This window comes from Orycteropus afer, unplaced genomic scaffold (genome assembly GCF_000298275.1).
Source record: "Orycteropus afer afer isolate SDZICR_OR568_19922 unplaced genomic scaffold, OryAfe1.0 scaffold00120, whole genome shotgun sequence".
NCBI classification, from domain to species: Eukaryota; Metazoa; Chordata; class Mammalia; order Tubulidentata; family Orycteropodidae; genus Orycteropus; species Orycteropus afer.
This window is the reverse complement of record NW_006921707.1, coordinates 5,926,256-5,990,128: the sequence shown is the minus strand read 5'-3', so window position 1 is coordinate 5,990,128 and position 63,873 is coordinate 5,926,256. Positions and strand designations below refer to the sequence as shown.

At 37.8% G+C, this 63,873-nt stretch overlaps 1 protein-coding gene across 1 annotated transcript; it reads left to right on the top strand.

The window, feature by feature from the left end:
- The first annotated feature begins 3,469 nt into the window (after positions 1–3,469).
- On the top strand, positions 3,470–56,136 carry OTUD4 (OTU deubiquitinase 4). The gene is made up of 21 exons (XM_042781435.1): positions 3,470–3,628; positions 8,301–8,384; positions 11,468–11,518; positions 17,280–17,326; positions 18,584–18,656; positions 21,961–22,042; positions 24,447–24,582; positions 28,034–28,091; positions 28,350–28,464; positions 28,555–28,619; positions 30,767–30,861; positions 32,336–32,439; positions 32,543–32,729; positions 42,831–42,993; positions 45,869–45,992; positions 46,298–46,353; positions 47,274–47,354; positions 50,431–50,569; positions 51,158–51,418; positions 53,185–53,225; positions 54,922–56,136. Exons 1-21 carry the CDS (start codon positions 3,470–3,472, stop codon positions 56,134–56,136), a joined length of 3,336 nt encoding a protein of 1,111 aa, XP_042637369.1.
- Positions 56,137–63,873: the final 7,737 nt, after the last annotated feature.

The window sequence follows — 63,873 nt, the reverse complement described above, 5'->3', positions numbered from 1 at the left end:
TTGTTGTATTTAGATCTCTGTTAACTGTTTGTGAAGAGTAGCCAAGGGTGATTCAGGCTTTTCTTGGTGGTTTTTTATTGTTGGCCCATTGGTGGAGAAGGAGGTAGTGGCTCTCGCTCAGCAAGTGAAGTTGCAGAAGGTGTGGGTGTAGTTGTGTCTTATGGGGACTGTTGCTGTCTCCCACTCAGTTAGACACAAATTACAATTGAATAACCATCAGAAAACTAAAAGTCCATGGACGAAAAACACACTATGTAATCACACAGGAACAGTAATAAAAAAAAAGAAAAAAGGTAAAAAAAGAAGAAAAAACAAGAAAACCTGCAATATCTGGGGATAGGACACTAAGAAAAAAAAAGGACAGAAGGAGAATAATAAATGAAGAAAAAACAATGGGAAAATGCAATAGAAAAACAAGGAATGGGTTAATCATGAGAAAAAAAGGGGAAAAGAAATAAAAAAAACCTTAAATTAAAAAAAAAAAGTTTCAACTAGGCACAGGGAAAAGAAAAAATGCTGAAAACTAGGACCAGGTAGGGGAAGATTAAAAATAATAATAAAAAGTACAAATGTATTAATAATATGAGCTATTTTAAAACAGACAGATACAAGGAAAGTAATCACCAAAAAAAAAGAAAGTGAAAAAGGAAAAAATAAAAATAAAAAAAGAGAAAAAAAAATTGGTGGAGGACAGGGCAGGGCACCCAGGCTCCGTCTGAGCACACAGACTGTGATGGAGCTCCTATTGGCCCAGAAGGCAGGTGGGAGTGGGGGATGGCTACACCTCTGTTCACCAAGCATGTGTGGGGTATGAGTAACAAGAGGAATGTTGTACCTTGTCAGTCTTGCAGGTCCCGAGTGGCCTTGGGGTTGCTAGAAAGCAGAACGTGTTCTTAAGCCCCAGGAATCTGGGAGAGTGCTGTCTCTTTAAATATCCAAAATAGTCAAGCCGCTTTTAAAACCTTCAAAATGGTGGCAACCTCCGGAATGGCAAAAGTCCACAGCTCAGCCCACCTTTCTCTTCACCTTCTCCGTTTGTTCCCCAGCCACTGTGCACAGTTCTTTGTGCAGTCCCTGGCTAGCAGGGTGATTTTTAGGTTAATTCTTAGGTCCTACCACCACTCGGGAATCTCCAAGCTGTCTGTGCCGTCAGGATTGCTGCCAGACCGCAGTTCCGTATATCTCCTTTTTTTGGTATTTTCATGCAAACTCTTCTGCTAGTTGGGGTTTGGTCCACTTCTATATCGTTCCCTTCAAGGCTCAGAGATCCAAGATTATCTTCTATGTCTGTGTTAATTGGTTTCCCTTTTCTTTGTTGAAGAGGGTCTGTGCAGTGTTTCTGACTAGTCCGCCATCTTGCCAGAACTCTCAGGAATTCAGTTTTTAATCTGCATAGTTTACCCATTTTTATTTCCTCTCTAGGCTTAAAAGGAACACATATATATATGTTCCTTTTAAGCCTAGAGAGGAAATAAAATATGTGTATTTATACACACATATATATATGTGTATATATATATGTTTTAAAGAGGGAAATAGTATGTTGTAAATAGTTGTAATACTTGACAATTTTTCAAAAAATGGAGTGGAGTGAGAAGTATACACAATGTAAATATATTTAAAGAAAAGCAACAGGTTGTACTTGAAACTAGTTTTCTAAAACTGATTAAAAAATACTTATATATCTACCATTTGTAAAAAACTAATATGGGGACAAGGAAATCCATTTAGTTTCTTTAACATTTGTATTCTCTGAAAACTGCACAATTTGAGATAAAATCTTTAAACAATAAGAAATCAAATTTAGGCGCTCCAAGGAAAGTGAATGCACAACTAATTAATTGACTGCACCAGAAATACTTATAGACTTCTAAAGTAGAATAGAGTATAAACTTCTAAAGTAGAATTTTCGGTGATTTATGCTGGACTCTCCCCACCTGGCTGACCTTGTGCTGATTCCAAAGCGCTTATCTGACTACCTGTCTGAACCTATATAGTAATTCTCCACTTACCCTTCCCCCCATGACCTCAACAGGGGAGTACTTCCTATGATTAAAAATGTATTTAAATAAGGATACCATAAGCTGTTGTATTTTAGAAAAAATAAAATACTGGTGTCACAGAGCGTGCTGGATAAATTCTGGGTTCTAAAGCATTACCTAGCTTTGTCAATTCTCAGCTGGTAGGAAGTTGAGCAGGAAACCTTAAGCACTCCCAGAACCCATATCAAGGAGTTATAAGATGAACTGTTTTCAGAAGAAAATATGCTAATTCTAAATTTTCTAATCAGTGACTTATTTTTTTGTCGGAGTGCTCAGTTACAGGGAAAGGATGAACAAAAATGTCGGGTGAAGGCATCATCTTCTACAGTGAATGAACTAGCTGTACTTTTAGTTTCTAACAGTAATCAGCAGTCTATAGTTGATTTATGGACAGCGTGTGTCATACCGCACGCTGCCACTTCCAGAAGCCTTCGCCAATTAGCTCTATTTTCTGCCTAAGCCGTTAAAGCCACTTCCATGGAAACGCCAGGGGAGCAGGCGGGGGGAGGGGAGCAGACAGGTGCGCCCTCTGTTTGGAAATACACAAAGGGCCGACATTGCCGTCTCTGTGTCCCTGGCAACTCCACTCACGTAGGGCACGCGCACTTGCCGCGGCCTGGCGGCTCAGTCAGCGGCAGGGCGGCGCCTGGTTGCGGACACGGTGCCCGGGAAGCCGGTTGTGAGCAGCGGCGACAGAGGCGCCCGCAGTGTAGGGACTCGTAGTCCGCGTGCCTCCCGGGTACCTCCTCCGGTTAGGCCGGCCCGCGCGTCCCCGCCCGCCGCAAGTTGGCTTCCTGCAGCTGCCAAAACTACAACTCCCGCCGTCCTCTCCGCTATCGGGCCGAAAGCGAAAACAAATTCAGAGCTGCGAAGGTGCTGCCCTCCCCCGGGTGCCCCCTCCAGCTCCCCGCCCCTCCGGCGCCCTCCGGTGAAGTGGGGAAAGGAAAGGCCGCCTCTTTCTCTTTTGGTTTCCTCGACTTCCAGCGTGGAGTGCGCGGACGACATAGGCCTCGCTCCGCCTGAGCCGAATCCGCACGCGCGCCAGGAGCCGGGGTTTCCTTGCCTCACACCAGTCGGGACGAGCAAACTTGTAGGGGCGGCGACCCCTCAGCCCAGTGCCTCAACCGGGCAACAAGGCAACGGGAAAGTGACTTCTTACTCTTTTTTTTTCTTTTCCTTCTCTTTCTTCCCCCGGTTCTTTCCGCGCGGGGTCCCTCTGGACAGGCGGCCGCGTGCGGACAGCCATGCATTAGGCAGGCCTCCCTTATGCGCCGGGAGAGAGCGGACCGGTGCTTTGGGCTGCCGCCACCTGCCGTCGCCGGCGGAGCCAGAGCCGCCGCCTGCCCTAGGCCGGGGCGCCGAGGAGCCGGCGGCGCGGCCATGTGGGGCTAGCCGCGCCGCGCTTTGGCTGCAGCAGGACCGGCAACATGGAGGCGGCCGTCGGCGCCCCAGACGGCGGGGACCAGGGCGGCGCGGGGCCTTGCGAAGACTCTACGCCCATGGACGCCTATCTGCGGAAACTGGGCTTGTATCGGAAATTGGTCGCCAAGGACGGGTCGTGCCTGTTCCGGGCCGTAGCGGAGCAGGTAATTTGGCGGGAGGCGGGGAGCTAGAGACTGCAGCCCCGCGGGGCGGCGGACGACGGGTCTGCGTGGGGAAGCGTCCGCAGGCAGTTGTCCGGGCGGCTCACCTCTTGGGCTGCGGCGCGTGGCCCTACTGTCGTCACAGCGGCCCATTGTAACGACGGAATGGGACGCTGCTTTGAGACTTAAAGCTGTAAATCGAAACTTAAAAACCTGTAAATTAGGTGCCGTTCCTTCTGGTAAATAAAGAGGTAGTGAGCTGAAGACAACTTGGGAGGCCTACGCTGAACATGTACAGTTGATTGATTGGTAGGGATTTAGGCAAAATGATACTTTTTTCACTTTTGTTCCGCATTCATCTTGTCTTTGTTTTGTAAGTACAGCGTTCACACCAGTAAACTAGGTGTTTCCTAGAGGAGGTGGTGCACCAAACTTTAGTCGTGGAACATACCTTTTTTCTGCTTCTGGACTTTGGAATGTGGGGTATTCAACCACGCAGATGTCACTTGAATCAAGAGGGCAAAATTTGCCGTTTGGGAAAGCTAATCTTCAAAATGTTTTTGAAGAATTGTCTTTGACTAGATCCCACCCCTTATGTTCTGCAAGGTAGAATTTACTTTCTTTTTTTTTAAAAAAGGGTTTTATTGTTGGGATTCGCTAGGCCCTTCTTGACCAGATACACTCTTAATGATCAAAGCCACTTTCTATCTAACACAGTTCCTTAGGAAAGTATTTGTGATTTGTTTAAGAAGCCTTATTCTGTTGTGCAACCCTGTCTAGTTGTAGGTATGTAGTCTCCAAAGCCCATTTTATATTGAAAAATAGCTACTGAAGTAGTTGGTTAAAGGTTCACATTACTGCCCTGCTGTGTATCTTTGTGCCTTTCACAGTTTGCTCACCTTTGGCTTGAGATTCATCTCTGTCCTCCTGTGCAGTTGTCCTTTTGCCTCCCACTCCCTTTATGATGTGTGTCTCACCTTATTTTGTATGTTGAAGAGCTTTCGGAGTTCATTTGTGAATAAATAGTTTACTTAATGAGCTTTATGGGACCAGTCTATCCTCATTATTTTTAGACTTCAGAAGGCCAGTTATTTGGTCTTCAATTCCTTGTATTCACAGCCAGTAAATAAAATCTTTTTTTAAAGCAGGAAATTGATTTAACAGGTACAAACCTTTGTCATTAGGTTGCATGTGTTGTCAATCAATCTTTTTTCCTAAAGTTCCCCAAAGCAACCTTCTTTTCAGTTTTATTAGATTTCTCTCAACTTCAGAAATTTGGAATGTTTCAGTGTTGGTATGGTGTGTAAATACGCACACACACTCCAGTTCTCACTACTAGTAAACAGATTGTACATTTTTGAATTTTTTGGATTTCCATCTGTCTTGTACATACTGTAGGTCTAGCAAGAATTTGGTAAAGAAGAAGGTGAAACTGATAGAAAAAAGGAAGTTTGGAGCTTGTTTGGAGTTAGATTATCCAAGCCTTTGTTGATAATGAATTAGAAAGGTGTGTGTGATTTCAGTATTACATGCTGTAGATATTTGACATAATCATCCAAAAACCAAACCCCTAGCATTCAAGTCAGTTCCAACTCACAGCAAACCGTACGATGGAGTAGAACTGCCTAATGGGATTTCCAAGGCTGACTATCACATCTTTCTTCCTTGGAGTGGCTAGGGGTTCAAATCGCTGACCTTTTTGTTAGCAGAGTGCTTTAACCATTGTGTAACCAATGCTTCTTTGGTTATTCCAAAAACCCTTAATTATTATAAGTGGAGTCTGTTAGATATATGTATAGTAGAAAGGCTACTAGCTAATTACACTAAGAACACATTGCTAATGTCACATAGCACATTTTTAGTATATCTTGGTTTCATGGGATTTAGATTAGGCATTTGGGACTACCTTCGGTTATATAACTGTGACTTTGTATGCTAAGCTTGGAGAGCTCAACACTGAACTTTGCTGTGAGGCTCAGTTCTTCAGTAGACATGGAATAAGAGTGTAGGGGAAAGGGAATTAATACGGACTTCAGGTTGTCCATTTAAATGTGTGCAGAGGATTTATTTTTTTGTCAAGATTTTCTGTAAAATCAAGGAAAATGTTCGTCATTTCTAAGAAGGAGTTAAAGTAATTTAAATGTAGTCTTTAGAGATGTGAGTAGTCCTTCCCTCCAAATTACCTAATTTAAATAGGCTCTCCCCTTTTTATAATAGGACCTCTGGTGGCTTAGTGCCTAAAGCATTTGACAACTAACCAGAAGGCTGACGGTTCAAACCCACCAGCCACTGCTCGGAAGGAAGGTTGGGCAGGCTACTTCCATAGTGATATCACCTCGGAAACCCAAGGAGGGGTTGCTGTGAGTCGGATCGGACTCCACAGCAGTGTGTTTGGTTTTCTTTTTATACTTGTAGACTTCAGCTTGCAGGAGGCCTGACTTGAATGAGCTCCATAGCCATGGGGTAAAAATAGGGTACTTTTAGAAGATCTGCTAAAGCAGTCTGTCTCTGCCTTTTCCATTGTTCATCACTCTATTATACAGGTTATCTATTATGCATAAGATGGGAAAGACTGCTAGTTTTAGCTTATTTTCATGTATATAATAGTGTGGGAAGGTAAGTATTTGTAAAACCATTTGAATGTCTCCTGAGTGAACTTGAACTTCTACAATTTACTTTTTAGAAATAGTTATTTAACTTTATTTCTGTTGCAGTACATGAGTTTATAGATCACCAGTACCGCACCCTTTGTGGAAGTTGCTGAGAGTTTTGCTTCTGAGTACCAGGTTCCGATTCTATATGCCAAATTTTTGTTAAGAGAAAAGAGCTATGCTTACCATTGTTTTTGGTGGAAAATAAGCTTTACTTATGTCTGCCACCTGTTGCTAGGTAAATGACTTTAAGACCAGCTTCACTTTGCCAACTGCTGGAAAGCCCTATCAGATGGCACTGTGGTTTACTCAAACTAATAATACCTTGATCATAATAATGTCTAGCATAGCTTCTGTGAAAGAAATGTTGCTTAATGTTTGTACAATTGACAATCAAATTAGTACTGTTTATTTTTATATATGGACAAGTCTTTCATTGCTGGAAGCTTATAATGTACAAGGATGCTTTTTAATACTGTCCCAAGACAACAATGAAGGCACACTCAGTTAAACTGAAAAGTGGCTAGTATACTGAAAACAGACTCATTGCTAACATTGGCTAGTTCGTCTTCGATGTATCTCAATGTATTTGAATATACTAGTTGTCCAGACAGTTGAGGCTGTGCTTCTGTGAGTTTAAATGAGCCTTGGCTTTTATCCAAGGAGAGATGTAAATGTACAGCTAGAGCTTCTCTTTTTCTGAATTCTCTGCTTGCTCTGAGTGTAGGGGAGAATTACTCTTAAAGCTACTTTCTATTAATAGAAATTCTCAAGGGATTTTGGTAGCAGTTTGAGATGTGGTTACTTATGCATGTCAGGTTTTTTTTGTTTGTTTCTTTATTTTTTAACCTTGATCCTTTAGGGTGCCAGGAACACCATCATTTGAGACACCTAGTAATAGAAAAGAATTTTAATCTCATTTAAGCATGGGAAAATATTGGGGCCTAGCCATAGGGTTTCTAAGCATTTGATAAGAAATAATACTTTGTTTCAAACTAAAGTTTTAGAATTTTAGTACAAGAAAAAAATGCCAATAAATTATCCTTTTGTTGAATTAGTTGTTTTGTTGAATTAGTGGGAGGATCTGAGTTAAAATTTTGTAGGGTTACTTGTTTTCAGGTGGTGCATTGAGAATTTGAGCATAAGAGCAAATCCCAAGGATCTTGAGATGTAGCAGCCTATAGGCACCCTGTGTGCTGTTCACTGTGTTCATTCAAAGATTTTATAAGCTTAATTGTTAAAGATTTAAGAGTAGATTCCTTAATTTTCTTGAAATCATAGTAGACTTAAATTTCTACTACATATGATCACTATACAACTTTGTAATTACTGGGAAAAAGAATTCTCTTACAGGCTTATAGCCTCAGAAGATTCTTGTTGAAGTCACTTGTTCTCTTTTTCAACAAGCAAGTTGTTTCTGTGTGGTGTTAAATTGATTCTGACTCATATGACCGTATATGACAGGGTAGAAATGCCCCATGGTGTTTCCTAGATTTTAATCTTTTTGGAAGCAAACTGACACTCTTTTTCCTGTTGAGCAGCTGGTGAGTTCAAACCACTGACCTTTCAGTTAGGTCGAGTGCTTAACCACTGTGCTACCGGGGCTACTTTTTCAACAAGCATAAGATGATGCTAAGCACGGCATAGCAGGGATTTTGTTAGCCCTAATTTGTGAATGGAAAAGTTAGAGTAGAGGGATGGCCAAGAGAGGAATATGTCGTAAGTGTACAAAGATTTCCTCTACTGGGTAAATTCAGTGACCTGAAGGAAAAATGGTAATAAGGTGTTTATGGCATGACATCTGGCATAAGAAGAAGTGCTGATGTTAATAAGTTTGTATGTGCTATGTCATTGCTGTGATTAGAGGAAGAAGTGGAAATGAATTAGAAATTAAAGGGAAAGGGAAGGAGGTTGATTTGTTGGTTGTTAGTTTATTTTGGGTGTGAAAGAAGTCTGTTTGATTGTAATGTAAATCCACTTCCAATAAAAGTGCTTAATTATGTGTTGCTTTTTTTTTTTTTCAGGTATTACATTCTCAGTCTCGCCATGTTGAAGTCAGAATGGCCTGTATTCGCTATCTTCGAGAGAACAGAGAGAAATTTGAAGCGGTAATTTTTAATTTCAAGCATGTAATGGTATTCTGACTTGAATTTACGTTTTGGCATTTAGAAGTGGTCTAATGAGAATTTCACAGGCTGTATCTTAATACAAGGAGCTCTGCTGGTATAGTGCCTAAGGCATTTGACTGCCAACCAGAAGGCTGGTGGTTCAAACCCACCATCCACTCCTCTGAAGGAAGATTGGGCAATCTACTTCTGTAGTGATACCGCCTCAGAAACCCAAGGAGGGGTTATTATGAGTTGGATCCGACTTGAGGGCAGTGAGTTTGGTTTTTGGTTTATGTTAATACAGGTTTTGAAAATAACGCTTACAAGAGAGGACTGCTTTACTGAACTCAAATCATACTATATTTGTGAAACTTTTTTTAGCCATTTTAGGATATTCATTTGTTTGGACATTTAGAAAATTTCTGTAAAGGATAAGATACTGCTGAGCTGTTGGGGATGGAAAGATGATCTGGGCAGGGTCCTTATATGTTAAGAGGAGCTCTGGTGGTGTAGTGCCTAAGGCATTTGACTTTTAACCAGAAAGCTGGCCCTTAAGACCCACCAGCCACTCCTCTGAAGGAAGATGGGGCAATCTACTTCTGTAGTGATACCCCCTCAGAAACCCAAGGAGGGGTCGCTATGATTCTGATCCGAATCAATGGCAGTGAGTTTGTTTTTTTATTTTTTTGGTCTGACGTGGTGAATGAATCAGATATTGTGGTTACAAGAGGTTGCTGTGATTGGTAACTCCCTAGTAATTAAAAATTTTCAGACTTGAGGTATAAAATCCATGTAGAGCATAAGTAATAGTGAATCATTAATTTGAATAGAAGGTATTTATAGATGTATTTTTTTTTTTATTTCAGGTTTTGTGAAATCACAGAACGCTATGGTTATGTAAATGATGATTAATAGTTAAGAGAATGTTATATAACAACTTGTAGTATATAGCAGGCTGAAATAAGATTCCACATAGATCTGGTTTTCATTTTATATTGAAAGCTTTATGGATGTACTATTTATTGGTTTTATGACTATGACCTAGAATTATGTCACTTGATAACCTTTATTGATTGGCATTTTCCCCTTATTAGTTGGTAAAGAATATTGAAATTTCAGATAACTCACTTCTAAAACTTAATAGATACAGTTTTTAGCTTTGATGTGTTTTTGAGTTGCTATCTCTATCCTTATTTATTCAAGCAAAGTGTTATTACTGATTTTTCTGGGTGCCATGTTTTAAGATGGGTAGTAATGTATTTCAGGAAGGAGAGTTAACTTACTTAATCTGGAGATTTGAAACTTTATCTTATAAAAAAAAGCTGGTTATGTTGAGGTTAGATATGGGACTATCAGGGCATGGTGGAGAAGGAGAGAAGGTGAAGTAGTGTTTGTCTTTAAGAAAATTACAAATGAATTTATCATTATTGGGCCCAGAGAGTAAAACTGTTTTCTTAGTTGCCGTGGAGTTGATTCTGACTCATTGCTAACATTGGTTGGGTGCTTACTGTGTACCAGCCATTATTCTTAGTGCTTTGCTTATCTTTATTGTGTATAATCTTATGAGGTATTACTAGAGGTTAAAAGTTCCAAGAGGGGAGGTTTCATTTTCCTTATAACAAAAACCTAATAGTGTCTATTGGCCAGAATTGGAAATGGCTGACATGAGAAAGGATGTGCCTTGTCATTGACAATGTTCAGTGAGGGCCTAGATGGACATTTCCTGATTAGAAAACAAAATCTTGGATGGGTTGCAGGATTGCATTAGAATGCCTGTTAAATCTCTTTCAACTGTAGATGGTTCTTTTTTCAAGTCTATGAATAATCAAATATAGAACAGTTTCCATTGATTACTAGGATATTTAAGATATATGGCTATTTTATTTTAAATAACCTCTTAAAATTTGTTTTGAAACTTAAGGTACTTTTTGGAAATTTGACAGTATGTGGTCTATAAAAATTAATCTGAATTAATAAAAATCCATAGGAATCAAAAAGATACGTACTAGAGAGTATTCATTAATGTTTTTAAGTAAATCACTTTGCTAAATTAATTGGGACAATAAATGAAATTAATATTTGAGATGCATGTCTTTTTAAGTTTTTTCTTAAATTAGGGCAATAGCTGTGAGAAAGTAAAAGGTTAGTTATGACATAGCTAGAATAAACTCACTTTTATTTTTGTGTAAAAGTAACAAAGTAATCTGTGTTAAAAAAAAAAATTGGAGATTTTTCAAAATACCTTTAGCATTATTAACTATCATCTCTCATTTTTTAGTACAGCTGACCCAAGAGGCAATGACTCCTCATATCTGTATTAGTAAACTATGGTATTTCTTAGGGGGTATGTCTGTCTTTGCTTTATTTTCTTTTATATACCGAACACCGCCAAATTAATCTGCTGAAGTATTTCTTTTATCAAGTAATTTTTGTATTCAGAATGTCACCTGCAGTGACACTGAATTGCCTCCACCTCTAAATCTGAAAGTCTTGCCTGGACTCCAGGCCCTTCATAAACAAATCCCTGTTTGGGTCCTCTTTCATTTGACTTTCCCCGGTTAAGTTCCCCTTCCCCCACTGGCTAGGTCAGTGCTGTCTTCCCAATAGTGTTCTCATCTCCTCATGCCATATCGTCCATTTGCTGTCTAACCTTCATTTTGAGTCACTCTTCTTCCATGAAACCTTTCCTGAGAACATTTCCTTCTTTTAGTTCTTCTGTAATTTAATATTTTTTACTAATGATTTTTATATATTTTTATAATTAGATTATGTTCTCTTTTTTAACCATAACTGATGCTTCCTAGGTTCATGTTGTTGTTAAGTGCCATCGAGTCGGCCCCGACTCATAGTGACCCCTCCTTGGGTTTCTGAGGTGGTATCACTATGGAAGTAGATTGCCCGACCTTCCTTCCGAGGAGTGGCTGGTGGGTTTGAACTGCCAGCCTTCTGGTTAGCAGTCAAGTGCCTTAGGCACTATGCTACCAGAGCTCCTAGGTTCATGTAAGCACTCAGTAAATCAAAGTGAACATTATTTACATATTTCCTAAGAGATTAACTCTGTGGTTTTTTTTTTTTTTTTTCAGTTTATAGAAGGGTCATTTGAAGAGTATTTAAAACGTTTGGAAAATCCACAGGTATGAAATAATCTAGTGTATTTCTATGTTTATATATTCAAATAATGTATTCGAAAGTCATTAAAAATTATTACAATATATGGAGAGGTTATGTAACAGTTTTCTTATAAACATTTCTTACAAACACATTTTATGTTGGAAGATAGTTGGAGCTGTGTACTAAAGGTTGCCTCACTAAGGGCAGAGTTATGATATCTTTATGTTTGTCATAATGGCATGTGAATGTAGCATAAAAGGTCTAAAATAATACTGGTGATGATTTTCAAGATGTTGTGTTGGTGTGTATAGGGGAATTAGTGGGAAGAAGGCAAGGTTTAATTCTTCTTTAGGCAACTGAGAAGATAGTTCTTTTATGGAGGTTGTGTTTCACACGATCAGCTTGAGAGTGGGAAGTCTGTTGAGGAAAAAAAAGGCCAGGATTTCCCCAACAGAGTCCCACTGCCCCACTTTCTCTGTCATACCGAAGTTAAAAGAATTTTTCTATCTTTGTTTTTTCTGCTTCTGAAACTAATACTCTCACTGTAAGGATACAGATAGATATTCTGGAATTCCAGATGGAATGTTAAGTTTTCCATCACTCCAGAGGTAATCATTGTTTAAAAAAAACAGTATTACCTAAAGAAAAAGCTAAGAGTCAGGCAAGGCGTAAAGGGAATGTAGCTCAGGATAAAGGGTGTTAGTCTGGTAAATGATTGGTGTCTCCATTTATTTCCCTAGCATTAGTTTGTGTACCTGGTATAGACTGAGAATTGCTAGGCACCATGTCCTGGTGGTGCAAAGGTTAAAGCACTTGGCTGCCAACCAAAAGTTCTACATTTTGAACACACTAATGGCTCCATAGGAGAAAAGACCTGGTAATCTGTTTCTGTAAAGATTACAGTGTAAAATACCCTATGGAGCAGTTCTGCTTTGTCTTTTGGGGCTCCTAGAGCCAAGAATACTTGTCTGAGTCAAGAACATTGCCTGGAATTTTTGATTGCCTGAATGGACAGATGAAAGAGTATGTGTAAAATGACCTGGAGGAGGATGAGAGCAGAGGCAGAAAGGCCAATTAAAAAATTTTTTTCAGTTATTTAGTATAAGAGTAATGTGTACCTTACATTAAAAGTAAAAATAAGTACAGTATTACCTCAGTTTCAGAGACAAATACTCTGTGAAGGCCTTTTCTCTAAATCCACCCCTAACTACCTTATTTTTCATGCAAATATTATTTTGTAAACCGTGCAATCCCCTGTGCCTGTGGGGGTGTTAAATGTGAAAAAAATATGGTATACTTTTATCGGATACTGAATTTTGTCTAAAGGCCATGATCAATTTCATTTAGTTTATATGTAATAGATATGAAATATATACCAGAATGTTAACTGTTGTTATCTCTGTTGTTGTTGTTGTTATGTGCCGTCGAGTTGGCCCTGACTCATAGCGACCCCTCCTTGGGTTTCTGAGGCAGTATCACTACGGAAGTAGATTGCCCAACCTTCCTTCTGAGGAGTGACTGGTGGGTTTGAACCGTCAGCTTTCTGGTTAGCAGTCAAGTGCCTTAGGCACTACGCTACCAGAGCTCCTGTTGTTATCTCTAGGTAGTACTATTACAAGTGATATTTACTTTCTTTCTAATAGAAAATGTAGGTAATGGTAAAGAACATTTATCAGAAAAAAAACCCACAAAGTTATTTTAAAATAATCTTTGTGCAACAGTTCAGGCTGTGGAGTAATGGGGTCTGTGCCAGGATAGAATTAATGGGAGTGGAGAGAGCAAGTGAAGGTTGTATGAACTGAATCAGGAGTGGTTTGATATAGGGGTCCTGGGGGGAAGAAGGAGTGAAAGTTGCTGCAGTTTTTTTCGTATGTGGGACAGGTTGTCTGCTTCCTTGTAAAGGGGTAGACTGGCCAGGTGTTTCTTTCTGAAAGTAACAGGATATTTTATTCTTAATATACCCGCTCTGCAATCTGATCAGTTTTCTCCAGATGTCTCAGGTACCTCCTGAACAGTTGTTTTTTCTTTGTTGTTAACAACAAGTATTTACGAATCTTGATTGTTTTTTCTCTGATAGGAGATGTGTAAAATGGGAACACAGTTAATACTTAGATAATAGGGTAAACTCCATTTCTTCCTCTAATTCTCAGAGAAGTATTTTTATTAGCTAAAATATCAGTGGAGCACTTTGACAAGTGTCTCGAACTTTTCCAAGAATATATATGTTGACATTTGGCAAATCTTATCAAATTCTACCCTTAAAATTGGTGAATCTCATTGTGTACATTTTACCAAAAAAAAAAACCAAACAAAATTCATGTTGGACATCATCCTCTCAAATTCCCTCATGTCCTTTTGCAGGGTCCCCTCCCTTTACCCTCTGGTTTTTGCCAACCCTGATCTGCTCTCTTTGGCTAAATGTTACCCTATTCTAGACTTATAAGTGGAATAATAGAGTCTGTAGTCTTATGTGTCTGTTTGGCTTTCACTTAGCATAATGGAAACCTTTTGAGATTCTTCCCTGTTGTTGTGTGTATCAATAATTAGGTTTTTTTTTTTTTTTTTTACTGAGTTGTAGTCCCTTATATGGATATATTACAGTTTGTTTATCCATTTACCAGTTGATGGATTTGGGTTCTTTGCATCTTTGCAGTTTTGGGCTTTAAGGAAGGAAGTTGCTATGAACATTTGCTTATAATTCTTTGTGTGGACATATGATTTCTTTTCTCTTGGATTAATACCTAGGAGTGTAATTTTTTGGTCATATGATAAATGTATGTTTAATTTAATGAGAAAATGCCAATCTGTTTTCCAAAGTAGCTGTATCATTTTGCTTTTCCATCAGCAATATTTTAAGAGTTCAGTTGTTCAGTATCTTCACCAATACTTAATATTGTCTGCCTTTTTAATTGTAGCTGTTTCAGTGGTTGTGATGGTATATGATTGTGATTTTAATATTGATTTTTCTAATGAATAATGATGTTGAACACCTTTTCGTGTTTTTATTTGCCATCTATATGTGTTAATTAGTGATATGTCAGTTCATAGCTTTTGCTCAGTTTTTTATTGTATTTGCCTTCTTAACTAAATTTTGAGTTGTTTGTACTGGATGTAAGTCCTGTGTTGGTTATATATTTTGTAAGTATTTTCTTTCAGTTTGTATTCTGTGTTTTCATTTTCTTGACAGTATCTTCTGATGGAGGATTTAATTTGGTGACTATTTAAGAACATTTAAATTAATTTAATTTGGTGACTATTTAAGAACATTTAAATTAATCATTTTACTATAGTGTAGTTCATTAGTTAAAACATTTTTCAGAAATTCTTTAATCTTATGCACAAGTGTATCAAGCATCATAAAAAGTTCTGAGTAAAAATAAAATTTTTATCTTTATGAATTTGTTCTGAAGGCTAAATACTTATAAAAAATATATTATTTGAGGTATACTGTTTTGACATTATAGGAACAATTTTCTGTTTTTTTATGTGATGAACTCATTTCAGATAAACTGAAAGTGTCACTAGTGTTTGTGATCTAAGCAGACTGATGCCAGTGAAGGGTTTCCCCTATGCCAGAGATGTCACTTGTTAGAGCAGTTAGTGAGAGGCCATGATTGTTAGGCTGAGGCCTATTTTAAGAAATCTATTTTAATATGTCACTTACTTGATTTTGAAAACCAGAACCAGCTTTTAAGAACTATTGAAAAGAAAAGTCTTTTGGGAAAGATTACCCTTTCTTGAGATTAAACCATTGTCTAAAATATCAGTATTTTTTTCCTATTATACATCATAGCTCAGTGTTTTTAGTGACTTTTGATATTAAGGCTTTACTAATTTCACAAGTAGTATAGGACTACATTGTCATAGTAAAAGGTTTAAAATTACAGATAAATATAGAATGAAAGGCAAAAATCCCACATTTTCCCATTTTGAATTCTGTTTTTTACTGTCAATAGTTTGAGATTCATATTTCCAGTCTCCTTTCTTTACACACACACACACACACACACACGTACACACACATAACACGTCCACGTACAAATAGCCATACCTTCTTTTTGTTTAATACAAATAGGATTATTTTTATCATGACTTACTTTTTGCCTTAATAAGGTTGATAGATCTTTCCAAGTCAGTTCATTGTTTTCAGTGATTGTATGATGATCCATAGTATGGACAAACCATAAATTATTATTTAATTATTACTTATTATAAAAATGGTGGTACAGTGTGAGACTGCCTCATCTAACTTTACAAGATGGGGGTGGGGTTGGGAGGAGAATCACCATCAGCATCAGGCCAGGGCTGATTCCTGTAAGGTGAGGGTGAAACATATCTCCACTCTCCAACCTTTTTTTTTTTAAACTAGTTCTGACACAAGCTGTCCATTGCACACTCTACTTCTCTACTGAGTTCAGTAATTCTTTGCAGTGGCCACACAGAACTCATAGACCATACTCAAGATTATGATGTTTATTAGGGAAGTAACAGGCTACAATGTAGGATCAGTAATGACTTCAGGATACAGTTCTTTGATTAGGACAGTGTCTCAGCCACGCCTGCAGACAGGCTTCTCTCTGGCCTTTGACCTCTTGAATGGTCTCTGCCCTGCTTAGGCAAATGTTCTTTAGCTCTGCTGCTGCTAAGTGCCTGGAAGCACCTCAGTCCACTCGTAAGCTTTGGTCTGAAGGTGCTCAGCTTTCTCGCTCTGGGTTGGCAAGCCTAGGTCTTGTCAGGTGCTTGGAGGCATTCCATTATGCCAGCAAGCCTCCTACCTGAAGTTGCTCTCTTGCTTGGTAGGTTGAACACACCTACTTTAACCACCTCACTCTGTGGGCTTCCCACCATGCTGTCTCATGTTGGTCTCCTGATTGTCTGCCATGCTTGCTGCTGCTTCTCCTGGTCTCATGCCTTCTCTGGTGTTGCAGCTCTTTTTGTCTCTGGGGTCTAGAGGTTCTCAGTGCAGGGACCTGAGGTCCAAAGGACCTGTTCCACTCCTGGCTTTTCTTCCTTGATGATGGTGAGGTCCTTCCTTGCTTCTGAGACTGGCTCCTTTTAATAAAAGCCTAGTAGGATGGCAAAATTGACCAATCCCTTCCTTTGGGTTCCATGCACTTTATTTGCATAGCCATGGTACATAACAACAACAACCCAGTTATTTTTTTGGGAGTCACAAGACCATGCATAGGTAGAAGAGCCATATTAAGTAACTTATTTACCTATTGGTGGAATCTTAATTTTTTTTTTTCTTTAATATTTTAGTTAGCTACAGTGAATATCCTTGTTTGTTTGCATACACTTTTGTAGACATGAAATATTTCTCCAGGGTAAATAAATAGAAGTTGAATTACTGGGCCGAAGACTACATGGGCATTTAAATTTTAATATATACTGTCTAATTGCCTTCCAGAAGGGCTTAAGGACTTATAGAACTACCTTATTTCAAAATTATTTTTTTTTGTTCACTCTGAAGATAAGAGCACATGCCATGTGCCAGGCTGTACCTTGGATACTAGGTTGAAGGATAGCCCTTACCTTAAGCAAGTTCTCAATTCACAGATGCCACTTTGGTGGTCTTGACATGTCAAGAAGAGCTTTCATTCAAGCCTGTTACAAAAAATTTTTACATCAGCGACTTGGACTGCTCTTTTGTATAAATTATTGTTTAATTAAACATTTTTTATAAAAGTCGTATTACTAATGATACTAATGAGCGTTTTTTTATAGAGTTATAGTATAAAAAGTATAAGATACTTATGTGTCAACTTTTTTTCTTCAATACAGGAATGGGTTGGACAAGTGGAAATAAGTGCCCTTTCTCTTATGTACAGGTAAAAAGTGTAATAACATAAGTTAACAAAAATAAAATCACTGGAAAATGAGTATAATCTATCATCCTAAAAATGTTAAAGTAGCAAAGTCATTTTATACTTAGATTGTGAAGCATCTTTTCTATTTTTTTAAAATTACGTCAGTTAGATTTTGACATTGATTGTAGATATATCAAAGTTTAGATATATTTTAATTCTTAAAATATTTTTTTTTTGAAAGGAGTACAGAGATTTTTTCAGGCTGTGTCATAACCAGTATCACTTTATAACTTTACATAGAAATGATTTCTTATTTTCCCAAGCAGATAGTATTGAATGGCCATTAGACCGTTCACTAGAACTGAAACATTATATTAATCAATTTTATTATTTTTGACCAGTAGAGGAGCAGGTGAATGCTTTTCCCCCTAATATGTCTAAATTTTGTTTTCACAATTTCTGTGAATTCTCTGAGGTCTTCTTTTAGAAATACATCTGAAGTTGTTGATTCTAACTAATGGCCAACCCATGTCTGTAGAGTAGAACTACTCCATACAATTTTCAAGGCTGTGATCTTTCAGAGGCAGATTGTAGGCCTATCTTCTGAAGTACTTATGGGTTCCATATATTTGAATTATTTCCCCCCCGCAAAAAAAAAGATTTCTTTATTTAGATGTTTTACAACTTAGTTATTTTACTATTATCGGGATACATCTATATCTGTGGTAGGAGCTTAGTGGCACAGTGGTTAAAGCATTTGGCTGCTAACCAAAAGGTCGGTGGTTTGAGCCCACTAGCTGTTCCATGGGAGAAATGAGACAGTCTACTTCCGCAGATTTACAGCCGTAGAAAACCAGTGAGGCAGCTCTAATTAGTCCTAAATGGTCACTGTGAGTTGGAATTGACTTGATGGCATTGGGTTTGTTTTTTGGTTTATATTTCTCGATAGGAGGCCTGGTGGTGCAGCGGTTAAGCACTTGGTACCAACCAAAAAATTGATGGTTTGAACCCACTAGCCACTCCTTGGGAGAAGGATGTGACAGTCTGCTTCCATAAAGATTTACAGCCTTGGGAACCCTGTTGGGTGGTTTACTCGGTCCTACAGGGTGGTTGTGAGTCAGAATTGACTCTACTAGTGGATTTGGTTTGTTTCATATCTCTAGTGCCTAGAACGTTGCCTGGCACATATTAGGCACTTGATGAATGAATGAATGAATAATTAAATTCAAATTTATAAAATATGTTATACTAGAAATAATTTCTAAATGTTATTTTCAGGAAAGATTTTATAATTTATCGGGAACCAAATGTTTCTCCTTCACAAGTAACTGCAAATAATTTTCCTGAAAAGGTAAGAGTTTTTCTAAGTGTCTCTAAAGATTTTGAGTATAAGAGCCATTCACTTGCCACCTTGACTTCCTAATCCATAATTTTAAAGTGACTTGACATATTCTGTAGATGGTTGTAGTATTCTGAGTTTTTTAAGTTCCTATTAATCATCCGCATCTAACTGAGTATATTATTTTTTGTTTTCTCTTCTACAAATCACTGTGTTGAACCTTTTTTTAACATTTCAGTAGAGGAAACAATTATGGTAAGACAGTAGTGAATATGAAGATCTAGACTATCAGTTTGTGACTATAAATATTAAATAGTAAAATAATTTGTGAAAATAGATTTTACCGTTGCATCAAGGAATATGTTGGTAATCATGATATATTTCCCATTGTAAAGGTGATTCACTGACTAGGGTGTTATCACAAAGCAGGAACAATGGAAAAATTTTTTGAATTCTGGATAGAAAAAGAGTGAGTTGATTCACTGTAAGAGAACTTTGTTTATTTTTATTTTAAGAGTTTGTTTTACATTCAACATTACATGTACATTTAGTTTCATTCCCCATTTACCATGCCCAACCCTAACCCAGTCTCCTTCCCTCCCTGCCCAGTAACCCTCTCCCTGTGCCCCTCATAGTTACACATTGCCTCTGTGTGAATGTTGCCCCTCTGGTGCCCCATAGTCTATTGCTCCAAAGGATGTATTTCCATAGAGTATGTGGGTGTGTCACTCTGTGTTGAGTAGTCTGCATGTACATCTTGTTAACTATTGGACTGAAAGCCAGCCCTTGGGAGTAAGTTTTATTCCAGATGCAGAATATATCCCAGGACCATAGTGTTGGGGGTCTCACCAGACTCCATCCGACCAGTAGTTTTGGTCATTATTGAGTTTTTGGATTTTGTTCCACGTTTTTCCTCCTACTTTATCCAGGATCTCCAGATTTTATCCTCTCCTGAGTGGTTGTTGGCATGGGTAGCTGGGCACCATCTAGCTCAAGAACTTTGTTTTAATTGGCTATTTTGGAATCATGCAGGCCAAGATGAAGTGACTTGAGTGTCACCATTACAGTGAGAAGGGGCTTTTGAGTGAAATGGTGTCTTTCTAAGAGGCTTTACTCTGGATCTGGCCTTTCCAATACAATTTTTGGAGAGTAACACATTCTAAGCAAAACCAATGTACATTTTCCTTGGTTAAATAATTTGACTATTTGGAAATTCTGTAAACTGTAACAAAGTAGAAAAAAAAATTTATCTTTAATTCTGCCTCCTAGAGGTAAGAATTATTTTTCCAGTCTTTATGCTCTCTTGTTAACATGTGTTTTCATAAATTTTGTCTTGTTTTTTTGTGATCTCATACAACATTTTTTTTAGTTTTTGGTGAAAATACATACAGAGCAAAACATACACCCATTCAACAATCTCTACATGTACAATTCAGTGACATTGGTTCTATATTTGTGTCATCATTCTCGTTTTCTGTAGCCACATGATTTTAGCCCATTAACTCTGACTCCCTGTCCCCTACGTGTCTCATCTATGCTTTAGAGTTAGTGTTGTCCATTTGATCTCATATAGATAATTCTTTAAAAGAGTTTCAGGTAAACATTTTTTACTAATTGAGCTAAACTGTTATTTGGCTTAAAGATGACGTCAGGACATAGTTTCAGTTCAAGGTTTAAAGATGATCGCTGAACAGTAGATTTAGGGGTTCCTCCAGTCTCAGTGGGTCTAGTAAATCTGGATTCCACAGGAATTTAAAATTCTGTTGCGCATTCCGCTCTTTTGATCAGGGTCCATCTAGTGAATCTTTGCTCAAAACATTGAGTAATTACTCTCCAGTTCTGGTCTCATGACAAAGGAGGCAGTAGTTATGGAAGCAATTAGATGTACAATCCACTGCTTTCTGCAATTCCTGGGTCTTTTTCTTCTAGTGGTCTAGGTGAATAGAGGCCAATTCTTATATCTTGATGGCCACTCAGAAGGTTTTAAGACTCCAGACACTACTCACTGAACTGGGAGCTAGAACAGAAGCTAAAGACAGTATTAGTCAGTTGACTGGATTGTCACATGAAATCATGACCCTAAACCATTAGACTAATTAAACTAATTCCGTGAGCTATTTGGTTGTAACTAAGTAGTATCAGTAACTGTGCTCTTTATGTTGCTGCTTTTGTGAAATTGTATGTAATGGACATTTGCCATTTTGCCCTTTTTCTGGTTTACTGATCAGTAGTGATCAGTTACATTAGTTAAGTTGTGTAACCATTGCCATTAATTAATGCCAATTTTCCCATTGCTGTTTTTGTCATTTCATATATATATGAGAACATGCAATATTTGTCCTTTTGTGATTAACTCAATTCACTCATAATATGTCATCTATATCATAGCATGTATCAGGACTTCATTTCTCTTTATGGCTGAGTGGTAGTCCATTGTATTTTATTATTTTATTTATCCATTCATCTATTTAGGGATACCTTGCCACTGTGAATAGTTCTGCAGTGAACATAGCTATACATATGTCTGTCTGTGTCACTACTTTTTGGTACCTAGGGTATATATAGGAGTAGAATTGCTAAGTCAATTCCAGCTTTTTTTTTTTTTTCCAGTTTTGGATAAGGGTTCTATTCTCCTCACATCCTCACCAACATTTGTTGTTTTCTGTTTTTTTGATCATTACCATTCTAGTAGGGGTGAGGTAGTATCTTATTTGCATCACTCTAATGGCTAATTAAGGAGCCCTGGTGGCACAGAGCCTAAGGCATTTGACTGCTTAACTAGAAGATTGGCAGTTCAAACTTAATAGCCATTCTGTGGAAGTAAGGGCAATATACTTCTGTAAAGATTTACCTCCTTGGAACCCAGTGGGGGTTTGCTATGAGTTGGAACTGACTGGATGGCGGTGGGTTTTTTTTTTTTTTTTAAAAATGGCTAATTATAATGAGCATCTTTTCATTTGTAAGTATTTAGTTTCATGAGGTTCTAATTATCTATTTTGTCCTCTGCTTGTGTAATTATTGTTGTATTTGATAATCTATCATTAAAAGAAAACTAGGCCCCATAGCTTTGCCCCTATATTTTCTTCAAAGAACTCTGTGGTTTTAGATTTAACATTCATCCTTGATCCCTGATAAGCATTTTCCTAAGGCACTGAGACTTGTACCAGAGCTGACCACATTGGAGCTTTAAGTTACTTCTAAAATATTAACTTTATTTGGGGGAATTACAGTAATTCCAAGGCATGGGAGTCATAAATTACTGTGCAGATGTCATAATATGAAGGTGCTGAAATGTATTTTTCTTTTTTCCTTTCAGGTATTACTGTGTTTTTCAAATGGAAATCATTATGATATTGTCTATCCCATAGAGTATAAAGAAAGCTCTGCTATGTGTCAGTGTAAGTATTGCTCTTGCATTTATATAGTCAATTAGATTCCGAAACTTTACAGCCTCACTGCAAACAAGTCATGGCAAATATATTCTGTTCTGCTGTAGTATGAAAGATATTTCTGAGACCTTTAGATTACCAAAAATATGATTACCATAATAAAAAGTTGTTTCAGTAGAGAGGGAAAAAAAAAAGGGAGCTGTTGACTAGAGTTTAACTTGTAAATACATAGTGGTTAGTTGTCTGCAGGCATTTCGGCAGTAAGGATTTATATGTAATTTTGAAGCTGTTCATGCATAGGTTGAAAATCCAAATGGCTGAGCACATCAGACATTTGATTGTATTTGGCACTGGGACGTGGTTCTTAACCTTGGCACTGTTGGCTTTTTAAGCCAGTTAACTCGTTGTGGGTGCTGAGCTGTGCTCTTGTAAGATGTTTAGCAGCATCTCTGACCTTCACCCGGTAGATGCCAGTAAAATCCTCCCATGCTGATCCTCATAAAAAACGTCTGCAGACTTTGCCAAATGTTTTCTGGGGAGTCATTTTTTTTTTTTTTTTTTTGTTATTTGGGTGAAAGTTTACAGAGCAAATTCACTTTCCATACAGCAGTTCACATATACTTTGTCTCATGACCCTGACTACAATTTACCACAATACAGCGGCTCCCCTCCCACTTTTTCCCCATACTCTTCCCTGTGTCCTTCCCTCCATGAACTCCTGCCCCCTGAGCTATGTCCCTGTGCATACACAGCTCTTCTATTCTCCCATGATTGTTCTCTCCAAGAAGTGTATCTTCCTAGTGTAAATGTTCACCTCAATATGCCTGTCTTTTATTTGGCTGGAAGCCACAAGTGTGGGTTTAATTCTAAACCTGAAGGGCAGCTAGGGGCCATAGTCACAGTGGTTCCATCAGGCTGTATCAGACCAGCAAACTTGGTCCCCCCACCTTTTTTTTCCCAAATGATTTTGAGTTTTTTTCTGGGTGTCATATAAGCATTACTGCTGTAGGAGAAGCTTAATGACCCTTCCTGTCTTTATCTCCTTTATCATCTGTCTGACAAAGCACAAATCATTCATATAAATAGCAGTGCTGTGCATATAGCAGTTTTTTACTGTGTTCTTAAGTTGGTGGAGACCAGTAAAAATAGATGTAATGCAAATTCCATTTTGAAATCTGAAAGTCTTGTCTGCCTCTGTCTTGGATGGTATGTTCCCCTCCCTCCAAATGTTCAATTCTGGTCATTTCAGCTTTGGGAAGGAAAACTCATGGACACTGCCTTTCTGTCCATCTTAGTGCCTGTGGTTTGGGTGACATAGGGTTGTGTCTCCTGTTACCAGAATCTGTAGAAAGATTCTGTGAGAAGAGGTCTTTTTGGGGACACAATAAAAGGGTGGGTACCTGTTGTTGAATTTTTAGTGCACTTATGTTTTCATAAAACTCATTGTAATAAATAAAGGCAAATGAAAATCCTAAAGTCCATGTATAGTGTGTTTTTAAATTTTTTATGAAATATATTTCCATGCTTTCAGGGTTGGAGTTTTTTTTTTTTCCCTTAAAGTAAAAAAAGTTTTCTAGTTATGCTTCCTCTCTTCATTAACTGCTGAGAATATATTTTACGAGTTTCTTTTTAGTCCCTTATGAAAATTACCAAGATTTCATGAAATCTGGAGCTGAGTTAAGTAGTCAGACTGCCTCTTGTTTCAGAGAAACCTGAAGTGAAATGCCTTGCTCAAGATTATAGATGGTGGAAAAGCTAAGACCAGGATCTGTATCTTAATGACTTGTTGTTTTAGTGTACTCCATACTATGCCACATTCCTTTTTCTAATAGTGCTTATGTTTTTCATCCATGCTCCTTAAGGTTTTTTTTTTTTTTTTTTTAACATTTCTGAAACTCAGTTTCCTCATCTATACAATCAGAATATAGTACATTTCTGTTATCATTAAATATGACGATTTTTAAAATTTTAGCAGTGTATATAAAATGTAGTAATTGCTCAGCCTACACATTTGCTGTTTACTATCATCATACTTGTCTCTTAGTTGTGATTTTTTTTTTTTTTTTTAAATGCTAGCATTTCATATGATGGTTTTGAGCTAATTAACTTTGCATACCAGGCAGTGTTTTGGTCTGTGATACATAGGGTCACTATGAGTTGGATTGGAGTTGAAGGTAACTAACAAAAACAACTTTGCACAGATAGAAATTCTGGTTGCTCTTTAGGCAACTTTCTGATTAGATTGTGTTATTGATGTTGCATGTATCTTGTTAGGATTTTAGAAGCCTGAGCTATAGACAGTCTTATTTTTATTCTTTGTTCCTATTTCTTTAAAAAAAACAAAAAAAAAAACTGTAGTTTTTAATTGCAAATAGTTTTAAAAATATTGCATAAAAACACTTATTAATTTCAGCTCTCCTTTATGAATTGCTGTATGAGAAGGTATTTAAAACTGATGTTAGTAAAATCTTGATGGGACTAGACTCCTCTGACGTGGCTGATGAAAACAACAACAGTGATATATCCGATTCAGAGGATGACAGTTGCAAGTAAGAATAAATTTAAATCTTAAAATATCTTTCTTAGTGCACGTAAAAACATTTCATCAAATTTTTCTGCGTGGAATTTTTTCACATACTGAGATGTAATGATATTCATAAAATAATAGTACTCTCAGTAGAAGTTTATCTCTACCGCTAATTTTATTTAATACCTGTTATGTGGTAGTTTTTGAAAGTCAGTGTTTTTGGTTGATGGGGATCTGTTTCTTTGAAGTAATGAAGATTGTACATGTAGAATAAATTTGAATACTACCTTATGTGTGTGTATTGTAAAATTACAAAGTTATCAATTCATAAGTTATCTATTAATGATAAAATGGTCACTTTGATTCCCTTGAGTTCCTTTTATTGTTATTTTTCTTAGATAATGCTCACCCTCCCCCCTTTTTAAAATTTTTATAAATAATGAAACTCTTATGTTGGGCTTTAAATATGTGAACAGTTCTGGATAATGTCTCTATTTAGTTCTGAATAAATACCTTTTAATTTAGAATCTAGAAAGCTTATCTTTTCCATACAGGCAATACGTGGTAGTGGCTAAGAGACTGAGCTCTGGACATCCAACCCTAGTTTCAGTACTGGTTTCTTGCTAACTGGACTTGGGACAAATTACTTACATTCGCTCAGAAGGCTCAATTCTGCAGCTGTAAAAGGATATGTTAGTGTTTCCTCAAAGGGGGAGTTTTCATGAGAATTAAATGAGAGAACATATAAAGTGCATAGCCTAATTCTTAGACATAGTGTTTAATATATATTAGTAGTTATCATTATTAAGAAATTCATTTCTTGTACATGTATTTCATAAGAACCAACCATATTCCCAGTGAAATGAAAAGTATTCTTTATGAAAATACTCTACTTGGTATTATACACTGAAGCTAGAAATAGAAATGGGATTTAGCCTAAAGATAGCTAATTATTAAATGAATACTTCTAAAAAATACATCTTCATTGAATTGTAATTTCCAGTCATTTATTGAATTAAAATTTTCTGCTCTAGATTGAAAATTTGATTTACTACCATATCTTGACAATTTGAGTCAGTTAGGTTAGAATTTGGGTCTGCTGTTATAAACTTAATCCTTGAATAGACTAACTTTGCACAGATAGAAATTCTGCTCCATAGTTGTTCTCTGGGCAACTATCTGGTTAATATATCTTAGTAAACATAGGGGAAGTTGGAAGAGAGAATGACAGCTAGCTTGTTGTAATTTATTACCTGTGGTTGGAGTGGGGGAACTTTTAGCACATACTGTTGCTAATAGTGTTAACAGCAGTTGGGTCTGGGAAGGCAGGTGAAGTAGATGAAGTATAGACTGGAGGTTAGTAAGCTGGAAGATGGAGGAGGTATGAAAGAAGGTAGGCTCATTATCATGTTCAGTTCTTTTTATACTGTACTACTGTAGTCCTCTGGTGGTGTGGTGGTTAAAGCATTTGGCTGCTAGCAAAAGGGTTGGTGGTTTGAACCCACCAGCTGTACCGTGGGAAAAGGATGAGCCAGTCTGCTTCTGTAAAGATTTACAGCCTTGGAAACCCTATGGGGCAGTTCTGCTCTGCTCTGTAGGGCTGTTATGAGATGGAATTGACTCAGTGGTAGTGGGTTTGATTTGTTTTTAATTGTAGTCCTTGGTGTATGGACCCCTTTTTAATTAACTTTTTGTTGCACTATTAAATATTCTTTTTACTTTTGTTAATGTTATATCTGTTGTAGGGAAGTAGAATGCTATATATAACCATGGCAAGACAGATATAGTTTGGTAATAAGGGAAGACCAAAGATGTCAGTATACTCTAGTGCCTGGATTCTTTCAGGATTCATTTTGGCCAGTCCTGAAGTACTGGAAATTTTAGGTGATTTTCTAGTCTAGACAGTTAAGTCTCTTGAAGTATTATTGCACTTAAAGATACAGACCTTTAGAGATTGTTCTGAAGACTTGTTTGGTGCTGTTGAGTCGGCTGTTGGCTCATAGTGAGCCATCCCCATGCTTTCTGGGCCATAATCTTGATGGAAGCAATTGGATAGGCATTTCTTCTGCAGAGTTGCTAGGAGGGTTCAAACTACCAGTCTTTAGGTTAGCAACTGATTGCCAACTGTTTATGCTATCCAGGCTTCTTTACTGAAGACTAGAGATTGATTTATTAAGAAGGAATTGTTACACAAAAGAGCACACATAGATGCAACCTCTCTCAGCTCATCTCCCACTCAACCTATCATTACCATTCCATCCTTACCAGCCTCTTTGCTAGACTGTCCTACCTTGTAGTCTTTGCACCTGCTGTTCCCTTTGCGTGAAATACTAAGTAACTGGGTTTGCTATCTGACCGCTTTTAATTCTTCATTCAAAAAGATGTCTCAGACCTTTCCTCAGATCTTTTTCTAAAAAATTATTTCACCCTACATCTATCTCAACATTGTCACTCTTTCCTACTCCCCCCTCCCATAAAAACCAAAACCAAACCCAAACCCAAACCCATTGCCATTGATAGGATTTATAAGGCTGTAAATCTTCACTGAAGCATACTTCCTCATCTTTCTCCTACAGAGTGGCTAGTAGGTTTGAACTACCTTCCTTTTGGTTTGCACTTGAATGCTTTAACCATTGCATAACTAGAGGTCCTTTACCCCTCATAGCATCTTATGTTTAGCATACTGATTATTTAGTTTGTATCTACTTTCCCTAGATTATACATTTCATGTGCTAGAGATTTTTGACTGTTTTTGCTTACTGCTAGACCCCAGCACCTGATGTGAGGTCTGGGAACACAGTACACACTCAAATATTTGTTGCATGCATGAATGTACACTGTGTAGTTACGTGTTGTAGGCCTTTGAATCAATTCTGACTCATAGTGAGCCTGTGTGACAGAGAACAGCCCTATAGGGTTTCCTAAGCTATACTCTTTAAGGGAGCAGCTCACCAGGGAGCAGCTGATGGTTTTAAACTGCTGACCTTTTGGCTAGCAGCTAAGCTGTTGACTAGGTCTCCTTTTATAGTTGTATGTGCTACAGTGAATCCAACTGATGACAGTTGTTTGGTTGTGAAGATTATTTGGTACAGAATGTTTTTAATAGAAGAATTGATGGTATACATAATTTTGTTGTAGTAAAATATTTTAATGGGAACCACACCTGAAAATTGAAAGTAATGTTGAATTATTTTATAAAGTCAATTATTGTGCTTCCCCAAATTCCACAGTTTATTTCTGTTTTCTTGTTGGTGACTGAGGTAGTAACATTTATTGATAATAATAGTCTTTGATTCAATCTTAAGTAAATCTACACACAAACACTTATCTGTATATATATATACTTACACTAAAGCTTGTATTAGCTCATTGTTTTGGAAGATAATTCTTTTGAGAATTTTAGAGGTTAGAAGTTACTCTTGGTGCAGACATATTTGTGTGCTCCTGATTGTTTTTTTTTTTTTCCTTTTTAGGAGTAAAACTACCACTGCTAATGATGTGAATGGATTTAAAGCTTTGTCAGGCAATCAGGTATTTTTAAAAGATAGTTTAACTAGTCTATCAATATATGAAAGCATATGAATTTTTATAATGTTAAACTTTTTTTTTTTCCTGATATCTTTTCAATAAAATCAGGTTCTTATACTAGGAAGAAATTTATTGATGACTAATTTTTTGAAGTTATTTTTTTCCCTTCATTTGACTAACTCTTATACCTATGTCAAATAATGTTTTCAGAGCATTTCTGTGTTAATTGAACTTTTTGGATTTGTTTGTTTTCTTTTGCATCTGAAGAACAATGGGAACTCTACTAGCCCTCCTTTATCTAGAAAGGTTCTTAAATCACTCAATCCGGCAGTCTATAGAAATGTGCAATATGAAATTTGGCTGCAGTCTAAACAAGGTGAGTTAAAATGTGTATTTTCTAGAAATTTGCTTTGTGGCATTTGCAAATAATTAAGTCAAATTGATATTATGTTGATAACTGTTACAGCTCAACAAAAACGTGATTATTCCATTGCTGCTGGCTTACAATATGAAGTTGGAGATAAATGCCAAGTAAGAAAATATTTTATTTGAAATCTTTTTTGTCTTTAATAGAAACCAAGAAAATAGTTTGAATGTGTCAGTTTGAGGCTTTAGTACGTATTTATCATGTATACGTCTTAGTAGGTTACAAATGAGTTCAACTTGATTCAGGTTGAAATTAATTCAGACTTGACTTTTTAGGTCGCTTTGCTTTGTCATCTTTTCACATGTCTTTTTTTTTTTTTTTTTTCTGTTGAATTGAGGAAAAGGAGAGTGAATCATAAGACAAGTTTTGCCATTTACTTTGAATAAGCTATGTCTCTCATTGTGAAAGGGGAAGGTTGGATTAAAGTGGTGATTCTAAGCCTGGGGTGATTTTGCCTCTTTGGGAACATTTGGCAGTCAATGTATGGAGATGTATTTGGTTGTCACAGTTGGGTGGTGTTACTGACATCTAGTGGGTATGAGTCAGGGATGTTGCTGAACATCCTGTAGTGCATGCGATAACCCCCTACCACGAAAAAAAATTAACTGGTTCAAATTATCAATAGTTGGAGAAATCCTAGATTGGAGAATTTCCAAGGTTCCTTTTTGTTCTTTGTTTCTGAAAAAATACTACTATTTGAAAACAAACAAAACAAAATTTATATGTAAGATACTTTTCATCAAAAATGCTTTTCATTGAAATGTATTATTGAATCTACTTTAAAATAATCATTGATGAACATTTCTTCTTGACTTAAAGAGAAATACTCATTTACTTTATGATAAATTAGTTTGTGAAAAGTGTGTGACCGGGATTATATCTGTAACATCAATGACAAGTGTTATTTTAAGAACTTTTAATAATATTCTGGTTCTGAGGTATTTAAAAGGAGAAGAGGATTTAATTCATTTGGGCCCTTCGTTATAGTACTGTTAGAAATATGTTATAATAGAACTGAGTTGTGACAGCTTTTATTACAATTAATTGGAAAACTTGGAAGAGAAAAAAGTAGAATAAATTAAGAGCTTAAAGCCCTCCACCCATTTAACAAAAAAGAGAAGATTGCTTATCTTAGACTATCATCAAATTATTCATTATTTTAAATTAAGCATATTTCCTTTGAGGTTAAAATTGCAGTAATATAGATGGCTGTTGATCAAATAGATGATAGGGAGCAGATACCTGTTTTAGTTTTTTTCTCTTTAGAATATTTTGTTTCTATGTGATATTTGTCCATTTCACTTAGATGAAATTTTAATTACAGAAACATGATGCAAATGTAAGTTGTGTTCATTCAAATAAAGATGTATGTGTATGATGCAGTTTAAAATTAATTCCTGAAAAATCTTGTATATTGTTAAACTCTTAAAGGGAGGAGGCAAAGTGTCCTTTTGTGATTGATGAATGATTTCAACTTGAGGACTTTTATCTACTAATAAGTAGGAGGTTGCTTAAGGTAGTGGCACATACATTGTGTTCCTAGTGTGTTGATTGTCAGGTGTGTTATTTAATGTATTTGGTTTGAATATAAGAGGAAACCCAAAGGCCTTATTCTTTTGTCACAATACCAATTGGATGTTAGACAAGAGAAAATGGATCTATTTTTAAGGAGAAAAAGGTCACTGTTACATTAATACTCAGTTCTCTGGAAAACAAACTTAATGGTAATTTAATAACAGTTGCACTCATTTGTAGAAAATTGCCATGTGTAAGTTGGTGTCCTTTATGTACTTCATATGCATTCTCATTCCATCTCCATGAGTCCTATGATGTACTGTTATTAGCCACATTTTGCATGTGAGGAAATGAAAATGTGCTGGGTAACTTGGCCAAGGTCATATTGTTTGTAAGTGGAAAAGCCAGATTTGGAATCCTACATTCAAACCAGGGCATACTGCCTCTCATTTGGAAACATGAAACATCATAGATGATATTCTCACTTCTGCTTGAACTCTTTAGAAAAACAATGTAGAAAAAATATGGAAAGATAAATAAGAAACTTTCTTTTAGGGAATGGTCTGGGAGCTCGGAAATGGATTTTATTGTATATACTTTTGAATGTAGTTTTGTTCTTCCCTATGTACATTCATTTTCTTTAGTTGAAAACAAAATAAAAGTTTAAATTTAAAAACTGAAGATTAATGCAGAGGAAGTGAGTGCCTGATTTTCTTTTTTTGGAATTGTTCTACAGGTTAGGTTAGATCACAGTGGAAATTTTTCTAATGCAGACGTTCAAGGGGTTCACTCTGAGAATGGACCAGTTTTGGTTGACGAACTAGGAAAGAAGTATGTACTGCTCTTCAACTAAGGCGTTTACTGACTCTTTTATGTAACTTAATGTAATCATGAGAATCTCTATATGTTCCCATGTATTTGCAAATTCAGTGAATGATATTGCCTATGTGTAGAAAATGTATTTGTTCAAATCTTTAGAAAAAATAGTTTGAATTGAGGTCTTATTTACTTGGCAGATTTTAAATTTACCAAAAACAAAACTTACTTTATTGCTTATAGTTTGAATGTCCTGTTCTTCACAAAGGAAGTTAGGGACATTGGCTAGATTGTAATTATACAGTGGTACAGTGGGAGCTTTTGAGAGCAGGAACTGTATTCATTTCTGATTTCATTTAGTATTTCTGATTTCATTTAGTGCTGTAGTGCATGGGTTAATAGTGGGAAACCCTGGGTGGCACAAATGGTTAAACTCTTTACTACAAACCAAAAGGTTGCGAGCTCTAACTCACCCAGAGGCTTTTTGAAGACAGGCTGGAGATCTGCTTCCGAAAGGTCATATCCTTGGAAACTGTATGGACAGTTCTACTTTGCACACATAGGGTTGCTGTGAGTTGGAATTAACTCAGAGGCAACTAACAACAGTAGTACAGTAAGTGTCAGATCTTGTAGTAAAATATTGTTGGCTTGCTATTACATAGTGTTTCAGTTGCTGGCTTCGTAAAGAAAAAGTTTATGAATCCAGACCTTAAAAACTTTGTTATGGAAAATTTCAAGTATATACAAATAAAGGGAAATAGTACTTTAAAAAAAAAAAAAAAAAAAAAAAACTCACTGCCTTGGTGTCTGTTCTGACTCATAGCGACCCCTCCTTGGGTTTTCGAGGTGATATCTCTACGGAAGTAGATTGCCCAGTCTTCTGAGGAGTGGCTGGTGGGTTTAAACCTCCAGCCTTCTGGTTAGCAGTCAAATGCCTTAGGCACTATGCCACCAGAGCTCATGGGAAATAGTATAGTGAACCCCAATATAACTATCACCCAATTTCAGCAACTAACGGAATTTAGCAGTCTTTTCTGATCTATTTTCCCCTAACACATTATAAAAAACTTTTTTAATTGACGTGGGCCTGAAATATTTTACAGCACATCCCAGACATCACACCATTTCTGCGTAGATGCTTATATGTACCTCTAACAATAAGTAACCCCCACCACCATAACTATAGTACTGTGTCATATATAACAATAATAGTAATTTGTTATCTAATTTATACTTTTATACATTTTTTAGTTTTTTGTCTTCTTAAATTAAAAAGTATCTTGAATGATATCATCTTATTTGATTAGAATTATGTCTAAATTGCTAAATGCTACTTGTACTTAAATTCTAATTTGTTTTCACTATAATGACTAAAATTGGAAATTCTTAGCTTATATAAGTTGAAAATAAGATACTTGCGCAAATATTTGTTTAAATAGATACTTTTAGTGTAATCTAAGTCATTACAAGTTTTTTTTTTCTTTTGAAGACACTCATTGAAGAACCTCAAGCCACCTCCCCCAGAAAGCTGGAACACAGTGTCAGGGAAGAAGATAAAAAAACCTTCCACTTCTGGACAAAATTTCCATTCTGGTAGAAGCACATCAAGTTACCATTTCTTTGATGGGAAGGGTGATGGCACTTGGGGTTGTTCATAATAGGAAAATGATGAGGTATTTTTGGGTTCTTGTCACAGACATGGATTACAGAGGGCCAAAGAATCTGAGCAAGCCAATAAAAGCTCCATCAGCACTACCTCCTCGACTACAGCATCCTTCGGGAATAAGACAACATGCGTTCACTAGTCATTCTTCGGGGTCACAGTCTCAGAAATCCTCCAATGAGCACAAAAACCTTAGCAGGACACCCTCACAGATCATAAGGTAACCTTCAATGTAAGAGAAGTAAAGTTAGATTAGAGCCATTTGTTTTATATGCCACATTATATGCATTTTAATAGTTGTTATAACCTTTTTTTTTGGCATATAGTATCCAAAGCATAAGTATTACAGGTATTGTTCATAAAACACGTGAGGATTTCAGTTCTTTGTAATTCTCTTTAACCAAATCAAAGTAATTTTGTAGGGTAAGAAAATTTTATTTTTTAATTAGTTTTTCAGTTGATTTGTGAGATCTTGTTTTAGTCTCATCTTATTTTTGCACTTAATATTTTTCTGGTGGCTGTGAAATGTTAAATGTTGTTAGTTGCCATCAAGTTGGCTCTGACTCACAGTGACCTTGATGTATAACAGGGTGAAACATTGCCCAGTTCTGTGTCAGCTTCATGATCATTATGTTTCAATCTGTTGTTCCGGCTCTTGTATCAATCCATTTAATTGAGGGCTTTCTGTGTTTTTGTTGACCATCTAACAACCCAGGTTGTCCTTTTCTAGCAATTAGTCTTTCTTGATGATGTGTTCAAAGTAAGTGATCTGAAGCCTTGCCATCTTTACATCTAAGGAGCATTCTGGTTGTATTTCTTCTAAAACTGATCTGTTCATTCTTTTGTCAGTCCACAGTATACTTGGTATTCTTTGTCAGTGTGACAGGTAGCATAGCTTGGATCAAGTGCATCTTCATCATCAAAGTGACATCTTTTTAACCTAATTTTTAACACTTTTTAATACTAATTTAAGGAGGTCTTTTGTAGCCTGTTGGCCCAAGCAGTATGTCTTTTGATTTCTTAGCTGCTGCTTCCATGGATGTTGATTGTTGATCCAGGTGGAATGATAGCATTGAAAACTTAGTTTTTTCTCCACTTACCATGATGTTTTTCAGTCCAATTGGGAGGATTTTTGTTTTCCTCATGTTCAGGCCTTTTAACTTTATCAGTACATGTTTCAAGTCCTCTTCATTTTGGCAAGCAACGTTGGATTCTAGTTTGCATTCACAATTTCCCCTTTGTGTAAGAACTTAAATCAACCAAAATTATTGATTTACTTTGTTCTGAGAAGTGGTTGTTGTAGTAATATCTCTAATACTGTATAGGGCCACAAGTTTTAGGTTATTATCAGCGTAAGTATTCTGTGACTATCCAGAGACAGATGAACTTTAGTGTCACGATTTCCCTGTGCAGTGTGGATTTTATTTTGTTTTTTCGTCCTTCCATTGAATTTATAGCCCTTTGGAAGAAGTTTATTTGAGAGAGAATGCCTTGAGGGTCTCCTGTTCATGCAGTACTATGGCTGTCTCTCTTGTGGATGCTGGAGCCCCTCTAGGTTACTGTGGACAATGCCTTCTCCATTGAAGTGCCCTCTCCACAATCACATCAAGAATTGTAGCGTTAGTTGTGTGTTTGCCAAGTTCTGGCCTGTAGTTCTTTTATTTCTGGTATTTGAGAATTCTTTCTTGGGAATACACTTAAAATTTTGTTTCAAAAAGTACCTTATCTGTTGCTTTTCATGCCCATAGTACTCACACAAATGTGGGGAATGTTTTTAAAACCTGCCAAACTGTTCTGTAAGAAGCATGGCAAGTATCAGTCCGATTAAGTGACATCATATAAGAAGGTCAAAGATTTTCTTTATGCCCAGGGAAAGTGGTGGTATGACAAGAAGCAGAGGGTGGATATGGTGGGGAGACTAAGCTGATTTTCCAGAAGAAGCCAAAAACTACAAAGAATATTGTGTTGAGGCTTGAATGTGTTGAGCCCAACTGCAGATCTAAGAGAATGTGAGTTATTAAGAGATGCAAGCATTTTGAACTGGGAGGAGATAAGATAAAGGACCAAATGATCCAGTTCTAAGCATCATTTTGTTAAATTATCAAGACAATAAAATCGTGAGGTTATGTTACTTAATTTTTCTTTTTCAAATCTAACTTTAGCACAGTTGAAGGTTCTTAGATTAGCATCTTATCAGCACTTTAAGTTCATTGAATTTTTTTAATTTAAAAATTTATGATAGAAAATTAATTCAGATTGTTCAAAATATAAAACATTCCAAAGGCTATTTGTTCTGTACAGAGTCTCCTTCCTCTCTATCTTGCTAGGTATCTAGTTTTCTTCTACAGAGCCATTTCATAATAACAGACCTTTGTGCATTCTTGTGGGGATATTTTATGCATATATATGAAATATGCAAGTTTTTCAAAAGTTTATTCTAGTGACAACAAATAATTAAAGATCATTTGTGAGGAAGGTATTACCTTATCCCTCAAGGTTGCTCACTGCAAACACAGGCCTGAGAAGTAGCGTGGGTGAAGACTAATCAGGACCTTGCATTTCTGCAGCAGTGGGCAGGGATATTCAGGACCTAGTGAATTGACTCTCTGAGCAGACAGAATTTGTGCCACTGATCAGCTAGTGTGTATCATAATTCATTAGTATCTGGTGAGAGCTTACCCAATGCAAGCAAAGTACCTACGGGGATTAACTTCTTTAGAATATTTACTTGGAAATCTAAAGGTGAAAAATAAGAATAGGAAGATCATAAGGCAAAGATGGTACTTTTCTTTAATAACATTCTCATTTTGTGACAGACTAGAAAAGTTGCATTTTCCCTGATGCCAGAGTATTCTTAAGTGAAATAAAGAATAATTTAAAAAAAACCCACAATTACAAAATGGTTAAACTTAAATACTAGTATCCCCCACTTCTTGGAAATTTGCTTTATGACACTTTGCTTGTATAAAAGACCTGTATTAGTACGTGTCTTCTCTAACAAAAAGAAATCAGAAGAGAAATTTTGCTTTTGAGAAAAAAGGTGAAAAGCAAAACTACCATTCAGAGTTTGTTCTGCAATGAGCATTAAAGTGGCAGTGTGTACGCAGAGCCAAGTCCTTCCCTAGAACTGTGCTCAGCATCTCAGCATCAAGCTGCCATAGCTTTGAACTGTGCCTGCGAACATTATATATTAGTGTTATTTTAGGTTTTATGTGTAATGGTCTGATTGGTAGGTTAATTTTGGATCTGGAAATGCTCAGAAAATTTTCCATATAAATGGTAATTGCTGCTTCACTTTATGCCATTTCAGCTTATGAAAGGTTTCATAGGAACAGTGTACTTTTTTTAATTTCATTGTGAAAATTCATCTTTTATACAGCAGTTCACACTTGGTCTTATGAATGGACTGTAATATCTCCCACAGTGCAACAGTTCTCCTCCCACTTCCTCCCCATAGCTACCTCTTCTCTGTGTCCTTTCCTCCCATGTACTCCTGCCCCAAGTGGTCTCCCTGTGCATACACAACACTTCTGTTCTCCCATAATTGATCTCTGTAAGGAGTGTATCTATCTAATATAAATGTTTAGCTCCTATGCCTGTCTTTTTTTTGGCTGGAAGCCACAGGAGTGGGTTCAATTCCAGACTTGAAGGGCAGCTAGGGACCATAGTCTCAGGGGTTCCACCAGGCTCTGTCAGACCAGCATACCTCGTCTTTTTTTTTTTAAAAAATGATTCTGAGTTTTATTTCACATTGTTCTCCCTCTCTATCCAGGATCTCCTACATAGGTCCCCCTTTAAGTGGTTGACAGTGGTAGCCAGGCACCATCTTCTTCTTCTGGTCTCATAGTCATATAGGCCGAGGATTGCATGGTGTACCAGTCCCTTGGACAGTAACTAGCCATTTCTAAATTTGTTTTAACAAGTAAAATTCCTTTGCACATCTGCAATAAAGGCACACTAATGTATGACCAGTTATTATTAATTTTGCTGTTATTATTACTGATCTAAGTTCCAGTGGTACTTCATTACAGATACCACTCGATTTCTATGTAACAATAACAATATAAAAAATTCTTGCAAGCTTCATGTCTACGTATTAACCACTGCCAGCCAAATATCATCATGCAGCTTTTAGTATACGTGCTACTGAAGTGAGCACCAAGTGTTTTTTTATAACAGTACCTTCAGTGCAACTTGGATGTCTTCTTCAGTATCATTGGTTCTTGATCATATGTTGTTGTTGTTATGTGCCGTTGAGTCGGCCCCGACTCATAGTGACCCCTCCTTGGGTTTCCGAGGCAGTATCACTACGGAAGTAGATTGACCAACCTTCCTTCCGAGGAGTGGCTGGTGGGTTTGAACCGCCAGCCTTCTGGTTAGCAGTCAAGTGCCTTAGCCACTATGCTACCAGAGCCCCTAAATGATTGAACATTGGTCAGTTCTTTTTGGTTCAGTGACTGTATTCTTTCCATATTCTTTTAATGCATCCTGTGTCGTTCAATATTCTGCCCCATGTTGTTAGGTGCTGTTGAGTAGGCTCTGGCTCATAGTGACCAGATGAGCAGCAGTGCGAAACATTGCCCCATCCTGTGCCAGCCTCACAATCCTGGCTACACCCTGCAGCCACTGTGTCTGTCCATCTCATTGAGGGCCTTCCCATTTTTTGCTGACCCTCCACTTTACCAAGCATGATACCCTTCTCCAGGGAATGGTCCCTTCTGACAACATGACCAAAGTAGGTCAGATGAAGTCTGGGAATTCTAATTCTCTCTTCCAAGGAGCATTATACCTCTTCCAGCATAGATTTGTTTGTCCTTTTGGCAGTCCATGGTACTTTCAGTATTCTTCACCAACACCAGAACTTGAAGCATTAACTCTTCTTCAGTCATCCTTGTTTGTTGTCCAGCTCTCACATGCATATTAGGCAATTGAAAATACCGTGGCTTGGGTTAGCTGCACCTTAGTCTTCAAGGAGACATCTTTGTTCTTCAGCACTTGAAAGACGTCTTTTGCAGTGGATTTGCCCAGTGTGATATGTCATCTGGTATCTTGACTGCTGCTTCCATTGATGTTGATTGTGGAACCAAGTAGTATAAAAATCTTTATTACACTTCAGTCTTTTCTCCATTTATTGTGATGCCGTATATAGGTCCAGTTGTGAGGATTTTTGTTTTCTTTATGTTGAGATGTACTCCATACTGCTTACTGTAGTGTTTAAACTTCATCAATAAGTGCTTCAAGTCATCCTTACCCTCAGCAAGTAAAGTTGTGTCATCTCTGTATAGCAGGTTGTTAATGAATCTTCCTCCAATCCTGATGCCATGTTCTTCTTCATACAGTCCAGCTTCTAAGATTATTTGTTCAGCATACAGATTGAGTAAGTATGGTGAAAGATCACTAACCCTGACACACTCCATTCCTGATTTTAAACAATGCATAATTCCCTTGTTCTCTTTGAATGACAGCCTCCTGATCTATGTACAGATTCCTGATGAGCACAATCAAGTGTTCTGGAGTTTCCATTCTTTTCAACATTATCCGTAATTGGTTATGATCCACACAATCAAATGGTTTTGCGTAGGCAATAAAACACAATAAACATCTTTCTGGTATTCTTTGCTTTGAGCTGAGATCTATCTGACATTAGCAGTGATATCCCTCATTCCATGTCCTCTTCTAAATCCAGCTTGCAGTTCTTGAAGTTGTTTGTCAGTATATTGCTGCAACTGTTTTTAAATTATCTTCAGTAAGATTTTACTTGTGTGTGATAGTAATGATATTGTTCGATAATTTCCACATTCTGTGGGATCACCTTTCTTTGGAATGGGTACAAATATGGATCTTTTCCAGTCAGTTGGCCAGGTAGCTATTTTCCAAATTTCTTGGCATAACCGAGTCAGTGCCTCCAGCAAGGCATCTGTTTGTTGAAACATCTCAGCGGGTATTCCATCAATTCCTAGAGCCTTATTCTTTGCCAGTTCTTTCACTGCAGCTTTGACTTTTTCCTTCAGTACCATTGATTCTTGATCATGTGCCACCTCCTGAAATGGATGAACCCCGACCAATTTTTTTTTTTTGGTACAGTGACTCTGTGTATTCCTTCCACCTTCTTTTGACGTTTCCTGCATCATTCAGTATTTTGCCCTCAGAGTCTTTCAATATTGCCACTCGAGGCTTGAATTTTTTCAATTCTTTCAGCTTCAGAAATGCCGAGTATGTTCTTCCCTATTGGTTTTCTAACTCCAGTTCTTTGCCCATTTCATCATAATAATTGACTTTGTCTTCTCATGCTGCTCTTTGAAATCTTCTGCTCAGCTCTTTTATCTTATTTCTTCCATTTTCTTTAGTTACTTTCCATTCAAAGGCAAGTTTCAGAGTCTCTTCTGACATCTATTTTGGTCTTTTCTTCCTTTTCTGTCTTTTTAATGACCTTTTGCTCTTTTCATGTTGTTCTTGATGTTATCCCACAGTTCCTCTGGTTTTCTGTCATTGGTGTTCAATGCATCAAATAATATCTTTGGATAGTCTCTAAGTTCTGGAGGGATATAATCAAGGTAGGTCATATTTTGTCTCTTTGGGCTCTTTCTTCCCATAGAATCTTTCAATATTTGCAAGCTTGAATTTTTCTTCAGTTCTTTCAGGTTGAGAAATGGTGACCATTTCCTTTGCTTTTGGTTTTCTAATTCCAGGTGTTTGCACATTTCATTATACTTTACTTTCTTAAGCTGCTCTTTGAAATCTTTTGGTCAGCCTTTTTATTAAAATGGATGTTGGAAGAGACTCTGAAACTTGCCTTGAATGGAGAATAGCTAAAGTGAATGGAACAAATGATGAAATAAAAGCTAAAATGGTTGTCATATCCAACTCTTTAGGGAGATAATTCATCTTTGTATTGTAGCAAGTAACATTTTTTCTGTAGGATTTTGATTTGATTCCCTACTATTGTGAAAATGTTAGACATGTTGGAAATCGTATTCATAACTGCTTTTATTTAGTAGGTGTAAACCGTATACAAGCATTATTCTTGTGTATAGGCTGCTAAAATCCATTCCTTTTATTGCTTGTAATCCTTCTTTGGCTAAAATTATATAGAGATGGCAGTAGTCTTAACTTTGCAATAATTCATCTAGACTAGTTCATTTAAATTTTTGTTTAGCTCTCCATCTCCCTCGATGTCATAAGTAGGAGGCTGGTCCTTGTGTCTCCTTTAACTTTGCCCTTTAACTAGAACAGAAAATCAGAATGCTTTTGAGACATATATAACATTTCTTTTCACTTGAAAATTAATTGTAATTAAAGTATTGGAATATGGCATAAAGAATACATACAATGCTTAAATTTCTGCCCTTCTTGGGGAGTGCTAAAAGGTCAAGTAGGCCACATCTCCTGACCTCCTCTAACCACATAAGAGGAAGACAGAATCACCATCAATAGCCCAAGGCCTATTCCTGCAAGGCCAGACATGCTGCCTCCCTCCAGCCCTTTCACCAACTATTCCTCCCAAAGTACCCACCACCTCTCTCCTGGGTTTGATAATTCACTGCAGTGGCCGGCCATCCAGAACTTACGGATTACGGGGTTTATTAGGAAAGCACCAGGCTACAATTCAAATTCAGGAAAAACACTCAGTCTCTCTCCCAGGCCGAAATCTCTCTCCTAACAGTCTCTCACGGTCTCTCTCCCAACAGTGAGTTGCCCCTCGGTGTCTCACTCAGCAATGCGTGTCTCTTGAGTCTCTATCCCAGCAGCGTGTGTCTCTTTCAGCAGCACGTCTTCCTCAACCAGCAGTCAGAGAGAGACCTTCTGCCTCTAGGAGGCCTCCTTTTGAGTCTGGCAGAGTGGCTAAACTAACCAGTCATAACATCAGAATTCTAAGTACCTGAGAGAGAGCAGGAACCACCCAGAACATTGCTTTGTGTTTTGCCCAACAGAAGTACCCCAGGTGGATAACTTTTACAATCAGGGGCTCCTCGGTTGCTCACAGCAAATTCCACCACTGAGTTTACAAATACTTAAGGCTAGGAAAGCCATACCAGGTAACTTACTACACTGCAGGCCACCGCTGACTTTTCTAAACATTATCCCATCCTTTTTATACTTCAAAAATTAACATCCCCTTCACCATCAGTTTAAGAATAACCACACCCATGAAAGTGTGTAAGCCAGCCACTTCATGCCTTTATCTTCCCCCATTTTAAATAGCCAATTTCTAATTTGCCCATCCCTAGCAAACCAGTACTCTGAGGAGACAAGCATGGTCCTTTCTCTCTGGAGAATCTTCTATTCGGCTTGGAAACTTCAGGCATCTGGATCCATAAACAATCAAAGTCCAATCCAGCGCAAGCCATCAGATTGCAGCAATTTAACACCAGCTCAGTGTCAGACATCTTCCTCTTCATTTGGTCGAGGTCTGGTCAGCTTAACCTTAGCCATCCCAGCTAGGTCATGGGTACCAGCCACCAAGTTTGGGAGTCACACTCTTCCCTTCACTTTAGACATCTTCAGTCCTCAGGGACTATTTCAGTGCCTTAGGCTCACAACTCCTTGCCCTTCAGACCATCCAGCCCTTCCTCTCATCCCGGCCTCCTCCGTGGCCTAGGTCAAAGAGTACCAAACTCAACCCGTTTCTTCTTTGCTACACTTCCCCCATTTTCACTCAAGTGGGCCCAGGTGGTCACAAGCGAGCAACATACAAGCCTACTGCTCACGGGCTTCCTTTAACTTTCAGTCCTGGAAGGGGTTTTTCTCATGGACCATGACTTTCCTACCTTGATGCAACCAAAGCCTAAATGCTTGCTCAAAATTCAAAAAAACCAAACAGTCTTTTTTTTTCTTCAGGTCCTTTCTTCAAATGCAAATCTTCTGTTCCCTCAGTAGTAGTGGGTGGGGCTCAGGTTTTCTACCTAAGCTCCTAGTAGTCTCTACACACAGGGCTTAAAACAAAAGCCTGTGTTTCTTCTGGGCAAATTCGATTTCCCCTTTTAATGTATCCAATCAAGTATCAGCTGAAGGCAAACTTACTTACACACTCTAATTATCTATATACCCCATAATCATTTCTAATGTACAGGCAGGTAAGAGAACATGCAGTAGTACCCTTAGTACATTCAGATAAACACATAATCCAAAACACATAATCCTTTTAAAGACATTCCAGGTTTATCTTTTCACCATGATTACCATCAGTCTGTGTATATGGCCTTGGGCCTTTGGTTGGGTGTAACCAAAAAGCCCTAGCCCCTGGATCAGTTACCTCCTTTTAGGTAACACCAACCAAAGTAACCACCTAATAATCCAAAGTTTCACTTCCCAGGCCCCTTCCTTCTTTCTTTTACAAAGTCCCATGCTTGTATTAGTCTGGGGCCACTTCAACAAATCCCAGAACTTCTGACACCAACTGCTAAAAGGGCAAGGAGGCCACATCTCCTGACCTCTTCTAACCCCACAAGAGAAAGACAGAATCACCATCAATCGCCCAAGGCCTATTCCTGCAAGGCCAGACATGCTGCCTCCCTCCAGCCCTTTCACCAACCGTTCCTCCCAAAGTACCCACCACCTCTTTCCTGGGTTCGATAATTCACTGCAGTGGCCACACACAACTCACAGATTAGGGGTTTATTAGGGAAGCACCAGGCTACAATTCAAGTTCAGGAAAAATTCTCAGTCTCTCTTCTAGCCCATAGTCTCTTAACAGTCTCTCACAGTCTCCCAACAGTGAGTGCCCCTCGGTGTCTCACTCAGCAATGTATGTCTCTTTCAGGAGCGTGTGTCTCTTTCAGCAGCACATCTTCCTTAATCAGCAGTCAGAGACCTCTTCTGCCTCTAGGAGGCCTCCTTTTGAGCCTGGTAGAGTGGCCAAACTAACCAATCATAGCATCAGAATTCTAAGCACCTGAGAGAGAGAGCAGGAACCTCCCAGAACATTGCTTTGTGTTGCGCCCAACAGAAATACCTCAAGTGGATAACTTTTATAATTGGGGGCTCCTCGGTTGCTCACAGCAAATCCCACCACTGAGTTTACAAAGACTTATGGCTAGAAAAGCCATACCAGGTAACTTACTACACCACAGGGAGTGAGGGGAATCAATTACTTCTGTGTTACTTCAGATTGAGGTAATATTTTCCTTTTCTTTTTTTCATTATAAGTCTGTCTCTTGACTCTGAAATGTAGTCTAATGCTATAGGAACTTCTGTTTGCAAAAAATGTATTTATCAGGTTGCCAAAAGTTCTATAGTATTGGAATATAGCTTAAGCTAGTCAGATATTTGTATTGCAAAGTAGATGATTTATATTAGATGCTCAATACGTTTTATTTGACAGAAAACCTGATCGTGAGAGAGCTGAGGATTTTGATCACACAAGTCGAGAATCTAACTATTTTGGCCTCTCCCCGGAGGAGCGCAGAGAGAAGCAAGCTATAGAAGAATCACGTTTACTCTATGAGATTCAGAACAGAGATGAACAGGCTTTCCCAGCCCTTTCTGTATGTATGAAAAGAGATTTTAGAAGTGACTGTTACTTTCTTTTAATACATTTTTTATTTTAAATCATAATTTCTAATGGTAGCCTGATACTTTTTTAACTGAAAGATACCTCAAAATTATGTAATTTTATTTCTTTTTCACATTTTGCATGAGAAAGATGAGGCCTAGAAATATAGTGCTAGTTGGAAGCAAAGTTGAGACAAGTAAATTAGTTTACTCATGTCTAGTCTAGTAGTTGCTTTTGAGCCAACATGTTTATTTTGCTAGCAAAAATGTACAGTAGAGATTCACAACTCAGAATCCTTTAGATATAAAAATGAGGAAACCTTGTTTTTTTTCATTAACCAGTAGGACCTAATGTATGCAATGAGATCTGCCTTTCAGAATGGTTAGTAATGTTAGTGCTAGAGTATAAGATTGGAAGTACACCTAATGCTGCTGTAATTTTGCCCTTGCTCAGTGTCAGACACTAGGTGTGATTAATATTTCTTTGATGAAAGGAATATTCTTTGTCTTCCAGTTTCTTAAATCATTTGAGGAAGGGAAAACAGTTCTCAGGTAGAGTGAAGTAAATACCCTGTGAGGGTTCATTGACAGCACAGGGGAGGGGCACCTATTTGTCTAGTGGGTCTGGGAACCCTATGCACATGGTCTTTTTAAGTATTGGTGAGTAGTACCCCAAATGGTGGCTCACAGTTTCTCTGAACAGTGTATTAAACAAAATGGAATGATATAGGAGGACCCAATATGTATAAAGTTTAAAGCCCTGCAAAAACGACAAGGAGGCCACATGTTCTGACCTCCTCTAATCCCACAAGAGGAAGACAGGATTACCAGCAGTAACCCAAGGCCTATTACTGCAAGGCCAGACATGCTGCCTCCCTCCAGCCCTTTCTCCAACCGTTCTCCCAAAGCACCACCACCTCTTTCCTGGGTTTGATAATTTGCTGCAGTGGCCACACAGAACTCACAGATTATGAGGTTTATTAGGGAAGCACCAGGCTACAATTCGAGTTCAGGAAAAACGCTGTCTCTCTCCCAGCCCACCGTCTCTCAGCCAAGTCTCTCACAGTCTCTCCCCCAGCAGTGCGTGTCCCTCGGTGTCTCACTCAGCAATGCACGCCTCTTGCATCTCTTTCCCAGCAGTGCGTGTCTCTTTCAGCAGCACATCTTCCTCCACCAGCAGTCAGAGAGAGTTCTGCCTCTAGGAGGCCTCCTTTTGAGCCCAGCAGGGTGGTCAAAACTAGCCAATCACAGCATCAGAACTCTAAGCACCTGAGAGGGAGTGGGAACCTCCCAGAACATTGTATTGTGCCACGCCCAACAGAAATACTCCACGTGGATAACATTTACAATCAGGAGCTCCTCAGTTGCTCATTCTACCAATGAGTTGACGAAGACTTATGGGTAGAAAAGCCACACTAAGTAATTTACTACACCGCAAGCCCCACACTTTCAGTTGTCTTTACACTGTAGAATCCCTCAGAGGTTGGAGGAACTAACTCAGTTGAAGACAGCTGTTCTGGAGTAGTAATTCAGCCTAGGACATGGGTTGGGGTTTAGGAATTATTGTGAGAAGTACTCATGTGTATGTGAATTAGGCATTGTGTGCCGAGTGCATTTACCTTCCATATATGGGTGCTGTTTTCCCATAACATACTAGAACAAAAACGCAATGCACTGCTGTCAAGTTGGATCCAACTCATAGCGACCCCTCCTTGGGTTTCCGAGGCAGTATCACTACGGATGTAGATTGCCCAACTTTCCTTCTGAGGAGTGGCTGGTGGGTTTGAACTTCCATCCTTCTGGTTAACAGTCAAATGCCTTAGACACTGCACCACCAGAGCTCCTAAAACATACTAGTTATGTATATTTATAAAAACCTGTAACTCATTTAAACTGTACTCGTAATTTTGTAGTTTTTTTCAGTTTGTGAATGTAAAACTACAACTACTGTGATGTCAGGGCATACTGTAAAATTTTATTGTTAAAATGGGGTCTTTGACGCATAGTTATTAGATTAGGAAGTTTGATCTTATCTTAGATTTGATTATGACTCAGATTTGTCTTTTAGAACTCTCCTACCAAAGAGGGCTGAAATTGAAATACTTCTTTGTAGAGTACTAGAAAGGAAAGGATTAACAAACCTGACTTACTCTAGCCTCTCTGTCTTCACAAATCATGCAGAGCTTAAATGATTTGTTGACAGTCAGTAGCCTTTTAGTGATGATTCCCAGTGTACTGTATCTGCTAATTGGGACTTAAGCTTTTTGCCCTTACTACAGCCTATATATATAATTCTGTAATGGCTCCTTTGGAAGATTGGTATAAGGATCTTATACTTTGTATAAAACATGTAATTGGAAGTTGCAGAGATAAAGTTTGGTCAGGGTGGCATTCTGAAATATGATGTCCTTTGTTGTTATGTTGTTGTTGTTATGTGCCGTCGAGTCGGCCCCGACTCATAGCGACCCCTCCTTGGGTTTCCGAGGCAGTATCACTACAGAAGTAGGATTGCCCAACCTTCCTTCCGAGGAGTGGCTGGTGGGTTTGAACCGCCAGCCGTCTGGTTAGCAGGCAAGTGTCTTAGCCACTATGCTATGATGTCCTTTAGAAGTCTGTAACTACTAATTTAGACAAAATTGTGTATTTACTCTGACCAGTAATAAGAATATAATTAGAAGAATATAATAAGAAGAGTATAAAATTAAATACGTATCCTTGGTCCTGCATTTTGTAGGATCAGAAGTATAAGAGCAGCAGGGCTATGAATTTTAAGATTTTTAGGCAGAAGTATGAAGAGTAATTATGTAGTACTCATATATTTGTGGGTAAATCTTTAACACAAAGTGTTGGGTTTTGTTGATTTTAAAGAGCTCTTCAGTCAGTCAGTCTTCTTCTCAGAGTAGCAACCCATGTGTCCACAGAAAGTCATCACATGTGAGTGATAGAAAAGGAAGCAGACGGAGAATGGATACTGAAGAACGAAAAGATAAAGGTAGGTTATTTCATTATTTGAAGGTACATGATAGAGATCTGTGTTTGGTTTAAAGCCATACATTGAAGAAAAAACTCTTTCTTTTTAAATCATTAAGCAGTTTATTTAATGATATATACCTGACTACTATAAATAAAGGTTGACTCAAACAAAAGCATGTTAAATGTTTATTTTGAAAACTGTATTTTATACTGACTAACCTTGGTTCAAATAGTACTTTTAGCTTTCTCTGTCATCATTTTATTCTTCTGTATTCAAACCTGACTGGTGGCTGATACTGACCTTTTTATCTTGATATGTTACAGACTCTACCCATGGACATAATCAGTTGGATAAGAAACCTGAGTCAGCCACACTGGAGGTAAAAGTTTTAAACACTAATTGCATCTCCCTCCCGCCCCGTTTAACCCTGTGATAGTATAGCAGGAAGAAATGGAAGGAGAAGATGGAGATGCTTTCAACTTTTATAAGTATGTTTTAGGGAGGTAGGTAAGCAGAGAAAAGAATTGGGAAGACATGCTGGAGGTTAAAGGGAAGTCACTCACAAATTACAACTATTTCTTCAAGGTACATTATTGATGCCCTAACTGAATTGTTGTAAAGTAGCTTTTGCTCTTCATTAGTCTATTGTAGATTGAGATTTTTAAGGAGTCTTGGTAGCACAGTGGTTAAGCACTCACTTCTAACTGGTAGGTCCGTGGTTCAAACTCAGCCAGTAGCTCCATGGGACAAAAGACGTGATGATCTATTCCCATCAAGATTATAGTCTGTGAAACCCTAGTTCTGCTTTGTCCTATTAGGTTGCTATGAATAGGAATTGATTCAGTGGCAGACAACAACATACTGTTTTGAAACGATGCCTTCAGTGAAAACTACCTTAGTGTCATATGACAAAAATGTACAGACAAATTATATACCTTTTGAAGATTGAAGAAAATTGAAAGACATGCTCAGTTGTGAGATGATTTATTCTGGTGTAAAACCAAAAAACCAAAGTCACTGCCATTATTGATTCACATCCGATTCATTGTGAAACCCTCCTTGGGTTTCTGAGGCGGTATCATTATGGAAGTAGATTACCCAACCTTCCTTCCGAGGAGTGGGTGGTGGGTTTGAACCACCAGCCTTCTGGTAAGCAGTCAGATGCCTTAAGGCACTATGTCACCAGAGTTCCTAGTCTGGTGCAGATAGGGTGGGTTTTAAAGGCAACCACAGTTATCCTAGAATGTGAGTCTTTGAGATACAAAATTACGCCTTTTTTTTTTGTTGTTGTTCCTGAAGAATATTGACAGTGATAAATGTGCAAGAATTTCATCACCATCAAAGTCCAAGAAATTAGAATACCCATCTCCTGCAGAACAAGTAAGTGTGCTATTGCACTTGACATTGAATGCACTGTTCTTTGGGTTTCTTAGTTCTGGCTGTGATCATTTAAAAACAAAATACCTGTATGGGAGATAGGAGAATTTATGCTAATACCACAATTGGAGTACAGTTCTTATTTTTCTATAATGGATTATTCAAGAATGTTCTGTTTTAATGTTATTTTATAATCAGTATTTTCTGGGCATAGAAGTCATTCTTCTGAACTGACTTTGAATATGTTTATATTTGATATCTTTATGTTTGGTATCTTGTGTTATCTTTGTGTTGGGTTGGTTTGAAAATTAGATTTTTAAAGGGAAACTGTAAATTTCTACTTTATTTCAAAACCTTTTTTAGAGTTGTCTGAATCTGTAACAATTATTTCATAGAAAGGAGAGAATGTAATTAAATTTTCACATTCCAGTCACCAGTGTATCGGGTTGCACGTTTGGTCAATTTTAGACTACAGAAGTTGGTAAAACTCTTCAATTTCTTTGTCTTTGGCTTAGTGGTGATTGGAATGCAAAAGTTGGAAAAGAAAAAGCATTGGTAGTTGGAAAACATGGCTTTGGTGATAGAAATAATGCCAGAGTTGGTATGATAGAATTCTGCACGACCAGCAACTTATTTGTTGCAGAAATCTTATTTCAACAGTATAAGGGGCAACTGTACATGTGGACTTTGCCAGATGGAATACACAGGAATCAAGTCGACTACATCTGTGGAAAAAGACATTGGGAAAGGTCAATATCATCAGTTAGAACAAGGCCAGGGGCTAACTGTGGAACAGAACATCAGTTGATCCTATGCAAGTTTAAGTTGAAACTGAAGAAAACTGAAACAAGTCCTTAAGAGCCAAAATACAATCTTGAGTATATCCCACCTGAATTTAGAGATCATCTGAAAAATAGATTTGACACATTGAACATCAGTGACCAAAGACCACCAGACCAGTTGTGGGATGACATTAAGAACATCATACATAAAGAGAACAAAAGGTCGTTAAAAAGACAGGAAAGAAAGAAAAAACCAAAATGGGTGTGAGAAGAGACTCTGAAACTTGCTCTCAAACATATTTTTCAAATGGAAGAAATGATGAGGTAAACGGATTAAACAGATATCAAATGGTGGCTTTTGAAACAGAGTATTGTAATGAAATCTACAAAGATCTAGAGATAAAAAACCAAAAAGGAAGTCCATGCTCAGCATTTCTCCAGCTGAAAGAACTAAAGAAAAACTTCTGGTCTCAAGTTGCAATATTGAAGGATTCTTTGGACAAAATATTGAATGATGCAGGAAGTGTCAAAAGAAGATAGAAGGAGAATACACAGTACCTGTACCAAAAAGAATTGGTCAGTGTTCAGCCATTTTGGGAGGTTGCATATGATCAAGAACTGATGGTAGTATTGAAGGAAGAAGTTCAATCTGCACTGAAGGCATTGGTGAAAATCAAGGCTCTAGAAATGGATGGACATGAGATATTTCAACAAATGGTTGCAATACTGGAAGCACTCACTAGTTTACGCCAAGAAATTTGGAAGATGGATACCTGGCCAGCCAACTAGAAGAGATCCATATGTGTGTACCATGCAAAGAAAAGTGATTCAGTGCAATGTGGAAATTATTGAACAATGTCTATATAACAAGCAAGTAACATTTTGCTGAAGATAACTCAAAAATGATTGCAGCAGTACATCAACAGGGAACTTCCAGAAATTAAAGTGGATTCATAAGATTACGTGAAACGAGGATGTCATTGCTGATGTCAGATGGATCTTGGCTGAAAGCTAAGAATACCAGAAAGATGTTTATCTCTGTTTTATTGACTATGAAAAAGCATTTGAGTGTGTGGATCATAACAGATTATGGATAATATCATAAAGAATGGGAATTCCAGAACATTTAAATTTGCTCATGAGGAACCTGTACTTAGGCCGAGAGGCAGTTCAAACAGTTATTTTAACAGAACAAGGAGACACTGCATGGTTTAAAATCAGGAAAGGTATGTGTCAGGGTTGTATCCTTTCAGCATACTTATTCAATCTGTATGCTGTGCAAATAATCCAAGAAGCTGGACTTGTATGAAGAAGAACACAGCAGCAGGATTGAAGGAAGACTCTTTAACAATCTGTTACATACAGATGACACAGCCTTGTATGCTGAAAGTGAAGAAGACTTGAAGCACTTACTGATGAAGATAAAACAAAAGTCCTCACAAATGGATTAATAAGTAACATCATAGTACACTGAGAGAAGATTGAAGATGTTGAGGATTTGATTTTACTTGGATCCACAGTCAACACCTGTACAAGCAACAGTCCAGAAATCAAACAACTTATTGCACTGGGCAAATTGCTGCAAAAGTCTCCTTTAAAATGTTAAAGAGCAAAGGTGTTACTTTGAATACTGAGGTATACCTGACCCATGCCATGGTATTTTCAGTTGTCTCATATGCATGTGAGAGCTGGACAATGAATAAGGAAAACCAAAGAAGAGTTAATGCTTTCAGGCTTTAGTGTTGGTGAAGAATATTGGCTATATCATGGTCAGCCAGAACAACAACAAATCTGTCTTAGAAGTAAGAGAGTGCTCCTTAGAAGCAAGAGTGGCTGGACTTGTCTGTTGTACTTTGGTCATGATGTCAGAGGGGACTAGTCCTAGAGAAGAATTATCATGCTTGGGAAAGTCAGTGGTCTGTGAAAAATGGGAAGACTCTCATTGAGATGATTGACGGTGGCTGAAACTATGGGCTCAAGCATGGTTCAGTGCTCAAGCATAGCAATGATTGTGAGGATGGCGCAGGACCAGACTGTTTCATTCTGTTGTACCTAGAAGAGTCAGAACCGACTGGATGGCACCTAACAACAAACAGGGAATGTAATGATTAAAGAGATTTGAAAAATATACATTTGAAAAACAAAACCACCTATTTTTTTTTTCCTTCTTAAGACTAGAAGGACAATGTATATAGAAATGACAATTGTGTAAAAGTCAGGCAACTAAAGTTACATTCAACAGGTGAAAATTAATGTTTAAGAAAACTGAATTTTTGTCTTTTTTCCCCTCCTTGTAGAAACCAGCAGAACACGTGTCTTTGTCAAATCCAGCTCCCATTCTAGTTTCTCCAGAGGTACATCTAACTCCTGCAGTGCCTTCTTTACCAGCCACTGTGCCAGCCTGGCCAAGTGAACCTGCAACTTTTGGACCAGCAGGTTAGAGAAGAATTAAAAAAAAAAAAAAAAAGAAATCAGCCAACAAATGAAAGCCTTTCAAGTTAGACATTTAAAATTTTTGTATGAGTATTTGATAAACCTCAAAGTAGGTTTGTGGAGCCTCACGACACTATCTGTGATCCTCTGCTTTGCATCCTGTGGGAGTGCCAAGTTCATTTGCGTGGCATTCATTTGAGATGTTCCACCAGATCTCAGGATTGTGATGTCTGAGCTGATGATCTCCTGATTGTTATGGTTCAGCATTAACTGGGACCACAGTTTGACACTTCTCCCATGGGTCAGTTCCTTATGCCCCCAGTTGAACCCTTTGGCAGGGCCCCATGGTTTACACATGTTTATCAGGGCTATTATTAGAAGATATTGATGCAAAGTTTATTTCTTGGATTGGTTTCATACTGTGTGGCTAGGAGGGTCTTTGATTGATACAAAAAGTACTTTTTAGATTGCTTAAGTATGTACATTTTTAACAGCTATGTCGATTTATACATAGTTCTTTATTTTTAGCTTGTTGGAAACATACCTATAGAGAATTATTACCTTTTTATAATATTGTATTCTCTTTTATAGGTGTTCCTGCTCCAATTCCTGTTTTGTCAGTGACACAGACTCTGACCACTGGACCTGATTCTGCTGTGTCACAAGCTCAGTTAACACCCTCTCCAGTTCCGGTTTCAATACAGGCAGTTAACCAGCCTTTGATGCCTTTGCCTCAGACATTGAGCCTTTACCAGGACCCACTCTATCCTGGTTTTCCTTGTAATGAAAAGGGAGATCGAGCCATTGCACCACCCTATTCACTGTGTCACACTGGGGAGGACCTTCCTAAAGGTGAGATCCTTCTTCATGTTTGAATTTAATTTTTCATGTGGAATCCGTTTTAGTGAGAAATGGAGAGATTTAATTAGAAGTCAGGTCTGAGTGCTGAGTAAGCCAAAAGGACTTACTTGGGAAGTATAGCACAGGTTTGATTGTTAGTCATTTACTCTCTCCTATTTCAGTTGGTTCCTTGTTAGAAAAGATTTTTTTGTATGTTTAATAACCCACTCCCCTCATGTCATTTTTTCCCCAAAATGGACTGAAACCATTTTGAATTAAGATCTTACATAATTTTACTAACCAGATCCCTAAACATTACTGTGTTTTTTCATTGGTCTGGATTTTAGAGCTGTTTCCATTACTTCTTCCATGAAACATTACGGACTATGATCCGTAGTAACTTTTAATATAATACTATACTCAGTAGTAGTTACTTAATATAATTTTTATTTAAAAAAAATGGAATTTACTCCTATTTCAGTTTAGTTTATAAAATTTTTTTATCTGTAGAAAAACTGAAAGAGTAATGGAGTGACTACTTAGGTGCTTCTCATTTGCATTTGTGTGGGTAATTTTGTCTTAATAGTCTGTGGTCTGATGTTTGGCAAGTTAGTCTACAGGTACCTGTCTAATATGAAATGGATCTAATTTCATCATGTTAACTACAAGTTAGCTTTATGTTGATTTTTCCATTTCCCCCTAGTTTTATTTCATTGTTTTTAAAACTGCACAGAAAAGTTGGAAAAGAAATACAGTAAAAAATGTGAGTTTCCTTCACCTAGATTTATTTTTAATCAGATGAAATTCTCAATTTGAACTTTTTTGAGGATTGAGATATTAACATAGGCAAAGCACATTGAGTCTGGAATTAGTATGTAGTAACAGAGACTATCACCAGTTGTCTGTCAGTTGGTTGTCCTGTGCTGGCTTGCATGTTGCTGTGATGCTGGAAACGATGTCTCTGATATTTCAACTACCACTAGGGTCACCCATGGTGGACAGGTTTCAGCAGAGCTTCAAACCTAGGAAAAAAGCCCTGGTTATGCTTCTGGAAATTAGCCAATGAAAACTCTATGGGTCACTACAGAATATTGTTCAGTATAGTGCTGGAAGATGAGCCCCCCAATTGGAAACCCACTGCCATTGTGTCAGGTCTGACTTATAGTGACCCCTCCTTGGGTTTCTGAGGCGCTATCACTACAGAAGTAGATTGCCCACCTTTCCTTCCAGGGAGTGGTCAGATGCCTTAAGCACTATGCCACCAATGGACCCATGCCTGTTGGCAGCCATGAAGATGGCACAGGACCAGGCAACATTTAGTTCTGTTGTGCATGGGGTCACCATGAGTCAGAGCTGACTTGATGGCAACTAACAGCAGTAACAACAGAGCCTAGTTCTTGGTTATAAAATCAAAAAACCAAACCCACTGCCATCGAGTTGATTCCGACTCATAGCGACCCACACTGGGTTTCTGAGGCAGTGCATGTTTATGAAAGTAGATTGCCCAGTCTTGCTTCTGCGGAGTGGCTGGTGAGTTTGAACCACCAATCTGCTGGTTAGCAGTCAGATGCCTTAGGCTCTGTGCTACCAGAGCTCCAGTTCTTGGTTATGTTGCAGTTTGAATCTGAATGTTCTATATTATATGATAGAGAAAACAATTCCAATAGGTGAAATTGTCTCTAGCACTATAAGACACTGCACATTTTTGTATTATTTGAGGGTATGAGAAAAAGAGCTTTGTGTGTATAATTTTAGTGAATGATTATTATTATTTTCAGATAAGAGCATTCTTCGATTCTTCTTCAATCTTGGTGTGAAGGTATGTATTTATAGTTTGTTTCAAGATTATTTTTTATTAAGTTATTACTATTTTAAATTATAGGTAGTCTCTGACATATATGAGACTGTTCTGATGACTCCATTGTAAGTCAGTTCTGACATAATGTTGAATACTTTTTTTCTTAGTTTTCATTATTACCACCTTTTATCAGTATCATAGGCACTTCCTGCTTCAATTATATGCACATTATGTAAGCCACCAAAAAGGGAAAAAAGGATGGTCACAAGTGTGGTTTGTCAAATATGTCAATATGTTACGACTCAAATATGTTGTAAGTTGGGGACTACTTGTATTACTATTTAAGTAAGTGTTAACTGCCCTGACAGTCAGTAACTAAAGGTTTACTGAATCATACCATTTTAAGAACCATCATTTTCAGTAGTGTATAGTGGTGGCTGAAGCTCTACTTTTTGCTTGCTTATCTTCTTAATCACCAGTGATTTAACCCTGTGAGCATATTCTGGAAATGACCAAGTTATGGGCAGCCTAGTGGAAATGCCCTCATTGAGGAATTAGATGGAAGATCTAAGTTTGAGATTCTGCTTCATCACTTTTTAACTCTTTAGCTGTGGACAAGCCATTTAGTAGATCTGAGCCTACCTTATTTTATTTATGGAATGAGGATAATATGCTTCCATTTACTTCAGTTGTTGAAAGGATAAAAAAAAAAATAACATGTGATAGTATTCTTACATTAGGTGGTGTGGCTGTTCAGTAGCAGGACAGCAATATCTTTTAGGATGTGGCCAACCCAAGAAAAGCTTGCCATGGAATGAGAAGGTGGAGAACACTGGGCCCTTATCAGTGTCTTTTTGTCTCCTGTCCTGGATCAGTTTCTGTGGTTTTCACACTGTTAAAATATGAAGTGAAATGCCCTACTCTAGTCTACTAACTGGTTTTATAAAAAGAGACGTGACTAATTTCACCATCTACCATATTCACTGGGTAGTTTCATATTTAGCTAATCTTGGCTTTAGCTAATTGGTTAATTAGCCAACTAACTGGTAATGTATCCTTTGTGTTTAGCTGTTTCTTGGCAGGAGGAGGATTTGGTATATTTCAGCATTACTCTTCTTTGTCTAGAAGTGTAACTGATTCTTGTTAGCAGAGTGAGTGCTCAGGCAGTTCCTGGAATTAAGTCTTAATGTTGGAGATGTTGAAGAGCATATATTTCTATACCAGCATTTTATTGGTAGAACAGGTCCAGACAAGTTCACTGGCTGGCATGGGATCACACAGTGAATTAGTGGTAGAAGCTGAAAGTAAATGCAGGTCTGTCTAAACAGCCAGTGAGGAACACCTTCAAAGATAGAAGCTGATGGTGGTTTCTGAGATCTGTACCACCTGAAATTATTTTCCACAGGATGAAAATAATGATCAAAAAATCTGTGGATGGACTCATTGAATTATCTCATACCAATTTCTGTACCAGAAATTTGGGTTAGTTTCAGGACAAAACAGAGAAGCAAGGAACAGGGTCTTAAAGCAGTGACTTAATTTTGTACAGCTGTTTCACCGAGTTCCTTTTCATGATCTAACTTTTGGACTGCAAATTATGTGAGTTATGGTCTTTAATGACATAAGAAACTCGAGTCCAGTAGTTTATATAGAAACTCTTGCCGAGTGTCTTTTTTTTCCCCTCTTTGCTTATCATGTTGTTATCTCTCTCTTTTAGGCATATAGCTGTCCTATGTGGGCTCCACATTCTTACCTATACCCTTTGCACCAGGCCTACCTGGCAGCCTGCAGGGTGTACCCAAAGGTCCCTGTCCCTGTGTATCCTCATAGTCCATGGTTCCAAGAAGCTCCTTCTACTCAGAATGAAAGTGATTGTACCTGTGCAGATGCACACTTTCCTATGCAGACTGAGGCCAGTGTTAATGGTCAGATGCCACCAGCAGAGATCGGACCACCAACATTTTCTTCACCTCTGGTTATACCTTCGTCTCAGGTGTCTGAAAGTCATGGACAATTGTCTTACCAGCCTGATCTTGAATCTGAGAATCCCGGGCAGCTTCTTCATGCTGAATATGAAGAGTCACTGAGTGGCAAGAATATATTTCCACAACCATCCTTTGGACCTAATCCATTCTTAGGCCCCGTTCCCATTGCACCTCCTTTCTTTCCTCATGTTTGGTATGGATACCCATTTCAGGGATTCATAGAAAATCCAGTAATGCGGCAGAATATTGTACTGCCGTCTGATGAGAAAGGAGAATTGGATCTGGCCTTGGAAAATCTGGATCTGTCTAAAGAATGTGGTTCAGTTTCAGCAGTGGATGAGTTTCAGGAGGCTGGGGGTGAAGATGCACTCCCTCTTTTGGAAGCAGGTATGACCGGTGGACGTGAAGGTGGGGCAGAGCAGTCATCCCAGACACCTAAGGCAGATTTGGCCTTGGCTTCCACCCCTCCTGTAGCAGAGGGAAAGGCTCATGTTCCTACTCAGATTCTAAACAGAGAGAGAGGAACTGTTGTTGAACTTGAGCCTAAAAGGACCATTCCAAGTCTAAAAGAAAAACCAGAAAAAGTGAAAGATCCTAAGACTGCTCCTGATGTGGTTAGCCCTGGGGCCAACTTGGTGGATAGCAGAGTCCAAAGACCAAAAGAAGAGAGTTCAGAAGACGAAAATGAAGTGTCTAATATTCTAAGAAGCGGCAGATCCAAGCAGTTCTATAATCAGACTTTTGGAGGCAGAAAGTACAAAAGTGATTGGGGCTACTCTGGTAGGGGAGGTTATCAACATGCCAGAGGTGAGGAGTCCTGGAAAGGGCAGCCAAGCAGAAGCCGGGATGAAGGTTATCAGTACCATCGCAATGTCAGAGGACGACCATACAGGGGAGACAGGAGGAGGTCAGGGATGGGAGATGGCCATCGGGGACAACACACTTGATACTTGTTTGTTGCTGGAGTGTTATAGAGCAGACACCCTTAGGTGGAATATTTCTGAAGGCTTTTTAAAGATACATTAAAATAAAACCCAATTAGAACTATATCCTCCCCTCCCCCTTGACCCTCACTCTCAATTTGGACAGGAGATTTTGGACATGAATTCAAAGGGGCAGGTGAATTCCTGGTATTGCCATTTTTATTCATTCAAAACCTGTTTGTTTATCAGGTGACTGCCCCTTACAAAAAGTAGAGAATAAGTTTGTTAAAGTATTTTTTATAAACAGCTTAATATAAAACATTATAGATTTAGTGTTTGTTTTTTTTCCTTGTATGATATGTTTGACTTTACATGTTGGAAATGTGTGCTTTATATAGTGTTTACTAAAGTGACGACAAGAAAATGTACCATTTGACACTATAGATTCCAAAACATAATATTGTACCAAATAGAAATGTATATTTTATTATTCAATGCCTTAGTCATAAACTGGGCTCAAAACAATTCTCAGCCTAAAACACTGTTGTCTTTTGAAATGCTTCCAGCCCAAAGGCCTTTCATCTCAATATCTGTCAAACTTGAATAATGTCTTCTCTTTAATATTACACATAAGGCAGCCTATTATCTGTGTATTAGAAATGTTGTATATAGTTCTTTTAATATTCATAGGGTATATTTTTGAATTTTGGTGAGTATTTGTTGAACTTGGGATTGCAGACAAGAATAGATATATGTTTAAGAAATAATGTTGTTTTTGTTACGTGCTGTCGAGTCAGCCCTGACTCATAGTGACCCCTCCTTGGGTTTCCGAGGTGGTATCACCTAACTGTCCTTCCGAGGAGTGGCTGGTGGATTTGAACTGCCAGCCTTCTGGTTAGCAGTCAAGTGCCTTAGGCACTGTGCTACCAGACCTCCTAAGAAGTAATAGGAAATCCAATGAAATATGGCTGTTCCCACCAAGAATTCTTAGCGCTGGTGTAAATATCATGGTGCCTACTCGAAAGAAATGTAGATGCTATGCATTTTGAAAATAACCTGCATCTGTTAAAGCTGCAGAAGTTTTTTAATGTCACTTTAACACTAATGCACTGACAGATTCTAAATATTTTGTGAGAAGAAAGTTAAAAAATTTTTAGTTTGACAGGTTTCTGTAGTTACTGTGTTTTCTCTCCTTGCACCATTGGTTATGTATATCACTTTACATTTGCATGTTCAACTTGTCACAGATGGAACAGTTGTACAGAAGTATGATGATTGTGACTTCTAGTTTTTATCTAGAGGGTGCTGCTAGAAAATGGTTTTGCTTTGCATTTTATAGCTTGTTACTCTTAAGTAACATTTCTCTCTGATCCTGCTTCCTTTTTCCAATCTTTGCAGTATTCCTGGCAGTTCCCTTTGCATGTTGCACTCCATTCTCCTTAGAGATTTGACTCTGAATTAACACAGTATTCATTCATCTGTGTTATTTTGTGAAAATCACTGTAGCTTGTATTTGTTATTTGTACATATCAATGTGAAAAACTACCCTTTCTTATGTTGAGAGATTACCTTTTGATCAGGAAGCTTGAGTGCTATGCAAATAACATAATAGTAATTTCTCTTTGCATGCTTGTGTAATATACGAAGCCAAAAATAGATGTGGTGGCTTGCTTTCTTTTTTAAGCAGATAACTTTAAAAACAAATACAATTCACTTGAATTTGACTAACTGAAGCAGATGAGTTTTCTGGGTTCTCTGATAACCTGTAGGAATGCTTGGATGCCAGCTAAGCTCAGTGAATCTTCACTGTACTGTAATAATGGTTATTTACCTCTGTGCTGTATTAGTTACCTAATGTCTGTGTAACTGCTGATTTGAATAGTGATTAGCATTTAGGTGTTTTGTAACATAGAAATTTAGAGTGCACTTTGAAAGATAACATTTTATTATGATGGTGCTAGGTAAAAATTTGTAAAGACTGGCATGGTTGTGTGGAAAGATAAATTTTTGAGAAACTGTTCATTTTGTAAGCTAGAACTGTTGTTGAAGGTACTGCTTATGTCATTTATTTCTTAGTTAACATCAATGGTTGAATTATGGAGTAAGAATAAATAAAATTAGAGGGTTTTTCACTTCCCACCCATGCTTTACGTAAGCAGGATTAGCTTACTTGATAATCTTACTGAAAATCACATTTAGATATAAATGCTAGATTTAAAAGTTCAATGTAAGTTTGATCTCAGGAGTCCAAAAGAATTGCTGTTTCCAGTATCCTTCATCTTATTGACTGGGACTTATTCTCAGTTTCTAGAAATGGTAGCAGTTGAATGGGACAGAATGCTGTTCATTTCTTTACTGTCACACTGTCTTACCTCAATTGAGTAACAATACTCTATAGCTCCTGAAGGAAACAGTACTGAAAGAATTATAGCAGATGGTACTTTACTTGGTGACCTCTGGAATAAAAGAATTGTGAGTTTTGATAAGTTTGCATGAAGGTCTTTTATTTTTTCTTTTTGATTTGTTTCTAAATGTATTAGTCCAGGGGATTTTGCCTTATGCTGAGGTCAAACTAGGACAAGTGAACTTTTGTCCACCTCCATTTTAATTGATAATTCTGTATGTTGACATAATACAGTTTCTATTAAGAAAAGAAGCAAAAGTATAGCGTTTGAGAATCATTTGTAGTTTGAATTGGAAATTATGGAACTTCAACAGTGATCATACACATTTTGAAGAACAGATGTTTAGACTGACCAAAGCTCACCTGTTCTGTTTTAGTTAGGTGCTTTAGCTGAACTTGATTCCTGCTCTCTTTCCTTTTTGTATTATGTATTTTTCTCTTCATCAAGTTCATTTCCTCTCAAATTTACCGCTCTTGGCTTGCCCCGTGTGCTCCTCGGCAGCAGTATACTGGCATCTGTGGAGTTCTTGTGCTGCTTCCTGGTAACCCATCTGCTCATACGTGTTGTAGACTGAAGCTCAGACCTTGCCTCCTTAACGTGACAGGAGTAGGCTTTCCCAAACCTCTGTGCTGATACAGCTTATTTGATGTAAACTCTGTGTTCCTGCAGTATGTTCTCCTTTGTGACTCAAGGTTGAATTAAAATGCCTGTGAACTGCAAACTTGCTTAAGATTGACTTGGTGCAATAAAGTTCCTTTCTAACGTTTTCTGGTTTAGAAAACATTCAGCCATCCTAGCAACTAGCAATATTTATTTTTGCCTCATTTGTTTTACCTACAGTTTTTGATGAGGTAAACTTTTTGCCTTTCTCTTATGGGTACTAAGCAAGGTCCATTCTAGTGTAGCGGAGGAGAATGCACATTTGGCTACACTATTTCTGTTTACTGTATTTTGCTCCCTATTTTATGCCTAAATGCTGTTGTGTTTTTGTTCAAAATCTTAATAGTGGCTCAGTTCCAGTATGTCTGTTTCAGAGAACTAAGAGTTTGTTACCAGTGTCAGCTATTTACTCTCCTACTAATTAGGATTTTTTTTTTTTAAAGAGACTTTCCCCACTGAAGTAAAAGTTACGGAAGCTCCTAGAAAGAGGGGTGGGTGCATGTCTTAACAGAAACTTTGGAGTTGAATTTACTTGAATGGATTAAAAATTGTATTGTTAAAGAATTAGAAAAAATTTATGTATGAAAAATGATAATAGCCTTACACTGAGTACAAATAATACTTAAAAGCATGTGAAGATGTGATCATTTGTGATGTTACTTGTAAAAAAAAAATAAAAGTATATATACATATCTTTTGAAGTGTTGAAAGGAAAATAGTACTTTATATTCTTTATCATATCACTTTTTGTAAGTGTTCAATATATTCCTGTTTATTTTTCTATGTTCTGTTTTGTAGCCTTAAGAAGTGTTTCAAAAATATCTGAATGTATAAAATAAGAGTAAATGCCCTACATGGTGTGATGCTGCATTATATATGAAACTGTGTGCATACATTAAATTTTGTCTCTTGATTCTGCTTTTGATTCTTTGGTTCCAGGGTTAATATAAAGATAGTGAGTTGGACACCCATGTGGTTGTTTGGGACTGCCTGGGGAGTTGAGTGAACTGTCTAAGAACCTTGGCAGGAGAGAGAGAGGACAGAGAACAAGGGAAGTGTTTATCTGACAGCTGTGTGAGTGCTAATTGGGTTTCCCCATGGAGTCAGTAGAAGTCAGTGTGGGGAGGGAAGCAAGAGATTGGTGTGTGATTGGTGGGAGTCTTGCAGAATTGGCCACTCAAGAAGTGGATGGGATAAAAGGTGAGACCAAGAGAAGTGTGGTTCCCATAAGGTGTCCAATACAGGGTCCTAGAAGGATCTCTTTAACTAGAAAAGCCTTTGTTTTACTTGGAATATTTTATTATGGCTTCACGGAACTTTGAAAGGCTGTTAGATCCAGGTCTCAGGAATAGTATGAGATGTAAGTAACTGAAAACAAAAAAATGCTGCCATCGAGTCAATCCTGAGTCATAGTGACCCCCATAGGTTTTCCGAGGCTGTAAATCTTTACAGAAGATTGCCTTTCCTGCAGGGCACCTGGTAGGTTTGAACCTCCACCCTTCTGGTTAGCAGTCAAATGCACCATCAGAGCTCCTCAAGTACTTATAAAAGAGGAAATAAATACAGCTTCCTTCAAAGACCCATGCTTCCTGACTTTATAAGCTTTCGCAAAAGTTTGAATCACAGCCCTCAGAAATTTTTTTTTAATATTTTTGGTGAAAATACATACAACAGATAAAACAATTTCTACACATACAGTTCAGTGACTGGTTACAATAGTGTCACTCTTCTTCCCATATTGTTTAACCACCATTAACTTAGACTTACTATCCAATAAACTACTCATCTATGCTTTAGAGTTACTATTAATTTTATCTTATACAGCTAATTAGTTGAAAGTGCAGTGCTTAAACAAACATTCTTTTACTAATTCAACTAAACTTAGTTTGAGATGCCCTCAGGACAGGATAGTTTTGAGTTCAAAGTTCAAAAATGGTCTTGGGAACAGATTTGAGGGTTCCTCCCACCTCAGTGGCTCCAGTAGGTCTGAACTGTTTAAGGATTAAATTCTGTTCCACATCCCCTACCACCACCATCACCACTTTGATTGGGGGGACTCATTGATTGATCAGATTCTTCAGTAATGATAGCAGGCACCATCCAGTTGTGGTCGGACAAAGCAATAGTTTATGGAGTTCCCTCTCTGACTTCCTAGGTCTCCTGTGAGTCTAGGTGAATGGAGACCAATTGTATCTTGGCTCACTGCTCACAAGCTTTTAAAATCCCAGACTTGAGTAAATCTTGTTTTCTGTGATAAGCTACAGACATTGCGATAAACTTTTTTTTTTTTTTTTTTACTTATGGGTACTAAATGATTATTAGAGAAATTTGGGACTTCAGAGTCAGCACTTGTTAAACATATCATTCCTTTGATAAATTTCTTCACATTTTAGGTGTTAGAAAGATTTTTAAAAGATCAAGAATGTGGTTTTTATAGCACATCCTGTCTATGCATGTTGCTGTAGGTAGGGAAATGGTTGTTACTTTTTGTAACCTGTGTGTGCTTCCGCTAATTTGTCTTGTAAATTGGGAATAAGAACATCTCCTTTATGACTTTAAAGGTATTTATTTATTGCCATTTATTTTCTTCTCCAATCACATTATCTTTATTTCACACATGAGGAAACTGATGGCCAAATTTTAATATGGTCTTGATACAAATTACCTAGACTTAAATAAAATCTAGAAAGTCTTCAAAATTCATAGTTGAGAGTGCACACCTAGGAAGATGTTTAGGCACCAAAACACTACAAACCAGCGGTACAGGTACATGAAATACTCAGGCTACCCTCTATGGGGATGGGGATGGTTCCCAGTCTAATTAACACAAGACAATGTAGATAGGGGCAGAAAGGAAGTCCTTTATCGCAACCAATGGAAGAAAACTCCATGGATCAAAGTGGTCTGATCCATAACTGATCAAGGAGATGGCACAAGACCAAGCAGCATTTCTGCTGAGACTCACCATGAGTCAAGGCTGATTCAAAGGCAGTTAAGCACAAATAGAGATATGGGAGAGTAAATAGCCTTGGGCATGTGAAGATTGGGAGCTGGAACATGCATCAGTATCACCCCAGTGAGGTGAATAATAAAAAATTCCTCTTTTGGCCTGGGAACTAGCTTATTAAAAAAGTCTCCAAGAAGGTTACCACATTTCTTTAGGCTTAAGGTCCAGTGATCCCCAAATTAAGTCATTCTAAGTGGTAATCTAGCAGAAGCAAATAGGCTTTGTAGGGACAGTCCTCAGCCTAGGGGGAATACTTCTGGTGGCAAGTAACAAAACCAACTTATTTATGGTAGCTAAAATAAGGATTTTTCTTTTAAATGAAATCTGGAGGTAAATGGCTGCTGGTAATTTGTGCAGTGTCTTGACATCAGGACTAGCATTGTTGTGGCTTTCTTGGCCCTTACACTTTACCTTATGGGCACAAAATGCTCTAGGTACCACATTAGCAAGAAGCACGGTTAGGCATGTATCTTTATTAGGGTAGTAAAAGGTTTTCCAGAAAACTCGCAACAGATTTTTGCTTTCAACTTACTGGCCCATACCGGGTCACATGGCCTAAGTGAAATAGGGAAGAGGGTTGTCATGATTATCTTAGACCAACTGTGATCTACCATCTGGCGCTAGGCATACTGCCTACCCTCACAAATTGGCAGGGAATGATGGAAAGGGGCAGTGTTTACCACTAAGCCTCACTGGATAGCAGTTCACAAAACAAATAATACAAGGAAACAATCCACCAAGAGCAAGTCAGCAGTGCAATATACAGCAGGTTTAGACCTGCATGAGCAAAACGGATAGGATATAAGCATTTCAGATTAAAAGACAAAGGAATAAAAGTGTAAGATCCTGAATAATTCTACCTAACTGGTCTTATTCCAGCATTTATTATATATATATATATATACATATATATATATATATATATATATATATATATATATATAGGAGCTCTGGTAGCATAGTGCCTAAGGCACTTAACCCACCAGCCACTCCTTGGAAGGTTGGGCAATCTACTTATATAGTAATACTGCCTTGGAAACCCAAGGAGGGGTTGCTGAGTTGGGTCCGACTTGACGGCACGTAACAACATTAAGACACTGAGAGCCCATCACAGTCTGTGTGAATTTATCTTTCCTCCCACTAACCTCTTGAATGCCCCATACTTATTTCTGTCTCTCACATGTATTTTGTACTGTATTATCTATCCTTATAATCCAGCGAGATAGGTGCTGTTACTTTTTCCTAGGAGTTACTTCTACCACATAGTACTTTCTGATTTTCCATAATTATCCCCCTTCTGAATCAGAGTGCTCACAATATGCCAGGCACTAGGTTAAGGACTTGATATATATATGTTAATGAATATGAAAAAGTTTAAAGAAACTGAATTTTTCAGTCTTCCTATTTTTGTGGCATGCAGGTTCCTTTCTTCAATAAAGTAGGCCCACCCACTACATGTGAAGCATTACATGATATGCTGAATAAGACAAAGGACTGACTTCAAGAAGCTTATGGTCTAAATTTAGGTTAAACTGTAGCAACAGTTGCAGCATGTTAAGATTACATCAGTGCAATGCAATAATGTGACTGTATTTTTAATAACTTACCAATGTATTTGGAAAGAGTTGATATATGCACAATATAAAATTCAAAAGGTACTTTGTATGAGTATACATGTCTCCCTCCCTT

What these genes read in the sequence shown, in the direction of transcription:
- OTUD4 (XM_042781435.1), top strand. Translation starts at nt 3,470, where the DNA reads ATGGAGGCGGCCGTCGGCGCCCCAGACGGCGGGGACCAGGGCGGCGCG. An exon ending in TCAGAGGATGACAGTTGCAA is followed by an intron (nt 24,583 to 28,033) that starts GTAAGAATAAAT and finishes TTTCCTTTTTAG; the next exon opens with GAGTAAAACTACCACTGCTA. An exon ending in TGCAACTTTTGGACCAGCAG is followed by an intron (nt 50,570 to 51,157) that starts GTTAGAGAAGAA and finishes TCTCTTTTATAG; the next exon opens with GTGTTCCTGCTCCAATTCCT.